We start from the raw sequence: 70,496 nt of genomic DNA, 5'->3' as shown, positions 1-70,496 counted from the left end.
GAACACTCTATGACATAAATCACAGCAAGATCCTTTTTGACCCACCTCCTAGAGAAATGGAAATAAAAACAAAAATAAACAAATGGACCTAAGGAAACTTAAAACTTTTGCACAGCAAAGGAAACCATAAATAAGACGAAAAGACAACCCTCAGAATGGGAGAATATATTTACAAATGAAGCAACTGACAAAGGATTAATCTCCAAAATTTACAAGCAGCTCATGCAGCTCAATATCAAAAAAACAAACAACCCAATCCAAAAATGGGCAGAAGACCTAAATAGACATTTCTCCAAAGAAGATATACAGATTGCCAACAGACACATGAAAGAATACTCAACATTATTAATCATTAGACAAATGCAAATCAAAACTACAATGAGATATCATCTCACACCGGTCAGAATGGCCATCATCAAAAAATCTACAAACAATAAATGCTGGAGAGGGTGTGGAGAAAAAGGAACCCTCTTGCACTGTTAGTGGGAACGTAAATTGATATAGCCACTATGGAGAACAGTATGGAGGTTCCTTAAAAAACTGAAAATAGAAGTACCATATGACCCAGCAATCCCACTACTGGGCATATACCCTGAGAAAACCATAATTCAAAAAGAGTCATGTACCAAAATGTTCATTGCAGCTCTATTTACAATAGCCAGGACATGGAAGCAAACTAAGTGTCCATCAACAGATGAATGGATAAAGAAGATGTGGCACATATATACAATGGAAACGAAAAAGAAAAAGAAACGAAATTGAGTTATTTGTAGTGAGGTGGATGGACCCAGAGTCTGTCATACAGAGTGAAGCAAGTCAGAAAGAGAAAAACAAATACAGTATGCTAACACATATATATGGAATCTAAAAAACAAAAAAGGTCATGAAGAACCTAGGGGTAAGACGGGAATAAAGACACAGACCTACTAGAGAATGGACTTGAGGATACGGGGAGGGGGAAGGGTAAACTGGGACAAAATGAGAGAGTGGCATGGACATATATACACTACCAAACATAAGATAGAGAGCTAGTGGGAAGCAGCCGCATAGCACAGGGAGATCAGCTCGGTGCTTTGTGACCACCTAGAGGGGTGGGATAGGGAGGTTTGGAGGGAGGGAGATGCAAGAGGGAAGCGATATGGGAACATATGTATATGTATAACTGATTCACTTTGTTATAAAGCAGAAACTAACACACCATTGTAAGGCAATTATACTCCAATAAAACTGTTAAAGAAAAATATATATATATATATAACATACACACACAAAATGCATATATATGGACACATACTACTATATATAAAGTAGGCAAACAACAAGGACCCACTGTATACCACAGAGAACTATACTCAATATCTTGTAATAACCTATTACGGAAAAGAATCTGACCGAATCACTTTGCTGTATACTTGAAACTAACACAACATTGTAAATTAACTATACTTCAATAAAAATTAAATTAATAAATAAATAATAAAATAAGTGACCCCTTTTCACAAAGATGGCGCCGAAGGCGAAGAAGGAAGCCCCTGCTCCTCCGAAAGCCCAAGCCGAAGCAAAGGCTTCGAAGGCCAAGAAAGCAGTGTTGAAAGGCGTCCACAGCCACAAAAAAAAAAGGAGGTCCGGACGTCACACACCTTCGGATGGCGCAAAGCACTGCAGCTCAGGAGGCAGCCCAAATATCCTCGGAAGAGCGCCCCCTAGGAGAAACAAGCTTGACCACTATACCATCATCAAGTTCCCCCTCACCACCGAGTCAGCCGTGAAGAAAATAGAAGACAACAACACACCGGTGTTCATTGTGGATGTCAAGGCCAACAAGTACCAAATTGAACAGGCTGTGAAGAAGCTCTATGACATTGACATGGCCAAAGTCAACACTCTCATCAGGCCTGATGGAGGGAAGAAGGCATATGTTCCACTGGCTCCTGAGTATGATGCCTTGGATGTTGCCAGCAAAATTGGGGTCACCTAAACTGAGTCCAGCTGGTTAATTCTAAACATAAAAGTTTTCACTCTAAAAAAATAAATAAAAGGTAAAAGTAAGTGAAAAATGGGGGAGTGGGGATAAAAGAGACTCTTAAATAAAGCATCTATATAATTTATTGTCCAAACTGGAACATGTCAGGAATGAAAGAGAACAGTATTCATAATATTAACTGCTACAGGCCTAAGCCAGTGCTGTGCTGGGCAGTCCTGGATGTATGGTCCCTCTACTTTTAACCAGCAGGTTTCAAATATCAGACTGATGTGATTTAAGATTTGTTACAAAAACAGGAAACGAAGAGAACAACTTGTAAGTGAGAACGTTTAGATCACTAGCAACCAGTTGTTTTTAAGTCTGAAAAGAACCAGTCCCAAATCATCGCCATAACCACTGATCCGTCTGGATCAGAAGTCACAAACTGATGGCCTGGGGTTGGATCCAGCCTGCAGATGTGTTTGCTTTGGCCCGCAACGTATTGGGTTACAGAGTGCTTTTCTTAAAACTTTGAGTTTGTTGCCAACATTTCCAAGCTGAAAGCTGTCATGTTAAAATCCAGATTCCTAGCTTCTCTTGAAACACTTGAGGAGTATTCAGAGCAGGCACACATTCTCACATGGCAACTGAATGGAGCAGAGCACTCTCTCACTAATCCACCCCAGTCCTCATCTCTCTCCAGTGATTTCTTTTTCTTTTTTTTTTTTCCATCCAGTGACTTCTAATGCTGGGCTGCTTTGCTTGGTTCCTTCTTTGACTCCTACAGATACTTGACTTTTCAACCTTCATACTAGATCAAGCTCTCATCATCAGAACAAAGAAAGTGAGTTTGGCTGCAGAAGCTATCATTTTATAATCAATTGAAAATAGAAATCAACCAACCCAGATAATAAATGGGGAAATTCTAAAGAATTGGTAGGGGATATAGTATTACTACACTTTAAATAGGCCTAACAACAACAACAGCAACAAAACCTAATTCTGTTCAGAAAATTCCCCTTTAACTTTTCTACATTACAGATCATTCCATATTTCCCAAGTAATATAGCCTGAACTATACCAGTAGAGCTTCCAGAAATTCTCTTACTAAAAAATATAATAGCTAAGCTACAGCCCATTGGCAAAATGCACAGTTGAAGGCCCAGCCCAGTGACTGCTGCCCACCCTTGCTTCTCTCAACAAGCCCGGAACATCACTGGGTGTGTGATTGTTAGCAAATCTTCATTAATTACAAGCCTCATAAACAGCTGTGCAATGTGGGAGGTTGGGGAGAGACAGCTCCTGTCTTCATAAGAGAGAGTTTGGAACTAAAAGAGGTTCCAAGCTAGAAAGCATTCCAAAATAGGATGAGTTGTTTTGAGAGTAGAGAGAATAGCATCAGAGAGCACGGATGTTCATCCCAGAGATTGGTACCCAAACAACTGAAAAAACTTTCACTCTTTAGCACAAAGGAAATGGAGAGCTATAATTGGTTTCATAACCAAATTATGGGAACTTACATGTTTTGAAAAAAATATATTACTGGCAGAAGTATCTATGGCCTGAAAGGGTGTCTCTTGTGAGGTATAGGACTATGTTTGCCTGTGTAGTGTTGGTCCTAATCCAAGGAGGAGAGCTCTCAGAGACCAGTTTAAGAACCTTTATTTCCTACTGGTTTTCTTATGAAATCCCCACTGCAGCCAGGCTGCTGTCTATTCTTGTCCCCATACAGAGTATTGAAAATGCTTTGGCCTCTCCCACTATCTCTGGATTTCCACTTAACATTTCATCTGTATTAGTGTGTTAGGGTAGGGATGAATGATATTCTTGCTACTAAAACAGAGAGTTAGGGGCTTCCCTGGTGGCGCGGTGGTTGAGAATCTGCCTGCCAATGCAGGGGACACGGGTTCGAGCCCTGGTCTGGGAAGATCCCACATGCCGCGGAGCAGCTGGGCCCATGAGCCACGATTACTGAGCCTGCACGTCTGGAGCCTGTGCTCCACAACAAGAGAGGCCATGACAGTGAGAGGCCCGCGCACCACGATGAAGAGTGGCCCCCGCTTGCCACAACTAGAGAAAGCCCTCGCACAGAAACGAAGACCCAACACAGCCAAAAATAAATAAATAAATAAATAAATAAAATTTATAAAAAATAAAAAATAAAAAAAAATAAAACAGAGGGCTTCCCTGGTGGCGCAGTGGTTGAGAGTCTGCCTGCTAATGCAGGGGACACGGGTTCGAGCCCTGGTCTGGGAAGATCCCACATGCCGCGGAGCAGCTGGGCCCGTGAGCCACAACTACTGAGCCTGCGCGTCTGGAGCCCATGCTCCGCAACAAGAGAGGCCGCGATAGTGAGAGGCCCCTTCACCGCGATGAGGAGTGGCCCCCGCTCGCCGCAACTGGAGAAAGCCCTCACACAGAAACGAAGACCCAACACAGCCAAAAATAAATAAATAAATTTATAAAAAAAAAAAAAAAAAACAGAGAGTTAGGGCCTGTTTAGAGAACCATCTTAACACTTTGTGGTCATTCATATAATTGAAAGCTATGGAATGACTAAAAGAAGTGAGATAGAGCTGTAAAGAATAGTATGAATCCCTAGCACATATTGCTCTGTGAAAAATTTGCAGAATACATAATATTACCATTTTATTCATCCTGTATAGTCATTGTCTCCAATTCCTTTCTTCTTATTGTCTCCTTCAAACCCACTCCAAAGAGATCTTTATCTCCACCATCACAACCCCAACTGCTTACGTCAAATAGCCTCTGTGTTACTGAATCAAATGATCACTTATCTGACTTGGCCTATAATCAATATTTGGCACATCTGATCATTCCTTCCTTCTTGAAACACCTCCCTCACCTGGCTTCCTGGACACCACCTTTCCTGTATTTCCTCCTTTCTCACTGTTTCTCAGTCTCCTTTGCTAATTCTTGCAAATCTCTAAGACTTCTAAATATTGGGGTGTCAGGACTTCCCTCGTGGTGCAGTGGTTAAGAATCCGCCCGCCAATGCAGGGGACACAGGTTCAAGCCCTGGTCCGAGAAGATCCCATATGCCGTGAAGCAACTAAGCCTGTGCACCACAACTACTGAGGCTGCGCTCTAGAGCCCGCGTGCCACAACTACTGAGCCCACGCGCCTAGAGCCTGCGCACCGCAACGAAGAGTAGCCCACGCTCGTCACAACTAGAGAAAGCCCACACACCGCAATGAAGACCCAACACAGCCAAAAATTTTTTTTAATTAAAAAATAAATAAATATTGGGGTGCCAAAGATGGGCTTTAAACCTCTTCTTTTCTACCGTCAAATTCATTTCTTGCTGGTCTCATTCAGTCTCAAGGCTTTAAATACTGTCACTATGCTGAGGACTCAAATCCGACTGCCTGCTCAACCACTCGACCCAAATGTCTAAAGGCATCTTTAATTTAACCTTCCCAAAATCGAGTTCCTGATTTTCCCACAAACACACACACATACTAAAAACCTTCCCTTTCCACAGTCTTCTGTATCTCAGTTACTGAAAACTGCATTGCAGTTATTCAAGTTCAGAAACTTGTCAACCCTGACCTCGTGCTTTCTCTCACCTGGACATCTAATCCAGAAGAAACCTCTGTTGGCTCCCCCTTCAGAATCAGTCCACAATCTTGACTACTCACCACCTTTTCTGCTACGTACTTCTTTGTCAAAGTCACTATGAGCTCTTGCCTGCCTCGTAGCCACAGCCTCCTAACATCCGGCTGCTGCCAGCCTCCTTCAGTCTGGTCTCAACACAGAAACCATAATGATCCACTTAAAATATGTCAGATCAACTTACTCCGCTCAAAACCTAACAGTGTCTTCCACTTCACAGAGAATAAAAGCCAAAGGCCTTAAACTTGTTAGCAAGAACCTGAATGATCAGTCACCCAACTCCTTCCCCAGCTCCCAGCATTTCTCAATCACTCTGACCGCTCCTACTCTCCCCTCATTCATTCTGCTTCAGACTCACAGAAATTTGTGTTCTTTGAACATGCAGGTCACTTGCTGTTCCTTCTGTTTAGAATGTCCTTTCTCTAGATGACCTCTTACAAGTCTTGGCTCAAATGTCACCTTCAATTAGAACTGTTCTCTGACCACTCTGTTTGTTTCCTATTTATCCTCAGGATTTATTTTTTTTGCACAGCACTTACGATCTTTTCAAATACCACATAACACATTTATTTATTTAGTTTTATCTCTGTCTGCATCCCCTAGAAGGTAAGCTCCATGAGGGCAAGGATCTTTATTCACTTTATTCAATGCCTAATCCCCAGCGTATTCAATTAATATTTGTTAAACAGAGAAATTAATTTATATAATATTATGTATTTTCTATGGAATGTGTGTATATGTGTATATCTTCAAATCTAGTTTAGCTCTAGGGAGAGTAGTGAGTAGGGAAAGGGTGAATGGGCTCATGATTGGTGTGGATGGAAAGTCTATCAATAGAGTATTGATACTTTACCCTTGTAAGGATTGTTTCAAGTTTTTAAACGTGATATAGTCATTAATTACTTTTCATGTAAGGGGATATTATTTGTTAATAATTACCTAATATACCACAGGTACATACTATGCAGCCCCTATCTGCTGCTTCCCCACTCCAGCTACAGCTGATTGGACCGGAGTCTAATTAGATTGGACCAATCTGATTCAAAGTGGAAAAAAATCAGATCAACTCTTCCAAAAATTTGGAATAGGGTCGTGGAGAGATTAAGTCAGTCAGACTACTGTGAGGGCTGGAACTATAGGCCATGTAGAATTTGAGACCATTATCAACCAACACCATATGTAAAGTGAATTTTTGGAGAGATGGAAAAAAGATACGTAAGGAAAGAAAGCTTATGAGAGGGGAGGAACAGGAGAATAGATGGAGCAGATGTGTAGAGACAGAGATGCATGTGGCCTCCTACTTTTCAGTGCCATCCACATGCAGAATGTGAGCTCTGTTTCCTTATGCTCTTTTCTATCAGTAAACACCCTTTAACATGAACTACTTTAAACAGAATTGGATTCCTTGCAATGTTAGACTCTTAACTTAAATATCCAATACATTTTCCATGGTATAAAATAAGGCAATATCCCAACATTTGAAAAAAATTATACAAAAAAATGTTCTCAAGGCTGAATCCACTGCTTTTAATAAAAAAGTATAAGAAGGCTAAAACCAAGGCTGATTCTTGCCTTTGCAGGATTGCTCATATCCACATTAATTTGCATACCCTCATTATTTAATTTTAAGTTTCATCACTATTAAAGCTATTCTTTAATATTTATTTAGCAAAAGCTCCTTAATTCTGCCATACATTCCCATCAATTAAAAGAGATATTCTGACCCTAAATATCCCAAACCCTTGGTGAGGAGAGCTGTACATAATTTACTACTACAAATAAAGTACATAAATTTACAAATTATTTCTCTTTTTTGTAAACTCAAACAGTTGTAGTTCCTTGCATTCCCATATGCATTCATCAGCAGAAGAGAAAGTGCTGGGGTTACAGGTAAATCTACAGGTGTCACACATTATCCTCAGCCTGTATTACTATGTACCAACCCATCACTTGAAATATCCAAAGGGAGGATGTGACACAAGTGTGAATTTCATATTGCCACCTTCCTAATATACAGGTCACTTACTCAGAAAGGCATTCTCTGGCCCCACCAAAAAGTTCCTATCACGTTATTCCTTCTCACTTAGTATTCATTTATTATCATCTGATACTTTTCTTGTTTGTTTTTGTTTTGTCTTTCTTCCCCATTAGAACATAGTTCTATGAGAGCTGGAACCCAAAATGCCTGTTTTATTCATCAACATTTCCCTAGTACTTTAGAGTATGTTGTACCTGGCACAAAATAGGCACTGAGCAAATACTTGCTTAGAGGATAAATGAATGCTTTAATGAACACATCAAGCTAGTTCCTGACCAGGGCCTTTATATGCTTTTTCCTCAGCCAGAATCCCCTACCCCTTATTCTTCTCATAGCTAATTCCTGCACATCATTTGGGTCTCAGCCCAAACGCTGACACCTCAGAAAGGCCACTGATTACACTAGCCTCTCCACCCCTCAAGGCTTTCTCTAACACATTATCCTATGTTGGTTTAACAGAGCACTCAAGACTATCTGAAGTTCCCTTTTATATGTGTTCTTTCCGTGTTTATTATCATCACCTGTCTTCCCACTAGAATGTAATTTCCACAAGGAACTTTGACTTGTTGATCACCTTGTCTCCAGAACCTAGAAGAGGGCCCGGCACTTAGGAGGCAGGCAATAAATATTTGTTGAGTGAATGAAAGGTTGAAAACTGCAGTTTTAAAATATATGTCCACACATGGTATCACTGTTCTTCAGTACTGGGATAAAAACAACAAACTGCTATATGTGCAAGTAATTTTTTTAACAATTAAAATTTCACGTATAATATAGATCAGAAGATTGCCAAATTATATTCCAGATGGATTTATAATCCTGGTTGGGTACAAGCGGTGTATGATCAGTAGCTGGTTCAACGTTGACTAACCTCACGAATAGTTTCCAAGAGAAAATCTTCCTCTCTTTCCTCATATGGATTGGAAACTGAAATTGCAAAGGAGACAATGCTACAAATGAAACCACAGCCAGTCAAACTTGGCAAATGTGTGCCACCGTCCAAAGTATTTGTGTAGGCAAACAGACAAAATTCCTAAAGGAAAAAAAATTTCCAATTCCAAAAAGCACCTCCCCATGCCTACATCCCCAAACAGAATTAAGTTCCACTACTCAACAGTCTCAGATCTAAAGGCGGGGGGTTTCCTCCTCAGAGCCAGAAAAATCACAATTACAACCACCCCAAGTCGTCAGTAACTGACTTGGCCCATAGGAGGCAGACCAAAACTGTCAAATGTGGAGACATTCACCCCGCCCCCCCCCCAAGACAATTCTATTTTACAATCCCACAGTCCCCCCCCACAACAATTTCCTATGTATCTATGGACACCTGTGAGATCTCCCTTACACTCATCACCTTTTGAAACTATTTTCTGATTAACTTCATTTAGTCAACCATTAGGACAGTCAGTCAGACAACAAATACTTATTGAACGTACATTATGTAGCTGACACAGTTTGTGTAGTAAAAACACATCAGTAAAGAAAACAGAGAAAAATGCTCGCCCGCATGGAGCTTACATTCTAAGCACCTCACGTTCACTTAAAAACAGAAAAATATAGATATAATGAATAGTAGGCATTTGATAGAGATGACTACATAAATTCATAGATAACATAAACAGATACAACAGTTGGTACATAAACACATGGTTATCCAATATCTTCCAGGGAACTCAGATTTGCATTACTAAAGAGAATATTTGGGATACTGATCAGGTATGTTGCTTTCCGATTGTTTTCCTGTAATATTATGTGTGCCTGTTATCTTCATTATAGGTTTTCCTCCGGCAGAAAATATATCCTTCACTTCCTTTGTACTGTGTTCAGGGGGCAAGTTGTACAGTGCCCCCAAATAGACTATGAGTTCATTAACTGTTTGTTAAATAATACATTGCACTTATATAGTGATTTTAAACTTCCTGAAAAGTACTTTCATGTGAGTTATTATTACTAGCATCATGCACTTATTCATACTCTAATGCTAGATCAAGAAGTGAATTTCAGTAAGGGAACTGGTGGTAACACAAGTAGTATGTTTGAGACAGCTAGCCTTGCTAGCTAAGAACCAGTCCAGTGTTCTTCTTATTATTGTTGCTGTTGTTTTTCTGAATCTCTACTAAAGTCCAGACACTAGAAAGCACAGGAATCAGGCAATTTAAAATCATAGCAATGGAAACCAGAGAAAGAAAAGATAACTTGGGTTCACAGAAAAGCCCAAATCCAAGGGCAAAGTCTAAGGCTTTAGTTAGTGATTTTTAAACTGCATTTAATTAAAATACACATTCCTGGGAATTCCCTGGCAGTCCAGTGGTTAAGACTCCGTGCTTTCACTGCAGAGGGCGTGGTTTCAATCCCTGGTCGGGGAACTAAGATCCCACAAGCAATGCAGCGCAGCCAAAAAAATAAAAAATAAAATAAAATGCACATTCCTGATGAACACCCTGACCCAGACATTCTGATTCATTAGATCTGGAGTAAAGTCCAGGAATATGAATTTTTACAAACATCCCCCAGATGATTCTGATGCAAACCCTCTGGGAAATGCTTACTTGATGGCAAAGGTTGGACCAAGGAAGGTCAGTCAGTTCACTGCATGGCTTCCAAAGCTTGGCATGTTCAGATATGGTTTGGTACCAGAAGTCTGTTGCAGCAGGCATAGCACAGTGATAAGAAAAGCCAAGCCACCATTTCTGAGTGCTATCAGGAGAACCACAGCTACTGGAGATGTATGGACCAGGATCTAGCCCCAGGAAGGAAAGGACTAGAATGCTTCTAATGTTCTAGTCTCAGCGTAAGGTCTAGGGCTGTTTTGTACCCTAGGGGAGATCTGAGTCCCAGGCAGGAAAATCTGGCATAGCCAGCTCATGTAGAGTCCCAATCTATGGGAAGATCAGGTTAGGAGGAAGGTAAGTTTGCCACTTTGAAGGGTTTACTGGTTCTCATCCCTAATATTGCAGACCTGGCTAGACAATGAGGAAGGGCAACATAATCTAAAAACAGAGACCTGCTCTGAAAACCCAAGACTGAAAATCATGATTCAACTCCAAGTTCCACAATGAACTGAAGCTGAGGAGGCTGATATGTTTTCTACCTCCAGCAGGAATGGCCCAGAAATGAAGTCTGAAGGGCAGATATGCTATAAAGGAAGAAACAATGAGGCAGGGGTTAACCCTGAACTTCAAGAGTCCACATCTCCCACCAGGAAAGTGGATGGCCCAGCATTATGCTCTAGCAATAATCTCATTTTAAAATCTATAGCAATCATTATTTTCCCCACATACTGAGAAAGGTTCTATCATAATCAATGCACAAAACAACTACAAGCAGAAAGTAACAACTAGATCTTTCCATAGATCTCAAAACAATTAGCTGGCAAACATTCAAGTAACTGCAAGTTTAAATTATTAAGCAACATTTTTGCTTGCAAGGTGTTAGGAATTGATATTTAACATATAGGGGTATCTGGAAAAATACTGGCATTTGTTTAAACCAGGTGGAGTATTTTTATACATGTGAAAACCCAAATTAAAAGAGGTTCATTGGCTTTTCCAAGTATACACATAGGTAGTCCAAGGTGAAGGAAATAAACCTCCACCTTTTTAATTTTAAATTCCAAACATTTTCATTCTAACTTTTGACTTCTCTGCTGATAGATAAATGGATAGATAGACACTTTAGTGGGATTTTCATGGCTTTTTTGTCTTTTTTTTTTTTTTTTACTATTTTATTAAGAAAAAATTTAATTATTTACAGAAGTAGTGAGAATATTATCATGAACCCCCAAGTACCCATCACCCAGCAATAAAAATCTTGATTCTTCCTACACTCACTCACCACCCCCTGCCCAAGATTATTTGAAGCGAATTCTAGACATCATACTATTTCATCCATAAATAGTTTGGCATAGATTTCTAAGGGATCAGTACTCTCTTTTTAAAAATTAACCACAGCATACAGCTTCATACAATTTAATGAGATAAGAAAACATTACACTTAAAACACAGTGCACAAATTCATATTTATTATTGTATCGATAATTGGGAGGTTGCCTTGGGTAGTTTGAAGATGAAATCCAATGCACATAGGTGATAGTTTTTCAAGTACAATGGTTTTTCCATACCAGCACAAATTCATATTATTTTTTAATAAAAGAAATTTATAGTCATCACATTTTCCCAAACTCAGAAACTTCTGAGTAAATTATTCTGATTCCACTTTGACTACTAGACTCTGGGAATTGTGAGATTTCCCACTTGAAGCTTCCATCTTCATTGATTATGATGATAATCAACTGAATTATTCTTTTTCTCTTGAGAACTACAGAGCTCCTTGATTCCAGTGGCTAATAAAGGCTCTGGTATTGGAAGCAAAACCGTTAAAAGGATCAAGAACAGCAACCTAAAATCTCAAACCAGGCAGTGTTTCAGAAAAACACACTAGTTGCTTTGAAAAAGCCACTCGGCTTTGTAGCAAACATTAACTATATATTAGTTAAATAATAAATATTTACATATTAAATAATATGTCTAGAATGTGCTTTAAAATAATCCTGGGGGAGAATAGTGGATGGAAATATGGACAAAATTAAATTGGCTATGAGTTGATAAATATTGTTGTTGGGTGATGGAGATTTATTACATTATTCTCTCTACTTTTGTATATGCTAGAAATTGTTCAGAATGAAGACTTTATTTTACAAACAGGATAGGAATCACATGAAAATGACAAAACCAAGTCCTCAAACACACTTTGCAACCCCTCCTGCCTGAATCTACTCATCCAAACAGCCAGCAAGTACTAATCAGACTGGTCTGGGCTGTGCCACTTTCCAACTGACCCAAAGAATGGCAACAAAGGAGAAAAAAGAGGAATCTGAAATAACATATAAACTGACCAGTTATTTCTACATCTTTGATTAGCTACAGGTTAGTCCTACTTAGAGCTTCTAAAACACTTGAATCTAACCTGTTTTGGAGAAAATTAATTATTCTTTGGTTTCATGGGGTGACTATGAAATAGTATAAGGAGGACATAAAATTTTCTTGGAACATACTGCCAGAGAATCAAGTCAGCCTCAGGGAAAGGAAAAACATGGCTCAACTGCTTAACATTTCAGAACAGATAGAAAATTTATGAAAAAAAGTAGTCAGTATGCTGAAATTTTTATAGTAAATATTTTTAAAACAATAAAAATGAACAAATGAACCATCATGAAAAGGAGAAAAAGGCCTTTTTGTTAGTGACAAGGGAATCTGTATTAGATCAAACAAATAATAGAAGAGAGAGAAATCCTGCACAATTCTGCAAGTGTGAATGTCCTGGTGACGAGTGTCCTCTTTTCAAATATTTGTCTGGAGTTGTCAGAACTTGGTCTCTGCTTGGTCTGACCCACTTCAACCATAAAAATGGACACCCTCGTAGCTGAAAAGCTCTGACCAGCCCTTAGACCCAGCATTCACAGAGCTTAAGCTCATCTATGGGAGCCCAGGCTAGCTGGCTACAGATGGGCACTCGGACAAAACTGCCCCCAAAAGACAAAAGCCTGGAGAGGATTCAGGCAGCAAGCTCACAAACCCACTGCCACCACCCCAAGAAAGGTCTTTTGAAAATGTCATATTGCCTTAGGTTTCAGAGCCAGGGAGAGGGGAAGAGAAAAGGGAGGAGGTAAGGGGAGGGAATGGAGGAAAGGAGAGTATGAAAGAGAAGGAAAAGTTTGTGATGTGAAATTTTGTTCTGATTTTGGAAATCAGCAAGTGATCAAAACATCAAACACTGCCCAATCAAATTTTGTTTATGCCTCTCTTATGACAAATACCATATCTTACCTTACATTTTGTTTAATTCTATGTGTCTCTCCTATTATATTCCTGGAGGGAAGAAAGCATTTGGAATTTTTTTTTTTTGAAATGCCATAGTCTCAATAACAATGACCATACTTTAAAGTTTGTTGCTTTAATTAATTAATCAATTAATTGGTCCAGTCAAATGCAGTCAGCTGATAGGTAAGTAACAAGCTACAGCTGCAAAACCTGTAGATTGAATAATATACTCAATATATTTAGCTCTTCACACTGATCCAGCCATAAGAGTGTGCAGGAGAATTGTGTTTTCCTCTTATTTTTGTTATTTTACATAGTGGGATTTGTAAATTCAGTGAATTAATACATATAGCAAACATATATTTGCATATGACCAGGACTGAAAGTTCACAATTCCCAAATGCATGCCCTTAAACAACTGAATTTAATAATGTTTCCATCTCCTAAGTACCCTCTGCCCCAGGTTTATGAAAATATTCTTTGTAATTCACACAAACAAAACATTAGGAATGTATGTTATTTCCTTTTCAAGATAAGAGAGAAAGATAGGTTTCCTGTATCCCCCCGCCCTGCCCCGTTTAATAGAATGCATATTTCTAAAACAGGACTCACAAAAAAAACCTTAATGATGAGGTTTTACAATCGGAACTGCTAGTCGATTGCATTTATATCCAAATCAGTTAAGTAGATTTCCCTGATTAAATTTTTTTCACAAATAAAATTCTACCTTTAAAAGTTTTTAAAATGTTAATCCATAAGTAAGAGTAAGACAGACCACTGCTTTAAGAACTATATAAAAATTTAGTGAGCATCTTATCTAGGGCACTGATTTCACAAGTGAAAAAGCTAAGAGCCAAGGATATCAACTGACTTTACCAGGTCAGCAAGTGAAATTATGACAGAGGCAGCACCAAAAATCACATAAACCCCATAGGATACTGTCCAACTTGTACAAATTACTATGTGAAGATATACATACACACATAATGACCTTGAAATTTGGCACTTCAATTCAATTATTGCCTTAAATCTGTAAATATTTATTGATTCAGGAACTATAACAATATTAGCTGACTTTTTTAATCTAATGAATATCTTAAGGTTTTTCTCAGCCGGAGTATAATAAACATAATCCAGAAAACATCTTAGACCCATAAATTTCATCCTACTGTACCAAAAAAGAGCAGAGCTCTCTGGAAATATTTATAGTATATAAAAGTAGTAGCACGTAAAATAGAAACTGAAGTTGTTGAATGCTGATTAACTGTTGTCCTCAACTTCAAATATCTTTTATTACAGTTAACACACACTTTTAGAATTTTAAACAGAAGTCTAGGTATTACAAGCCATAAAAACATAATAATAATTAAAGAGAAAAAAGGTTGGACCCTGGACCTTTGTTTTTATTTACCCTAAGGTTCCTTTTTATTTTTCTTTTTGTGTGCGGGTATCTCTTTTCAAATACTTTTAACACACAATTCCTGGAAATTTTTATTGGTGCGTGTTTGTGGAATTTTGTACATTTATTAATGTGACCTTTTAATCTTTTTAAAATTCTCCATAAAGATTTCAATACTACAAATATATTTACACTTTGTTTAAGAATGAGCTCCATTTTTCCTCATATTTTACAAAATAGTTGCTGTACACTTCTGAGAAATCAGTATATACTTGCTAAACGTTTATCATATAATTACTGGTTAAAAATAAATTACTGATTTCAGAATAAAATGGTCACCATCACAGTTCTGAATCAAAAGCTGCCTACAGGGCTCAAAAAGTTTCAAAAGAAAAATTAAAGTTCAGTCCATTCTTTTTCTGTCTGTGAAACTCTAAACAAATTACCTGCCATTTAAAGTACTTTTCAGGATATTTCTAACCTCCTATAGATATAACTAGAGAGGCTTTGTGTTCTGACTCCATGGGTACTATCAAATACATTCTGTATTCATATGTATGAAGATAATTTTATATCTGTGAGAGCCTCTATTTACTGACTATATGCAGTGATATATATGAGTTTTATTTTTATATTCAGGATCTTCCAAATGGCTAATTCAACTAGCCAATTTCAAGGAAATTATTTATGGCAAATAAGATAATATTTTAAGACATTTGAATTTGTGGATTATTATTTCCACTTACATAAAAATTGTCTTAATTTGGGTGGGTTTTTAGTTTAATTCTTATTTCACTTTCTTCTTTTTTTCAGAAAATCACTTCACCATCACCTGTGGAATTTATCATACTGCATGATTTTTTTTTTTTTTTTCCCTTTGCAGGGAAGAGCCCAAGAGAGAATTCGCCTCACAATGACCCTGCTGCGCCCTGTGTTTACTCGGCAGTGATCCTCAGAGAAAGGGTTTTTGAAAATGTATTAGAGCTAGAACCAAGAACTGGTGTGATTTTGAAGAAGTTTTTGCCGCTTAAAATTCTATTTTGAGCTAAATACTATATGTCTAATTCCTTTTAAAACAAAAGAAAAAAGGAGAGCTGCTTTCGATGCTACAAATGAAAGGTTTCGTTGCTGATACCGAATCGCACTGCTCATTTATCTTGGCCCTATCGGTGTACGTGGGGGTTTCCCCCCTCTTTTTACTCAACAACAACAATAATAATATCAGATCTCTGGCTAAGGATCTAACCAAATGGAAAGGGTGCTATGAACATCCTAGATCCAGGTTTAGGACGCAATGCCCAACTCCATCTCATCCCCTTGGGTGCTGGAGATGATTGAACTCCTCGAGCTTCAATCTACAGGGAAGTTGTCGATGCGAGTCTCGCAGGAACAAATATTGGCGCGTCCACCAAGAACCTCCCAAACCAGGTACAAAATGAGGAGCCCACACCTACGGAAGGGTGCACCGAGGGGGCGGACCTGGACGCTGGAGGGTGCGAAGTTACTAACTATGCTTTGAGAAACCGAATCACTGTTTCCCACTCCACTTTTTTTTTCTCTTCTTTTCCCGCTCCCCACACCAAAATATATATATACATATAAATCTCAAAATCAGTTCCCGCCTGAAAAGCTTGAGCTTTCTTCACAATATCTGGCGCCTGATAATTAATGACGCTCGCGCCGGGTGCCTCGTGGCCGGGGCTCGGGCCACCGGGAGCCCCTGACGTCAGCGACCGCGCTGCCTGCGTCAGGTCCAGAGCAGCCCCCGGGTGGCCGGGCCCCGGGCAGCAGCGGGGGCTGCGGGGAGGGAGCCCGGGGCAGGGCCGGAGGAAACCCCAGAAGGGGCGAAAGGGGCTGCCCCCGTGCCCACCAAAAAGTCCTGCCGCAGGCAAAACCGCAGCGCCCGCTGCTTCCGGACACACGCGGGCACCCAGACTCGAGACCGCGTGTGGAGGCCCCAAGCCAGGGGGAGACTCCCGGGGCTGGACGTTCGTGGGCGGTCTAGACAGAGGGCCAAAGAAACTCGGGCAAGTCCTCAAGCGGCGGGCGCTTCCTCCCTTCCACTCTTTATGAAAGTCAACGGTAGATTGTTTCCACTGACTCCAAAAGTGGACCTTAAAATGAAATAGACCCGCCTTTTCTACCTCAAACTTGACACAACTTGAACGTCGGTGATCCGGGGAGTTTCTCCCCCAAACACCGCTCGCTGGTGCTCCAAACCTGGGGAAGAAGGATGCTGGGACCCGCCACTGGGGGGAAATGAACTCGATCTCGCAGTCGACCAGCCACAACTTTTCCTCTCTCCTTCCTCTCCCAACATTTCCCTCTTCCCCCAACTCGCCTCTTCACCCTAAGACCAGCTTTTGCAACCCTCCCAAGCCAGGGGCGTTCTCAAGATTCTGGAGAGGTGTGATTTCTCCAAAGGGGGTCAGGGCCTCTGTCCCGCAAAGTGTTCCACCCGCCCAGTTGCCCTTGTCCTAAAGATCGGGGACCCGAGTTTGGCGAGCCGTCAGTCTGTGAGTGGGACTAGGTCTACAGAACTCGGTCTGGAACGAATACTGTAGCTCTCGTGGGCCCTGTCTGGATTTCTTCATCGTAGGTCTGGGAGAATCACTTCTCTCCCCTAGAATCCTTGCTTTTAAACTATCTTTTTTTTTTTTCTTTCATTATAGATAGTGCCTTTCTCGCTTAATTTTTCGTCTTTTTGTCCACATCCAGAGGACAGAGGGGAGTGGAGGCAGAGACTCCCCGAGCAAAGATTTGAGGCCGAAAACTGCTTCGCGTACGTTTTCGCCTGGAATAAATTCTGGTCCCAGCAACCGCCTCTGTGCAGCGCCAGCAAAACCCAGCAGCGGAAGCCAACACTCAGGTGCAGAAAACTGCCTCTGTCGCTGCGATCCTCCCCCAGGACAGTAGCTGAAGGAAATCGCCGTTGCAGGGCTGCGGGACACAGAGCAAGAACACGATTTCCCTTCGTCTTCCCTCTTCCACCCTAAGAGTGGCTGGGAACTCCGGCAGGAGCGATTCTCCCCCTCTACAATTCAGAGCACTTCGCGGGCTCTGCTATTAGGAGAAAAAGAAGGAAAACATTTTCTGGGGGGTGCTTTTTTTAAAATTTTAAGTTGGAGCTCTATTGCCAACTTAAATAAAATGATACCTTTCCCAAGCCAGTAAATACCGCGGGAGTCGCCGCATCCTCCAATTGGCCTCCCATTCCACTGCCACTGCACAGCCGAGTCCCCAACTCCAGCCTGCTGGGGAGCTGCAGGTTCCGCCGCCGCGCCCCAGGCCGGGGTCCCTGTGGCCAGCCTGCCTTCCCTTTCTGGGCTCTGAAGTCTGGACACGAGTCGAACCAAATTAAATCGAGACGCGTCAACTTTTAAACGGCTTTAAAATCTGTGACTCTCCCCTCCGTAGGTGCCCCAGAACCTGGCGGATATAAATTGTCACATTCTAGCATCTCCAGAGAGTAAAAGAGAAAAAAATTATATACATGAATATATTATGTATACATGTATAATATATATTGTGTGTATGTGTGTATATATATATATATATCCATAACTGTGACACTGTCTTCACAACTTTGCCTCGCGTTAGGATTTAATACAACAGAATTCACTAGAACGAGATGATAAGCCTTATTTATAAGCATTACTTAAAAGTGGCGACTTGGAGGATTTCAGGAATTATTCAAAGAAGATTTAGGGGTTTTATTTTGTTTGTTTTTTAAGGAGCTAGGAATGTGCCTTTTACCCAGTGTCCTTCGCTGCCCTTTTCAGGCAGCAATCGGCTCTCCTGACACTTGGTTAAGCCTCAGGACTTAAAAAGATCATTTCCTCGTACACTAATTTGAGCGAAATCTGGATTCAGAGTGTGGGTTTACACGCCCAGCTCGAATGTCTAATGTATCAAATCCTCGTTAACGAACGGCCTGCTCCGTGGCCGTGTCAGCCAAAGGTCAGCCCCGTGCAACAGGGCAGCGCGGTTCAAAAGCACTCTTCCAGCGCCCTGCCTCTCCCTCCCCCCAAAAAAATCCATCTTGCACATTTCAGTAATAGAGCACGCGGACTCCCAACGAGAAATGCCAAGCTTGTTTTTCTTTCTTCCTTTCTTCCCTCACATTAGTGATTTGTAAACGACGTGTCCTAAGGCAACTACTGAAAAATTAAGTTTATTTTTTTCCAGTGGGAAAGGAGGGGAGTTAGTGGACAAGGTAATTGTCGAAATGCCCTCAAGAGGCACGTATATTTGAGAAGTTGGGACTCTTAGAAATCTTCACTTAAAATAGTAATAATAATACTAACTTCACAGCATTCAAATGGAAACCATAAGTAAACTTTGTTGGGGACCTTAGGGATTAGAAACTGCTTAGGGGAAGGGGCACTTCTCCTCCCCCGCTCCCCTCCCCCAACACACACACACTCACACACACACTAGAGACCAGCAGAAAGCTTATTCTTAAAAGATATTTTTAGTGGCTGTTCACAGGGACAAAGAGGATCCAGGAGAGCGAGGCTGGACCCTCTTCGGTCCCTCCTCACTGGGGAGCCCCGCGACATCTCTGACTACCTTGGGGTGCTCGGCGTTCCTACACACCAGCCGCAGAGGCCGGGCTGGCGCGGCTTCTCCACGTCAGCCCAACTTCTCGGCGCGCGCCTCGGGCCGAGTCCGCCGGGAAGGTGGCGGGACGGGGTTGGGGAAAGAACGCGACTTACCGGGTCTGGGGTCTAGATTTCGGGCAAGGTTGGCAGCAGAGTGAGGCCGGGCAGACAGTCAGTCCTACCGGAGACGGGCAGTTTGGGCAGGGACTGAGGCGCGGCTGGGGCGGGGGGAAGGGGGAGGGAAGGAAAACGCCTGTCCGGTTTGGGGTCCCTCGTTCCTTGGTCCTGGCCCGCGCCCCCCCCCGCCCCCCTGCCCCGCGCTATCGCCCCCGCAGACCAAACTCGGCCTGGCCCGGGGAGGCCCCAGAGCCCGCCTCGCCGCCTGAAGTCAGAGCCTCCGGGCCTCAGGGACTCTGGCGCCGACCCCGGGGGCGCTGGGGGCGCCAGGGGCGGGGAAGGGGCGTCCCCGCTCTCTGGCCCGGAGAGGGCAACCGCGTCGCCGCCACGGACGCGGCGGCCAAGCCCGGGAGCCCCAAGTTCGCCGCGCCGGGCTGCCGGCTTGCAGACCCCGGCCTGCTCCCGCCCCCGCCCCTCCTTTCCCTCTAGCCCTCCGCCAAATGCAAAGGGTTCTTTGGGCCTTGGCCTTTTGGGCAAGAACGCAGGAACCCACGCTGGGTTAGAGCGGCTCAGAGCGAGCCCGACCCAGGTCTTCATAATTAGCGTGGAGTTCGTAGAGTCTAGATCGCCCCCTTCTCCCAACATATTAAAACATAAAAGGACCCAACTCGGGAATGGGTTTCCTGTGGGGTGGCCCTTGTGGCGGGGATTCGGTGCATGGAAGGACTCTTCGCCCCTAACTAGACGCCAGGTGCTCTGTCCTCCGGGGACCTCGGACAAGAGAACTCTGGTGAGCCAGCCCCCTTTCCACCGAGTCCCTGGGACCAGTCCCAGGCTGATTGGCTTCTGCCAGGCCTCCCTGGGCCAGGTCCCCAGCAGCTCTTCTCGGGCCACCCCTATGTTATTGAGCTCCGAGACTCGGATGCTGGGTGGGAGGACAGGACTTTTCCTAGCAGGAACGTTTCCAAAACCCCTCTGCCACACCTCCAGGTTCAAAGCTGAAGACGTGGCGAATGGTGGCTGTCAGGTGAAATGATGCTATGGCCCCCGGATCTCAGAACCGGCAGGAACGAAGCTGGACCTGGATTAGCTGCAGTGCGAACCGGGCAGTGACAAAAGCCCTCTCCTGTTAGCAGTGAGGGAAGTGAGAGGCGTGGGCCCCATGGAATGGGTCTGTCCCTCCAGCTGAAAGTAAAATCCAAAGGAGGATTGGAACCTGTCTGGCAGCCATTTTCTGATGTCATGGGATCTACGATTTTTGACCAAGACACCCAAAAGCATAGCTCTATAGACAGTGGTGTGAGGATAGAGTGCCCCAGGGACTCTCCACTACCCCTCCCCTTTGTTTACAGGTGTTGGTCACTCCACCAGACATATTAGGCACTTGCTCTGGAAATGTCAGTACATTGACCACAAAATATTATGCAATGTGCAGAACCCCAGGAATGTCACCAGGAGGGGAAAGCAATAGCTCAGCGCCTGAACTCTGGGTTTCCCTCACCACACCCTACACTTTCCAGGTCTCGTGGCCAGGGCAGTTCCTCCACCAGTTGTCACGTTTGCACCATGTAAGCACGTTTGAGCTCAACAGGACTATATCAGCTCTTAAGCATGCGCGAGCTGACGAGTATTATTTGGGAAGGGTCGAGAGAAAACCCTAGAGCAATCGTTCAAGCAAGCGGCTGATAGCCCCCCACATGAGTGGGTAGGGGCTGGGGGACAGCCAGAGACAGGAATAGGAACCCGGAGAGAGAAAGGAAAAGGGGGAGAAAGAGACAGACAAAGACAGGGGACACTCAAGCCTGGATCAGAGCAAAGAAAGAGGGTGGGCGATAGGAAAACCCTTAGTGCCCTGCCCTCCCACCGCAGGCGTGGGTTCTGTGACTGGAGGGGGGCCAGGTGACTGGAGGGGACGTCTTCTCCAAGGAGCTAGAAGAACTGCCAGCTCCCTGGAAGGGGACAGGAGGAGGACAGCTCCTAAGTGGGCAGGGCTCGTAGTCCACTGGGGCGGCCCTTAAAGAGGGGGAGATTGCCGGCCCACTCGATGGCTGGAGCCTACACTGTCTGCCTGGCTTTGTGAACTCACTTAAACCAGTGCGGTTTCAAAACAAACACGTGCAGCTTCCTCGCCGCGCTGTTTTGGCAGCCGGGCCGGCAGCTTTCGCGGGCCAGAGCCGCAGAGCTGTTCCCCGCTGCCCGTGTGGGCGGGGGGGGGGGCGGGGGGGCGCCTCATGCATATTCATTAGCACGTGGAACCGCGGGCCCAGGGCCGCGCTTGCGCACTGCTCTCCCAGCCACAGTCCCAGCCCGCGGCAGCGACTTCGAAAGCGCCCCGCAGGGCTGCAGGGTGGCGCAAGGGGCCCCTCGAACGCTGACCGCCAGGCCTTCTGTGGAGGGGCTGTGGGGCAGTCTTGCTGTTCCACCCCACCGCCACAAACTCACCTCCAAAGCCTGTGTTTATATATTTTCAAGAAATTCTCCAGGACAAAAATCTCCCTTGACGCAGACTCACCCACCCCTATCCTTTTTCGTGGTTTTACCTTCCTCCACAGTTTTCAGCTTTCTTTGCCAGAGGCTAGGATTTTCCCGGATAGACAGAAAAAAAATTAAAAAGGAGTTAGGATGTAAGCTTCTCTCACCTTCTTTATGTCCTTATGTTTTCTGTAGCTTAACGGGGATTATTACACAAAAGACAGAAGCAAAATAATCATAATTTTTTTTTTAGTTTGCTAAGGTCGCTGGCCTTCGAACGTCTGTTGTTGTTTTTCTTTTTATAGATATAATTCCCATCTGTTTATATCCACGCTTAATAGTTGATTCTTGTGTATGCTGTAGGTGAAAATATCACTGTGTAAGTTTCACAACCCGTGAATTCTTCTGCATATACTTACAAAGATGACCCACAATATCAGAGGCAGTCAAAATTGTGTGGACAAGAGACAGACAATTGAAGTCTCTAGTACCATTGACAAGCAATGTCATTTCCATACTAGATAGCTAAATTCAGTTTCTTATTCTTGAAAAACCCACCTCCAGTATAGCATCAATTGGAAACTTCATACTGTTTTTGCTCCTTGCTCTAAAGTGGAAATAAACGTTAGTAACTAATGCAAGAATTCAACTTGCATGGTAAAAATAGGCCCTGGTTTGGGCTGATCGTGTTTCCTCTTGCTTGGTGAGACACTCCGGAATGAACCTGACTTGCATAGATTAATGGGGAACACTGCTCATATTTTGTGTATATTATGCCGTTATACTTGCAATAAACTTTGAGGAAAAGGCTCAAATGTGGCATGCTATGGAAAGTTATTACCATTTTTTTCTTATTTCTTGCCCCAAACTAGTGATTATCATTTGAAAAAAAAAAAGAGATTGCTGTATAGTTACTCTTATAAAATCTTACATTCTATATCTAACCAGTTTAAATGGGTACATATTACTGATAGTGAATAGGGTGGTAAAAAGCTGGAAAAAAAAAAACTCAGCACCCTGAGTAATATGAACCTATAGTAACATGAACCATGTTTGCGTGGCATAGATGAGATAGATCTTTCCACTGCCACTCTGTTTTCAAGAATTCTAAAACCAGAGAGTGATATGAACTGTGGCAAATTTTATGAAAACAACACTTTGTTTTCCTAATATGAACACATAGTTCTAAGAACTACACTTGATGCTAGGAGCAAGCGAGAACTCTGTACCTAGAGAGGACAAGATTAATTTGTAATTAGTATTTTGAGTTGGAAAAAAAAAAAGAAATGTGAGCTGGGAATCTGCTGACTTCATATCTAGTTCACAAATAATCAAAGGCACAAGCTCAGTGCCTTCATTTTGAGTTTGCCAGACCACATGTAGTTACTCCCAGCCCATCATAAATTGGTTCTGCTCTGTAAGGACCAGAGCCTTCCCCAAGCTGCTTCCTGGAAAGCAGTATGCTCAGGTACCAACTCCACCAATACTGATTCACAAGGAGACCAGGACACTGATTACAACTTGACCTCTAAAAGGGAACATCAGGAAGGTTTTCAGGGCTGGGCAAGGTATTTGGGGAATGTAGTTCTGTTGCCAGCCCTTTAAAAGTTCTGAGAAAACTTCACCATCAACAAATAAAAACATCTAAATGCCAGGCCCATGAGCAAAGAAGGTTAGTGCTATTTACACTGTCAGCCAAAGGAAAAAAAAAAAAGAAAGAAAAAGAAAAAAAATGATAAGCATATGGGGCAATTGAAAGGTTACATCTTTCTTTTGGAGGTGGTTTGCTTCTTAAAGGTTAACTTGAATGCTTGACTTTAAAAAATCAAAATCATCAGCTGCAAACGCTTAAAGCAGTTGGGGGTAGCTTTTGAAGAAGAAAACAAAGGATCTGAAATGTTTGAAAATTACTTAGCCCCCATATAAATGGTGCTTGTATATTTACATGCTTACTCTATAAATGTACACACACACACACATACCACAACTCATTTCTCTTCATTTCTCAAATATGGTTGCTTGTAGTCAGGCATCTTTTGTTGACGCAATATAACTTTTTAATAACTTGTTAGCTGTTCTAATCATTTGATAGTGATAGAAAACAATGCAGTCAAAATATGAACCAGGACAGCTTTCTGCCTAAATCAAAATCCACAGCTACACACACAAACCAGCCATTTGCAGCATCTTCAGCTCCTGCTAAATAGGGTCTAACAATATATTTCGCTGTTCACATGCATGTATTTCAAAACCTAATAGCCCATGAAGAAAAGTAGAAAGAATACATCCCAAGAAGCAAACATTAAAGGTACCAGCAAAATAATAGACTACATTTAAGTTTGAAGCATTATTTTAGGCAACCTACATCATTAATGACTTTTTCTTTGTGATAAGTGTTGGAGAAGAGAATGCGTAAGGGGGACTGGCGTAAATATTGGCTTCTACTATAAAAGTTCCTTTCTGGTGAGGTTATTCACAAACACACACACACAGTACTCCTCAAATGGTTTTTTTAAAAAAAATTATTTGGCATTCAATGTCTAAAAAATTTTTAATATGAAGTAGTTTTGAAGTAAACATTTATCCCTAAAATTTATCTTTAAAATATCCTACTTAAATCATATATCATAGTATGATATTTAATTATTATACTATGTTATTAAAGTTTAGAAGGGCATCAGGTACATAACAAATAATGAGACATTTATATTTCCAAATTTGAAGTAAACTGCTTTCAGGAATGGTCAAAGGAAAAATACACTCATTGACTATCTTCCTAAATACACTAACAAAGTTACAAAAGTACTGTTGTTATTATTATTATACTTATATCAGGCTCCCAGACATTCTAATCTCTAAAGGAAAGGGAAGGATTATTAATTGAGGTGTTTACCTTTCTTTCCTAGAGAGATGAGCTATTTTCTATGTTTATTAATTATTGGCCCTAATGTCTGGAGTCACTTCAACTACTATGCTGTTAGTTAATTTTAAACCTCCAGAGCCAACTGGGGCCAGCTTATAGTCTCACAAATTTTCGGAACCAGCAGCAATTTCTGCTTAGGTGTTCAACCTCCTTAAATCTCACCAAACCTTGCAAGGTGGCGCTCTTTTCATGAAAGGTTGATCTTTACTCTCAAAGATCATAAAAACAATTTTTTAAAAGTTAAACACCACCATCTCTAGTTTTTGATGTGCTACAGAAAGTGTAGCAAATCCCCTCCTTACCTAGTAAAACTTTGTTGCCTAAAAGTGACAAATACAAATAGCAAGCAATGAAAGGACGAGTCAAAAAAAAATTTAACATTTTGATTTTGTAATTGGTCAATGGTACACTTCGAAACAGATATGAGTATCTTAAGGGGTTCTCATACTCTTGAGGCTTTTTCCTTCTTGCTTTCCTTCTCAGAGTCACACATAACACTGTATATTAAAGATGCAAGTCTGGGTTCCTACTTGCCTACAGTGAGGTCAGTTTCCGTCTCGTGCTCTGACACATCAGCACCCTTGCAGCTACAGCCAAGGCCCTGATTTGTGATCTCCGGCTACGCTGTCTGCTTAATGGGGCGATCATGCAAGCTACAACCAGAGACAAAGAAGCTCGCGTTCCTACCAGCGCAGCTAACTTCAAGGGAGCAGCATAGCTTGCAAATCTATCAAACTAAACTGCAAGAAAGACAATCTGATTTAGAGAAAAGGCGTTCTGCTACAGTCATTAAGCACAAGTAATTTAGATTTTTTATATTGTTTCCTCATTTACAAATTTACTGTATCAATGCCAGCCAATGGAACGAATTTCTTAAGTAAATGAGAAATAAATAAAAGAGATAGAAAGATAATCAAATTACATAAAATAATTCTCTTCCCTAGATGTATTTTTGAGAGAACTAATAACTGGCAAAATTATAGGAATAATAACATATCACAGGAAGTAATTAATTTAAATTAGCATCACGTTTGAAGAAATATAAATAAAATGCTTTATGGAGGTTTACTTTTATACAAAGAAGGAAGGCCTGGAAAAGCATGCATCGACATCCTGAAAATTAGTTATGGCCATAAATGGTTTAATTGAAGACAGCAATTTAAAATATGATATTGTAAATCTGCAACTTGGTTTCAACTCGGGGAATTTAATTTGGGGGACAGCAGAACCCTCGGCTGCAAGTTCATTTGCAAAGCTGCAGAGCGAGCCCTTGAGCTTCTGACAATTCGCCTACATTAATATTGATGTCGCCTGCGCAATCTATTTCTGTTATTTTTATGGTTGTTATTCTATGTCTGCAAAGGTCATTTAAATTATACTGCGACCGAAAATTTGTTTCATAAATTTTGATATAAATACTAATTACACCCTCTCGGAGAGCCAGCAGGGTAGCGTTCATTTATCACGTTTATACGACCTGCGATGACAGAAAGGGAAGACTGGTGAGCTTTTCCCAAGACCCACTAAGGCTGGCAGAAGAGGCAGCAGGTTGCTGGGGGTGAAGAAGAAATTCCTACCACAATCACTGAGATTTAAGAATCTTTAATAACGTACGAAAGGTTACCAAACAGTTCTGGAAACTAAAGTGTACATACGAGTTCTTCTAGCCATAAATATTGAATAGCTGTAACATGAATAAACCGGCCCTTTACATGCGGATAAATATGGAAACTAGGAATTATATACATTATGTGGTTGTATCTTTTGCCAAAAGCAACGGACAGTTATAGTTTATATCTTTTTTTAATATCACTTTACATAAACAAATGGAACAGTTTGACACGCAGATCCAAGCTCGTACTATACGAATTCTTGACAGGACGTGAAAACAACATTTTACTGCACTAAAGTACTTAGACTTTGGGACGAAATGTTTGCACTTTATACAAAAAAAGCACATTAATACCAATAATATTCTGTTAGATCGACGTGGAGACTGTAATCGTACAAAGTAATTCACATTTTGGTACACATTTACTAGAACATTCTTGCCATTCAGTACAAACAGTTGGCTTTCGGCCGCCCACCCCTCCCCCTCCCCCTCCCCCCAGCCCCTCCCCCCTCCCCCAATGCAAAGACCACAACGCCACGATCCCACCCCACCCCCCCGTTCCAACCAAGATATAACTATATACAGAATCCAACAGTACAGTTTTAAGCTAATAATTCTGTATTTACAAGAATGCAAAGAAGAAAGAAAAAAAAAAAAAGCCGACTCCCAGAGAGCCTGTTCAGATTCCCAGGAGAAACTGGCCCTCGGGTTTGGCGGCATTTGGTCAGGCGACCGCCTTCTCCTCCACCCCCCTCCCACCCCTTGGCTACCAAGCCTTTGCCAAACTAAGAAAAGAAAATTAAAAAAAAAAAAGTAAAGGTTTGGTGCTTCTCTCTTACTCGGTCCTGGGTCTATCGGCAGGTTTAGAAAAAATAGGATTAGGGGGTGGGGAGGGGACTGCTTTGATGCTCAGGGTTCTTTCAGTAATATTTTGTATGTGTGTGTGTGCTCAGTCTCTTAAATAGGGTTTTGTTCGGTGTTTTGTTTCTGATTTTAAACGTACCATTCGTTAAAATTGGAAGAGAGCGCGCTGTGGCCGGCTGTGTGGTGGACCGCGGAGGAGGAGGGCGACAGGGAGCTGGTGGTCGGGTTGTCTGTGGAGGGAGACACGATGGTGGGCGGCGTGGAGGACTCATAGCCCGAGCTGGCGGCCGGCGAAGGTTGCGAGCCCTGCGAGGAGGATTCGTGGACCTGCGGGAATAAAGTCGCGTTTTTACGGAGATAAAGACCCGCCGCGGCGGCCGCCTGGGGGGGGGGGTGAAGGCCGAGCGCTGCCTCCCCCGGGAGCCCTGGATCCCCTTGAACTCCAGGGAGGCCAGACCCGCGGGACCTGGGCTTGGTTGCCCCGCCTCGGCCCTGCAGAGGCTGGGCTCCGGGGAGGGACAGTGCCCCGGGGACTCAACAAAAGAAAATATCTAGGGAGGGGGAGGCTGGATATGAGGCCAGAGCCTGAGATGGTCCTCACGGCAGCCGCTGAACGTTGCTTGCTCAGGGTTAGGTGAGCCAGCGCTCAGGACCGCGTGCAAGACCCCAGCTCTCTGCCCAACGCTGCCAGCCAAGCCGCCATGGCCGTAGCTTCGTCAGAATCATCACGCTGGGGCTGTCCTGGCTCCCCATCAGTGGCGGCCTCTGCTACAGTGCTCACTTCTTTTGATTTTTATTATTAAACAGTAAATTTAGAACGGCCTTGGGTGCCCCCATCTCCTTTTCCAGCTCCTGCCCTCTCTGCCCAGCCCCAGTCAGCAGAGAGGAATCGTGGCCTTTCCGCCTCTGCCGGCTCCTGCCACCGCCCGGCTGCCACTCGCCGCCCGACCCCGGCCGAAGAGCTGAGCGGGCTCTTGGCTCCAAGGCGGGCGGCGAGAGCGCGGCGATTACCTTCATGTGTTTGCGCAACGAGCTGGGGTGCGTGTAGGATTTGTCGCACATCTTGCAAAGATAGGGCTTGTCACTCGTGTGCACGTGCATGTGCTTCTTGCGATCGCTGCTATTGGCGAAGCGTCGGTCGCAGCCCTCGAACTCGCACTTGAAGGGCTTCTCCCCTGGTGCGAAAGGCAAGAAAGAGAGAGGTCTGGTTAGAACAAACCCCGCGGCTCTTTTTAAAAAATTAAACAAAAGGAAAAAATAAAAACAAAAATTAAAAAGGCAGCGGCCCAGGGTTAACACTTTGCAAGCTCAAAACCCGGATCTTTAACAAAGTCATATATCTGCATTGGAATTTTAAACATCTGAACTAGTTTAATCCTTAATCCAATTAGATCCAGATTTTATTATTATTTTATTATTATTATTATTATTAGTGGTCGTGGTAGTTTTTTAGATCCCAGAGTAGCAGCAGGTCTGGCTGCTGGTTTTGAGGCCCGGGGCTATACAGAGGACTTCAGGCAGCTTCTACCTAGCTCTAGGTTTCTAATTTTCACATTCCGGGCTGATTCTCCTGCTGTTTTGCTCTTCTCTCCTCCCCTTACCCCCTCCCCGACGCTCCGCACCCCGCTCGTCGCCGCCCCCACCCCACCCCTATACACACTCACATTTTATAGGGTAATCCGGGCCGAGAGCTCGGCGCCGCAAATTCTTCCCTGGCTCCGGCGTAAAACGCCAAGTTCCAAACGCAGTACTCAGAAATCACCCGGGCAAACCAGGACAGGGAAGCAGACCGGATTCCCGGCCTTGTTGGCCCAAGAGGCCCAGAATGGCCTGCTCGACCCACACTAGAGCCCTGAGCTCGCCGCGAACTTTTCTTTTAACTGCTCCCGACCGGTCTATTTATTTTTAAAGGCCAACTCAGGGTATTCGGTGTTTCGAAAAGTCCTCATAGAATCTAATTGACAAAACGGACTTCTCCGCCTTCTGCTGACTTTCCCGACTCCTGAAGCCTGCTCACAAACAAGTCACTACTAAAATCGGGGCTCTTTAAATATGCATAAGCCTCCTCAGGCCCGATTGACTTCCTTTCACCATCGCCACCCCCTCCTTTCTGTCTCTTTTTGTTTCTTTCTGTGCCCCTTCATCCGATCTCCTCCAATTTCCTCAGCTCCTTCCTTTGGCAAAGTCCTCACTAAGGTGCGTGGAGAAGGGATGTTGGCCGAAAGCAAACGTTTAGATTTGCCTGCAGCTGGAGCGGCTGGCGCCTCCGCTGCCGCTGCCGCCGCCGCCGGGAGCCGGCCACCTCTCACGGCTTCGCGCGCACCAAGGACTCCGCAAAACCGGGTTTGTCTCTCAGCTCTCCCCGCCTTTTTTTAGTTCTCATTTAAAAATCTATATCCCTAGATCCCTCTAATCCGATCCTCTCTGTACTTTACCAGAATTTCAAGCTTCAAACTAAAAACCAGCGCACACTTTCTCTGTCTGCCTGCTGGAATCTGACTTCCAGACCCAACCGAGGCCGGGTTTGTGCGCCCACGCCGCTGACTTTTGGATTTCGGGTCCCAGGCCTGGGATAGGGAACGAGGGGTGTCAAGGACAGCCGTTTCCGTACCTGTGTGCGTCCTTTTGTGGATCTTTAAGTTCTCAGAACGGGCGAAGACCTTGCCGCAGCCAGGGAAGGGGCAGGGGAAGGGCTTCTCGCCCGTGTGCACGCGGATGTGGTTGACCAGTTTGTATTTGGCTTTGAAGGGCTTGCCCTCGCGCGGACACTCCTCCCAGAAGCAGATGTGGTTACTCTGCTCGGGTCCGCCGACGTGCTCCACCGTGACGTGCGTGACCAGCTCGTGCATGGTGCTGAAAGTTTTGTTGCACGACTTTTTGGGGTTGGCCAGCTGCTCGGGCTCGATCCACTTGCAGATGAGCTCCTGTTTGATGGGCTGGCGCATATAGCGGAAGAAGGCGCCGGCGCCGTGATGCGCGGCCATGTTCACGTTCATGGGCCCGTAGCCGTGCAGCTGCGGCGCGGCATAGTGCTCTGAACGCGGACTGGTCACCTGGCCATACTGCTCGGGCCGCGGGTACATGTCCCCCGAGAAGCCAAGCCTCATCTGCCCGTTGACCACATTGGGCGATGCATGGCCCGCCGCCTGCTCGTGAAGGCCGGGGAAGAGGAGGTGGCCCGCGGCGTCCGTGTGGCCGTGTGGGCCCCCGAAGCCCCCGGCTGAAGCAGCGAACAGACTGTGTTGCGCGCTGGCTGCAGCCGCCGCGTCGCCAAAGCCCCGGTTACGGAACAGAAAGTCCCGCGTGGAGTTGAAGGCTGCGCTCGAATAGGAGCCGACGTGGCCCGGATGGTGGTGATGTCCCAGGGCCGCCGCAGCCGCGTAGCCGGGAGCCTGAGACGTGAAGGCCGTCTGGCCCGCGGAGGCCAGCTCGTGCGAGCTGGGGTTGAGCTTGAAGGCACCCATGCCGTCGGCGAACGGGTTGATGCCCAGGCCCACGTCGCGCTCGGCCACGTCGCCCGCCGAGTGGTGGCGGGACGCGCCAAAGGTGGTCACGCCGATCGCGGGGTACTGGGGGCCGGCGTCCAGGAGCATCGTGGCTGCTCGGGGCGAGCCCCGGCCTCCCCCGCCCCCCCCACCCTCGCCCGCCGAGGAGGGAAAATTAGGAGGAGGAGGAGGAGGTAGTGGAGGAGGAGGAACGGGAGGCGGAGGAAGAGGAGGAAGAAGAAGAGGAGGGAGGAGGAGTCGACCCACCTCGCGAAGTCCTAGCCCGCAGGCAGCGGCGCGGCGCGCCGGGGCGCCCGCCCGGCCAAGCGCGGGGAAGCCTGACTGCTGCGGGCCGCGAGCAAGGCGGGCTCCGGCGCCCGCCGAGCAGACCCCGCCGGCCCGGCTAGCACTTTCTCGCCGCTCAGTCTCTGCCGAGAGGACCCCGCGTCAAGGCTGCCCAGGGAAAGGCATGGAGCATCTCAGCCCCCCAAAAAAACTTCCTCCCGGATTTGCAGCATAGAGGAATGTGAGCGCCGGAGCAGCGACTGCTAGCCCTCTCTCCGCCTCGCGCCGTACGCCCCTCCTCACTTCTCCACTAGCCCCTCGCCCTTTTCTCCCTCTCTCTCTCTCTCTCCTTTCTCTCAGGCTCGCCTCCTCGCTCCTTCACTCTCCTTTTTCCCCCTCTGCTTTTTGCAAAAAAAAAAAAAAAAAAAAAAAAAAGGGGGGGGTGGAGGGGGAGAAAAAAAAGAAAGAAAGAAAAAGCCAAAGAAAAGGCGCAAATCATGCACAATATTGTCTTTTGCGGTTTATCTTCCTGGGGAGAAACTTTCACCTCCTCAGCCGGGCGGTGAGCGCGAGACTGATAGCAGCAATCATTCCTGCAGATAAATGAATTGAAAGGACGACACCGTCCCCCCCTTGATGAATGGGAGCAGGGGGAGGCGTCACGTGCTGCCGACGCGGGCGCCCATTGGTGTGCCCGCGCTCCCCCCGCCCGCAGCCGCCGCGCCAACGGAGGGCGCGCCGAGGCGCCGCGCGCCTTTCATTGGCCCGCCCGCCTCATCAATCCCAGGTATTGTAAAGCGCTTGACATCCCCTTTTGACAAACAGGGCTGCCAGGAGTAGCAACTTTTTTTTTAGCCAAATTTTTTCCCTCTTCTTATGGAAAAAAATTTTTGCCACGATTTCTTTTCCTTTTCGCATTCATAGACATTCTCTCTCCTCTTTATCCGTATCCCTCTCCCTTTCCCTCTCCATCTCTCTTTCTCTATCTTGTCCTTCTTCAGACCTGCTCTTAGCTTAGCGATTAGCGACTTCGGGCGTCTCCGAGAACAGGAGGCGGGGATGGGGCTGGTAAACACTAAGCTAAGGCACTTCCAGAATGTCCCGATTCAGCAACTTTCTTTTCTTTCTTTCCCCCGTCCCCGCCTTGAAGGGCAGCAAAGGAGGCTTTTGTTATTTGCTCCTTTTGAAGTTCGCTTCCCTCTTGCTTCGTCCCCCTCCTGTTTATAATTTAAGATCTAGGGAGCACACAGGCACACCACTTTCTCTTTACCAGAAATGTGATTTCTCAGGACAACCGGTTGCCTCGATTTTCTCACTGTTATCAAATCAATCAGACCTCCTGCTCCCTCCTCCCCCCCAAAAAATAAGCACAGGTGGATGAGAGCTCCAACTTTCCAGGTTCAGGGTTTTTTGTTTTTGTGGGTTTTTTTTTTTTTTTTTTAGCAAATTGAAAACATTGTTGCCGAATTTTTATTTTTTCCTTTCCTGTGATATTCTTTTCTTTTCTCCCTTTTCCCTAGTCTCCCTTGTCTGCCCCCACTAACCCCTCTCTCTGCACTCCTGTTCCCAACCCTGGCCCCTTTCATTCAGGTAAAACTGTAAATTTCCCAACACGCCATTGTTCTTCAGGACTGCCCAAAGCTCCCTAGAAATCCCCGAATACTTTTTTTGGTATTTAAATCTCCGATAGATAGGACCAATGTAAATTTTGTGACATTCAAACCTTTTCTAGTTCACAAATCAGTCACCCTTGTCACAGTTATTGAAATTCCGCAACTCGCCACACCAGGACGGTGGAAAAAGCGGGCGCGGTCTTTGTTGCCGACCAGGCTTTTGATCGCCAGAGAAAATTTACTTACCTTCAGATGAGTGAGCAGAAAAAGAAATAACACTCCCTTTGATTTAGTTAGGAAAATGCAGACATTTGGATTCAGTGCAAACATACAACACTCGCTTGTTTTCGCGATGCGGCCCTCGATTAACCTGTCTTTGCCCAGCGCAAAGTCTATTCAACAACTGCGCGTAGTTGCTTTTTGTCCCGTCCACAAAGAGCCATTGACTATATATTAAAATGATTGTTGAAAGGTAGAGGAGTATGGCACTTAAAAGCAGGGGAAAAAAATCCCTGTGACTCAATCAATTAAGGCGAGCAACATTTATGCATTTCAAAAAATGCATGCGGATGCGGGGGGTTGGGGGATGAAGGTTGCATTTCTCCGCAGCTCTGTTTAAAACCCAGCAGCCCAGGCCGAGGGTTTAGCTGAAGCGTCTGCATATTCATTAGGTCTAATTATTTTCTAGTAAGGAAAACACAAAAAGCCAAGAGTCGGAATCCTTCAATTTGCCCTTTGTTTCTAACTTCATTTGGCTTCTTTGCAGCTGAATCACAGCCCTAAACTCTTTTCTCAGACAAAGAGACCTCAACTCATCCTTTCACAGGCGGCCCCGTTAGGAAACTCACCAGTGCCTGGGCGAGAGGAAAATGAAAATGAACATTTTTTGCCCAGTCGCCTGTTCGGGCTGCACAGGCTGGAAGAAGGCAGGGTCAGCGTTGGCCTGTCCTCCTTTCTGGTTTCCTGGTCTTTTCATCGACTAGATTCTCGCTTGGGGCTGGCGAGCTGAGCTGCCCTTTCCCTGGGCTCTCCCTGCTCAAAACTGGACTTCTGTTAGCTGGGATGGTTTCCTGGTGTCTGAAGGAAACTGGCTGAGCATTTGCGCTTGTTGTGCTGGGAAATAGAAATTTGAGAAAGAAAAAAAAAATCAAATGTTCGGTCCCCAGCAACAAGTCTGAGTGCAACAGCCCCCGAATTCCCTGCCAGCTTTGAGTGGAACCAGGACGGGGAATGAAGGCAAAGGGCTGGGGCTTGAAGGGTGGTTTAAAAAAAAAATGTTATATACTTTGTTTTTAAAAAAGATATATCGGAGCCACTCAGTCTTTTCTGCTGCCTACAAGGGAAATTTGGATCCTGCCTCCACTGCCGTTGTAAAACTCTTATCTGCAAGGAGAAGCTTTCTCTAGAGGCTGTACTGCTTTCACCAGGGAGAACAAATCTTGAACCCACCTCTCCTGCCTTTCAAAAAAAAAAAAAAAAAAAAAAACAAGGGAGGGGACCTGAGGGGAGAAGGGTAGCCGCCGTTGGGAGGGGGAGAGGGGAAATAATTCTTCAAAAAAGAAAAGTCAGTCCTCTCCTCTCCTGTTCGTGGAATATCCAAGGGGGACGTTGACAAGAGGGTATTTTTAGGAAACGCGTCCAAATATACAGAGTAAGAGTGAATGTGAGAAAAAAAAAGTTGTGGGTTGTAGAAGTTATCAAGTGGGATTTGCGGCGCTCTCTGCAGGAAACGCAAGCGGCTCCAGTTCAAAGCCACATGCACCAACGTGACATATAAGCCATTAAAATATCATCCTGACGGCTCATTTCTGCTTCATCATACATTCCCTAACTGCTTCCCGAAAGCTGGAAAAGGAGAAATGAAAGATGACCGCCTCGCTGGAACCACAAAAGAGAGGCTTGGAGGGTTTTGTGGTCCCCCTCAGCCACCTCAAAGTGATGTGCAGAAATGAGGCGATCCCGGCAACAGGTGGAGCGGGGTAAGTGCGTGAGTCCGGGGGGCAGACAGACCGGACCTGTACCCCCAGCAGCGGGGTAGGAAGCACCCTTATCGCGGCCATTGGCACCCAAACCCCACTGGGGTAAGAGGCCCAGCTAGATTTTTCCCCCATCCCCTCCCTCCGTAGCCCCCCAACCGTGGGTACAGGCACCACCCCGCTGACACTGAGGGGAGGAGGGGGCCCTTCCGCCGAGAGGCTACGCTGGAGATGAGTCCATCCCTTCTTCTGGGGGGCGGTGCAAGGGGGACGAATGGGGCTCCCACTGGCACGCGGACCAAGGGCAGCTTGTTGCCTGCCCGCCTTCCCTCCCCTCTTTGTAAATCTCCTGGGTGTCCCACCGTTGGCCCAAGAAGGGGAGTCATGGCCCAGAGCTTCCCTCGCCCCGAGTAAGCTGGGCCCGCGCAGGAGGGGGCCCCTGCAGACCGCTTCTCCGTCCTGCCCCCGCGAGGATGGCAGGGAAAGACTCGGCTTCCCCTCTCCAGGGTCAAAGGAGCCAAGTTACCCCGGCTGGCAGCAAGATGATGGAGCTTCCCCACCGCAACCTGACGGGGGATGCCGGCTGGGTCAGCTGCGGGGCCCGCATCCTCGCCTTCGTGCAGTCTGGTCCTGCCTCAGGACACTGACCGCTGAGATCCGCTCTCTGCGCGCCGCGGGCTGTGGGTTTGGGACTTGACTTTCTTTCTCCAGGATGCGAACGAGGGCTATGACTAGGTCTCAAAGGAGAAGGCCGTAGCTACCTGGGATTCTGGCCACTACCCTAGACACATAGAGGCCCTGGAAATTAGGGACAAGTGGGGCGGGAACAGAGTCAGGCTGTGAAAGAAAGCTAGAACTGCCCCAAAGGGAAAGTTTGGGGTTGATGAATGGTCCATGGGGACATCTGGGAGCCAGCGAGGTCTTCGGAATGGAGAAGGGGCGTTGGAGGGGCTGCAACTTGGCCTGCACCGTCTGCAGGAAACTCCCTTTGGATCGCAAGGTCATATTTCTACCCCTTTTCCGACAGCATTGGCCTCAGAGCGACCTGCGAAGAGGCACCATGTTCCCTTCCTCTGTCTGGCCGCGGGCAGTTTTGTGGGGGGGGGGTTCAAAGGGACGGTTAAATGTCCAGGCTGGTCCTTCAAGCGACCCACTAACGCAGATTCTATTCTGGGCACACGGAGGTCGCCCAGTCTTCAGCCCCCAGCTGGAGGAACCTCAGCTTTTCCCTCTAGGGAACAGAAGAATGAGAAACGGCCGTTGCACAGCCCAGCCTCAAAGCCCAAATTCCTGGTGTTTGAGGGCCCGATGAAGGGGAGTCAGGGAGGTTCCGGGTGCAGCTGGTGACAGCAGGCCACGGGCAGAGGCCGGAGCCGTTTTGCCTTTAGCCAGGGAGCTCCCAGACAGCCTGACGGGCCCCTGCTCTGCACCCGCCCCGCCGGCTGAGCTGTGGCCGAGAGGCGGGCATGACTTTGCCGGCGCTCCTGCGGGTTAATCAGTGTGGAGCAGCGGGGAAGTCTCGGGGACTGAAGTCGCTGGCTTGGGAAGCAGGCTGAAGATGACCTCTGACCTTGGGCAGGCCTGCGCCTGTTAGGGCGACCCCACAATGTGCAGGCTTGGTGTTCCCCCAAAAGAAAAATGATGCCTTTTGCCTGTACCCACTGGCCCACTTTCATAGCTCTCCCCCAGCACGATCAATTACTGAAGCTCACTGGCACACTTTTCTTGTCTCAAGGGAAAGAAGGCAGATTCCAATAAGTCTCCAGGTTGTGCTCCTGACTGGTGATTCAGTGCCCAGGGCTGGTGTGAGGAGACAAGTCAGGAGCAATCATTCGGGGAAAACCAAGCTGAGCATTTTCAGGGCTTTTATATCCCTGGGTTGGCAAGGATCTCAGGTCCAGGGGCCCAGGGGCTGCTCCTAGATTCTCTCACCCCTCCTTCAGCGAGATGACTGGCTTGCTAAGTGGGGTCAGAGTTTGAACCAAAGGAGAAGATATTTACCCGGGTTCCATGCACAGGCCCGGTGATGGAGCTGCTACAGGAGCAGTTTAAGGTTGGTCCCAGTTGCCTGCCTGAAGTCCAGCCTCTGAGACATTTATTTGCATGCCTGTGGGTTTATAATGCACAAAAGATTGTCAGGACCTGGGGATAGAAGTGACCCAGGCCTCTTAAAGGGAGGGCTCGAGCAGCATTGTAGGTGTGGACAGAGTTCTTTAGGGAAACTCACACCCATTTCCCTCTGAAGCAAAAAAGTAAATTCTATTAGTTCCAACCAACCAGGACTTTTCCTGTGCCAGACATCCTGCCATGAGGAAATTTTAGAGCAAGGACACCCAGCACGCTGCCCTTCTGTAGGAATGCAAAGTTGGGCTTTCTTTCTTTCCTGATTTGTGCGGGAAGGAGCTTATTACCTTTGGGGCTTTTTGGTTAGAAAGAATCGAAAATAAATAAAACCCTCTGGGAAAAGGTGAGTCTAAACCCCTACTCCCACCCCTCAGGCTTGGACCCAGAAAAGAAGGGAGAGTGAAAGGTGAAAATACCTAAGCTAGTTCAAGCCCGGGTTGGGGGTTGAGGGAGAGAGAAAGAGATCTTTGAGCATAGAGAACTGGAAAGTCTTTGAGATAGCAGAGGCCCACTTGGATTTGGCCTGTGGTTCAACAAGTTAAACAACTGCTTGTTCTGTGGGCTGGAGTGTCAAGACAGGCAGACGTCCTCATTGACAGAGAGCTTGCTGTGTTTGTCCAGGCTGAGACCTTTTCAATGACTGTTTGTCTTTCTAGGCCAAATTGAGGTTTGGGGCTGGGTGAATCGCCTCTGTTTGGCTGTTCCACTGCTTTCAGCTTTGCCTGACAGATGCAGAAGTCCCCAAGATGAGTTTAAGGTTTTAAGATGACCAAAGGCTGGGTAGCTCTATCCAAAAAGTGAATTTGATAAGGAATGCAAATATTTTGGGGGTGGGGGTGGGTTATTTCTAAGCTGCTTAACTAAAAAATGTGGACAGCCAGGACCAATTGATAGAAATAATCTCCCCCCCACCCCAATCTGATGAATTTTATATTCACTTTCAAAAACCAACTGCGATGGCTTCCAGATGGGTGAGGGGGCGGAAGCCATGTGAGGGTTAGGGATTCCACATCACTTTGGGCACAACAGGAGCTACATGCCTGCAAAGAAATTCCTCTCCTATCAGTTCCAACACTTACAACTCAATTTTTAACCTGCTAACCTCCCAGAGGACACCCAGCCCTCCTTCTCACTAAACTCAATTAATTAATGAACTTAAAATGATGGGGGCTTCTCAGATAAAAATGTTTAAATTCTGGAGTGAGAGACGTTTGAACACTGACTGACTGAAAGTGTGCTTAACTCTACCTGTAAGGGAGATCCACAAATAAGTTACGGATAAAAATCTAGTTGGGAAATGATGATTTTTAATATTTTTTATCACCCAGGACATATTATTTTGCAGTAAATATGGGTAGTTCCCAGCAGAATTCTCTTCTTTCACTTCCAAATTTGAAAATAGTCAAAGAAAACACTGAAAAGGTCTTCAGACCAACACTTTCTTTCACTCATACATTCAGGCCACACAATCTTGCCATACGAGCATGTAGGAAATCGTTTAGCTACTGACTGTCTCTCTTTTCTTCCCAAACAGGCTCAAAGTCAGAAAATGAGATACAAGACTTCTTTAGTGATGAGGAAACGAATGCGGCTTTACCGAAACGCCCTGAAAGAGTCAAGTAAGTTAATATCCTCTTTTGAATATTGGTTTGCTGAAGTTATTTTTTAAGTAGGAAGTTATTTTCGTATGTGTTTTTGGTCTTTTGGTTACGTTGGTTGTGAGTTTGGGGGTGTTTCTTGAATTCCAATGAAACCTAGAACAACACCTTGGTGTTTGATGCATTTGCACACAAATCAGCGACACAACGTCCCACCAGCAGCCAGCTAAGCCCCCTCAATGTCTACTCATCTGGACGTTCTAGAATTAATATTTGACGACTCTCTCATTGAAACAACCACCCCTGACCTTCTGCAGTTCCACTGTCACATTATTCTATGACATATTCATCTTGAATTCATTTCCGGACGATTTGATTGGAATGAGGTTTGACATGTATTGGCTTCCATGAAAGGAGCAGACTTTGATCTTGGTGATGGGGTTTACATGATATGCATCAACTTTACCAGGGACACCAGCCTTCCGCAATGTGGCAACCACGATGTTCCCACAATGTGGTGTCTGAACAGGGAGTGACTGACAGCCGCTCTGTCAGGAATACCTTCATTGTGAAGAATTTAATTTAATATTCCATTTAGAATAAGCATATGATTTAGGGTTGGGTGTTTCCCCTTTCAGGCATCTAGTTTCCCTCATTTCAACTACACCACCAGCTGACGGTTGCCTCCAAGGTATTCCCTTGTTGGTAGGAAATGCAACCTTCTTAATAAAAGTTAAATGGACAACTTAGGAAATGACTCTCTCCTATTATTTTGGGATGATTTGATGGCAAATTCCCTAGAGAGATGTGGTTATTATGTAAATTCCGTTGTTTTAATTCCTCAGTGCTGTTCTGGAAGATCCTTTAGCAATGTTTCCTAATCATTTGTCAAATGATGGTTTGCTGGGAAATTAAATTTTATCCAAGCATATTTTCTTTCATACGTACTTCCATTAATGATGATTAAAGCCCAAACTTCCATAGAAGAGGGGAGGAATATCTTCCTTTATCTTCAAAATCCTGACAGATCCCTTCTCCTTTGTACAATGTGGGCATGGACCTGTGGAAGGCTCCTGGGGCTTAAGTTGTTATTTTTTTCTCCCGCAAGACTAGAGACAACCTCTCACTATAGGAATCTTGAACTCTGTCTGCGAGTAGCCTACGAAGGGATTTGCCCCCTTGTTTTGGATGGTACCCTCGCCAGAAACAGGGAAGAAAGGATTGAACAAGTGACTGCAGACCTAGATGCACAATATTCATGCAACAAGGTTTGTGCTTGGCCAGGCTTTGTACAGTGGCCCTCAGCTTCTGGGGTCCTGGCTCAGGCATAAGCTGCAACAGATAATCATCATTTAGCATTGTTGAAAAGATGAAAATGGAAAAAATATCCCAGCTATTGATCTGAAATCTCCCCCATTGTTTTCTTTCCAAAGAAGGGAAGTCAGACATTCCCCCACTTAAGCCAGTGATGTGAGGAGCTATAACAGATGGTAGGACCACCAAAATATATTTCTATACAGCAGGACTAGGAAATTACTTTAGTTTATGATGTTGCTTTGTCACAGCTGAGGTAAACAAAGGTGCTTAGGGCATGATTCTGAGGTCTGGAGGGTTGTTTGGAGTCTGGTGGTGGAACTTGCTCCAAATAGGCCCCCATGAAAACCCCCAGTGGTTCTTGAAACTCTTCTGAAGATCTCTGAGCTGCAAATGTATCTCTCTTTTTCTGCAAATCAAGCAGAAATGTGGACTCAACAATGCCATAACCCCCAGCATGGTTAGGAATAGAATGGTTCAGCCAAACATTTGGTATTGGGGGTAAGTGTGGTGAGATAACTTTTGAAAGAAAAATTTTGAGCACCACTGAGGGACACCACTACTTAGCCTGCCCAATGAATAGTCAATGAAACCTGGACTCCTTGCTACCTGGGCACTGGAAGACTCAAAGGAATGGCCCTGAAAACTAAAATATGCCTCACTAACGTCAGTGCCCCATCTGTCATCTGTGATAAGCTGGATACTGCTTTGGGGCTTATTTCAGAGATACGCCTTGAAGACCCTTATGTAATCACCCAAAGTTCCCTGTTTATAAATATTAGTGAGTAAAATGGCTTTTTTTTCTCCCTATCTCTGTCCCTGAGGAAATGTCCCTCTGGGAGAATGCTTGGTTCCATTGCTGTGTTCAGCCAACCAAGGTGTGAACCACGTGGCTCTAAGGCACTTGCAAAGATTAGGCAACCTTAGTGACCTTAGGTCAACTGACCCCTGACTATTCAAGAAGCATCTCCCCAGGATGGGTCCAGATGTTTTCAGTGCTTCAAAAGAAGTCTGCATCTGGGAAGGAGCTCTATGGGGCCAGGTTACTGTCGGTGAATTTGGCTGAATCAGATGTATCTGCCCTTCCACTGTTGGCACAAAAAGCCATACACATGTTCAAAGCTTTTCAAGGGTAAACTTATCAAGAGAGACTGTGTAGTGCAGTAACAGTCTATTGTATATAACCTCTGCTTCTTATCCTTGGAGTCTGTGGAATCAGTGCTTAGAATTCGGGGCGGGGGGGGTCCCACAAATTTGGATGGGAAAAAATGCATCTTTATTTTCGCCACCTTCTAATGGAATGTTATAGCTTTCTTCTATTATGAGTGTGGGCAAGAGGCACGGGATTATTAAAGTTCACTAGCTTCACCAGGTTTCGAAAGGGTCCACAACCTAAAACAACTTGAATACTCCTGTTCTGTACTGTTATTCAAAGCTTTTGATGCGGGTGTGGTCACGGTGTATATATTAAGTGGTTCGTTTTTGTGCAAATCAGAGTTTTTTTTTTTTTTTTAAATTTTTTATTTATTTATTTATTTATTTTTAATTTATGGCTATGTTGGGTCTTCGTTTCTGTGCGAGGGCTTTCTCTAGTTGTGGCAAGTGGGAGCCACTCTTCATCGCTGTGCGCGGGCCTCTCACTATCGCGGCCTCTCTTGTTGCGGAGCACAGGCTCCAGACACGCAGGCTCAGTAATTGTGGCTCACGGGCCCAGCTGCTCCGCGGCATGTGGGATCTTCCCAGACCAGGGCTCGAACTCGTGTCCCCTGCATTAGCAGGCAGATTCTCAACCACTGCGCCACCAGGGAAGCCCAAATCAGAGTTTTAATGGAAGCCAAAGTAGATGGTTAGTTTGACAAACATCCTGAACAGTAGGTTGTAGATTGCCAACTTTCGGAAGGGAAAGAAAATATTTTCACTGTTGGACTACTGCATCAGTGCCCCCGCACTTAGGCCTCAGTGCTGCAGGAGGAGCTGACTAAGGTCTGTGTTGATGAATGGTTAGGAGAAAGTGCTGGGCAAGGGGTCCCAAAGAGGAATATACTGGTTTGGTTTTTTGTTTTGGTTTTTGTTGTTTTCAGAACCCTTCATGGGTTTGCCTAGACAACTGTATCATTCAAGAGACACCTGTGTGGTGAGAAGCCTTGAAACCAGCGCTTTGAGGAAGGGAAAACAGGACAGGAAAACAGAGAGGAGGCACCTGTGGGCAAAGGGGATAAATCCCAGAAAGCGAGAGTGTGGGAGAGGGTGAAAGCCAGGAAAGGAGACAAATCCTCCAAGTCTAGTCTCAACACTGCTGTGTGGAAGCCCTTGGTTTCCAGAGCAGAAGGGCTTCAGCTGTCAAATGCTCTCCTTCAACTTTTTTTTTTTTTTTTTATGCTAACTCAGCATCTATTGGTAGCTTGCTTAAGCTCTTCCGGCCGGAGGAGCAAAAAGACCTGGACTTGTCAAAGCCGAGGAAAATTGTTGTGGAAGTTAATCCCTCGCTAAATTGCGGCCCTGAGCCAGGAACAATGCATTAAATGAAGAAAGGCTCAAAGAATCTGCCAACCATTATAAATAAGTTAATTATTTTTAAAAATTTAAAAGAAACCCTTATTTACTGACCAGGAAATGTTTAAGAATAGTTCTTGGTGCTGGAGATGGCTGGGGTAGCTCAATCAACTTCATCAGAGTTCCTTGTAATCTGTCCAAACTTCTCACCTCTGCTAGGGGAGCGGGGTCTTTTACTCAATCCTTCAAACTTCTCTTAAAAACCCAAGTCTTTCACTGCTTTGAGGGCGCTTTCTATGGCTGCCGGGGAGCCCCGAGAGAACTTAGGTTGGCATTTTCGGCTACTGAGTGCAACGCAGGCTTGAGGGCCAGCAGCACTTTAAATCGCCGGGCGATGCAGCCGGCCCTAGCCGGTCGGCACAAACAAAGGACACTCCCCCCTGTTTATGCCACACTCGGCTGGTCCAGAACTGAAGGTTTCTTCCACCGGCCGATCCCCACCCCAAGAAAGCGGAACCCGCAGCCCGGGAGGGCATCCCGCGAGAGGAGGCCGTGGCCCGAGGTCGCTCTCACAGCCTGGGCCGGGAAAGGTGGCCTCGGCTCTAGGCAAGCGAGTAGAGACAGAGACTCCGGCCGCGGGCAACAAGTGGCCAGAGGGAGCTCAAAGTGGAAACGATTCTAAAGTTCCCTTTCCCAAAGGCTCCGCCCGGCGGCAGGGTACAGAGCTCAGGACCGCAATTTGACAGTGGGAGAGAGACCTGGGGTGAGGACCCGCTTCTCCTCGCTGCGCTCCCCTCGCCTTTATTTCTCTGGCCCGTCGCCCGCGGGTCGGTGTGATTTGCGGCGGGAAGGATTCTTAGGCCCTCTTGGGCGGGCGGTGTGGGTTCGAAGCCAGCCTCTCCCAGGTCATCACCGTCTCCGGCCCCGTCCTGGGGCTCGGCTCAGGGCCAGATTCTTGGGTCCGCCAGTCTCTGGGCGCTCCAGGCACCCGGGAGGAGGGGCCGGCAAGGCTAAGTGGGAAGAATGGAGTGGGGAGAAGACAGAGGGGGAGGGGAGAAGAAAGGATCCAAGTAGGAAGGCGAAGTGTGGTCAGGGGGTTCGTGGAACTGAGAGCGAGAGCTAGGGAAAGAGCGACAGCGAGAAAGCTGAGCGACGCGAGAAAATTTGGAAAAGCGAGAAAACAAAATTAGGCGCAAGGGCTGTTAGCCTAGGATCTCCCCCGCTCCTGGCCTCCTAGTCTGCAGCCGCCTTTCCTCCCTGGATCCCGGCCCTCGCCTCCTCCCGACTCCCGGGACAAGCTGCCGAAGCAGGCCGCAGTCCCCGCGCTCCGGGTGCTGCCCATCGGCCCCGGCAGGGCTGGGGGGTCCGGTCTGCCCGGAAGGACATTACGTGCAGCGCAACGCCCCCTCCCCAAAGCCGTGGGGAATGGAGGCATAACCCAGCCCCGCTCACTTCCAAGAGCGGCGAGGCAGAGCAGATCTGCCCAGCTTTCGGGGAGAGAAGGGGGAGGGGGCTCACGAGTAGAGAAAAGAATCCGTGCCCGGGTCAGAGCGCATGTGCAGTAGAAGCGCGAGCTGGGGGGTGGGGAAGGGAGCGGGAGCAGTTGTGACTCTGCGTGTGTGTGTGCGTGTGAGTGTGTGTGTGTCCCCGTGCTGAGGGACCTGTCATCGCTGACGTCGGACCGGGACGCGGGCCAATGGGCGACCTAGGCGATTGTTCCTCTCGGCGGGCCCGGGCCACGGCCCCGAATCTCTATTCACTTCCTCACGCGCCCCGCTGCTGCCTCTGTAGTGTACAGGATTTCAAGTAGGCATTAAAGACTGATAGAGAGGGAGAAAAAAAAGTCACAACCCAAAACTTGATGGGGGGGAACTTTGCAGAAGTTGTCTATGGCTGTTCTTACCCCTCCCCGCTGTCAGGTGACGGTGGCGTGAGCGCCCCGACCTAAGGAGCTCCGGGGAGTCCCGGCCGGGATGCAGCAGGCCTCCCTCTCCCAGCCGAGCTGGGCGCTGAAATTCGTACATATGGCCGGAGCTCTTGGGCACCACCACCACCTACAACATCACCACTTCCCCCACCTCCACTCCCCCGCAGGGCTCCGCGGCCCCGAGGGCCCGGGGGAGTTGGCCGCCAAAGCGCGCTCGGAGCGCCAGTCGGACCCCTTTGGAGCAGAGCCCAGGGACACCCAGCAACCCACAGCCTCAGCATTGCGCACCCCACTGCCCCTTCCACCCACCCCGCCGCCACCATCACTCTCCTGCTCATGAAGCGACAGGGGGCTCTACCGAACAGCCACCCAGCCGGACCGCGGTGGAGGCGCTTGGCCTCGCGTTGTCGACCCGGATCGCTGCCGCCGCAGTCTGGCTTTCGGTGCCGGCGTTGACCGCCGAGGCCGTGGTGTGGCTGGGCTGGGCCTGCCCCCTGGGGCCGGGTAGGACGCTCAGCCCTCGCCACCCGTTCTCACTCGCGCTATTTGTCTCAACAACAGGTAGCAGCTCCGGACACCATGGCCCCCAGCTCGCTGCCGCCTCCAGCCCCTCGGTGTTACCGGGCTTTCACGAGCAGCCTCCCCAGGTCTCCCCTAGCTGCACTTTGAATGGACTCCTGCGTCTGGGGCTCCCCGGAGACATGTACGCACGGCCCGAACCCTTCCCGCCGGGACCTGTGGCCCGCAGCGACGCCCTGGCAGCTGCCGCAGCCCTGCACAACTACGGGGGCATGAACCTGACCATGAACCTCGCCGCACCCCACGGTCCCGGCGCCTTCTTCCGCTACATGCGCCAGCCCATCAAACAGGAGCTCATCTGCAAGTGGCTGGCGGCCGACGGCCCCGCACCCCCGCGCCTCTGCTCCAAAACTTTCAGCAACATGCACGAGCTGGTCACGCACGTCACCGTGGAGCACGTCGGAGGCCCTGAGCAGAGTAACCACATCTGCTTCTGGGAGGAGTGTCCGCGCCAGGGCAAGCCCTTTAAAGCCAAATACAAACTTGTAAATCACATCCGCGTGCACACGGGCGAGAAGCCCTTCCCTTGTCCTTTCCCGGGGTGTGGGAAAGTCTTTGCTAGATCAGAAAATCTCAAAATACACAAAAGAACTCACACAGGTCAGTATTCGCCACTGTCTGTCTCGTTCGGACCCTCTGGGGAGGCAGGGGGCCTCTTCCGGGCCCTCGGAGCTGGATTTCCTCAAGTTCCACCTGGGCGGAGAGGGGGGATATTTTGGTGTTTCCATGAGCCAAGTTCATAAAATATTAATTATGCCCTTCAATTAGAATCACAGAAGTTTCCTGAGGCTGTGTGTGGGAAGGATAGTATGAGATTTCTGCTCTGGGGGTTGTGAAGGGGATGCTCGGGTTTCTGTGTGTGCAAATGTGTGGTCCCTGCTTAACGGAGTTTGATTTTAAGGTATTTTAAAGGGCACTGTTCCCCAAAGTTGTAAAGACATAGGAACAATTTAATTTTTCCCTGTCCCTTTGGAATTGTGTGAGGTGCACTCTTCCAATAGTCAGCCTGACAACCTGACTGCCACTTGAAGTGAGAGTGCACCAGGCCCTTAGTGACTTCTTTAGTATTTGAGGGTCTCATGGGCTAATTTTGCCCCTGTTTTGGAGCCTTGGTGACCCACACTCGGGACGTTTCACAAACCCTCCCTTTTGCTTTAGCAGAGACCCAAGGAGACTCATTCACCTTAAATGTCATTTACTGAGCTGTTAAGTGAAATGGGGACATGTGTCAACCACATCTGTTAGTTCTAGTTAACAGAAAGAAAATGAGCCCTCTCAAAAGCCTGTGAAGTTGAACTCCTCTGGCCAGAAGCATCTCTAATTAATGCAATTGCAAGGAGAAAGTTTTCACACTTCCCAGAACAGCCTGTGAAGTTACATTAATTAGTTTAGCAGCCGGATGTTTGTACTCTTCTTAGCTAGGGTTTTCTTGCCCTCGCTTCCTCAAAGTTTAAGAAGTCAACATCTCCCCTCTTCCATTTTGGGTGCGGGAGAAGGGGACCGATGGGAGAGACAGAGAGGATGAAATAAGTTCCAGCTTGGTGCCCCACTTCTACTCCCTGGCACTCTGCCTTACGCACCTCTATTCTTGGTGAAAACATCAGCAATTATTAGAGTCAAAGAACTCACCCAGGTTGGCACTACCCGGAAAAGAAGCTTGCTAAATCCCACCTTCTCCCCCCAAACCCTGCAGTCTTGGGGAAGGTCCCTGGCCAGGACATTGGCACACTCGGAGGCCAGATTAAAGTCCACTTTTAAGTCTCCTACTTTATTTCGGAAATGTATAGTTTTTCTGAGCTGTTTCCGGGATCCCCCCCCCCAACCTCTCGCAAGCATTTGTCCCCCCACTCCTCCCTCCCTCCGATTTTTATCCAGGGGAAGAAGGAGAGAAGTGAGACCCAGATCGCCGCCCTCAGGCTCCCTATTCATTGAGCTGGCGGCCCGCACCACGAAGGTAGACTCGAAGTCCTGAGCCAGAGTAGGAACTCAGTTTTAATGACAGGGGGGTTTTAAACAAACTTTTACTGCTCTTTGCCGGCCTACTGTTTGAAGTCCGTGAAGCAGAAAATGGTTAAATTCTCAGTGCAATCGACCTACAGCAGAGAATCAAGTTCAGTGCGCCCGAGCTGGCTCAGGTTTGCGTCTATTCAGAACAGAATTCTAAGTGCATCCTTTCCCTTTCCACTGGCAGTCCTGATTCAGTATCACCGGAGTTAAAAAAAAAAAAAAAATCTACAGAGCCTCTCCTGCTCTGGCGTTTCCCTCAAACCCTCCTCCTAAGTAATGAAAAGAGGAGAAAACAACAACAACAACAACAAAATGTTTCTCAAATGGCAATAGACCTCACTACAAATTATTCATGAAGACGGTTCTCGATTCAACAGGAAAATAATTGCCTTTTCAAATATTAATGGCGTTTCATTTCCTCGAGTCGCGGAAGTGGCGAATAGGCTGCTTTCTCAGGAGTTGAGATTTTCCGGGATCTGAATCCCGGGCCTGGCTTCGGAGGCAGAGGCTCCGATCCCACTCCGAAAGCTTTCGCTTTGCGGCGGTCACAGAAATCCCGGAACAATGGTGCCGCCGCGAGGGAGACGCGGGCCCGCCGCCCATTCCGGGACCCCTGTGTTGGGGGCTCGCCCCACTCTCCCAGGCAGTCGGTAGAGGGAGGGAGGGCTGGGATCCGAGGCAGAGGAGAAGAGACCGCGCCGGGGCGGAATGCTCGCGCAGCCCGGCCCAGCCACAAGTGCGAGAAAATGGCGCGAGTCGAACCGCCCCGCCACTGCCAACTTTGTCGGGCGGGCCTGGCGCCGGACCGGGGCAGAGACCTCTCGCGGCTGCTGAGGCTCTAGGAGGAGACCCCGGGCCTTGCAGGACTCAGCCTCAGGCCCAGGCTACTCAGGGCGGGCTGCGGGGTCCCGGCCCAACCCTGCTTCTCCACATCCATCCACCCACCCACCTAGGGCTCAGCGCCCAGATCTGGTGGGAGGGAGAGGGCGGGAGGCTGCGTGTTGGGTGGGGCGGGGGGTGTGCAGAGTTAGGCGAGGAGTCCGGGGCTCCTCCTGCTGCTGGGGAGAGGCCGGGAGGGCGCGGGGGCGCGGCCTCACCTGGCTTCCCAGGGGCCTTGGAACTTCCAGGCTGCCCATATCACCTTCAGTGCCCTGCTTTTTTCGCCTCAGTACCTCGTCTGGGACGAAATCATTGTTTCTGTTTTACATGAATGTCCAACAAGGCGGTCGGTCACAAGATGGGATAAGTGTGTGTGTGTGTTGGGGGGGGGATACTTGGGGGGTGGCAATCAACCTCAAATTCTATTTCTCCTCTGTTGTCTTAGCAGATCTTGCTTTCTTTTGCAGGTCCTGAATTACATGGTTCTTGTAAGTGATTTTAGAAAGAAAAGACAGAAGGAAGGGAGGAAGAAAAGTTTTAGTTTTGCAGATGCTAACAGGGATGAGGGGAGAAAACGAGGGGCACATAGGGACATAGGGTTTATTCTGCATCTTTCTAAATAAAACTGTACCGGTGTGCCGAGAAACGGCAGATGCCAGCACTGTCCAGTGTTCCACTGTACTAACAGTACTCCTGCAGCGGGAGGACGCAGCGGCCGCGCAGTGCAGGAGCCCTGGGCTTCTAACCCGCTGCCGTGCGGAGGCGAGGGTTGTGCGTAAACCTCTGACTCTGCCTAAGCCTCAAAAGGACTCGGGAGTAGGGGCTTTGTTTATTCAAACCTGCCCCAAAGCACTCATCTTTCTTGGAAGCGGCGGGAGAAGCAACCACAAAGGCACATTCCACCAGCCGGGCATCTCTCCCTCCTTAGCCAGACGCTTGGTAGTCTCTCCCTCAACCCAGGGCGCCCGGCAGCATCCATTTGTTGCAGCACCCGGACATTTCTTTCTCTCCTTCCTTTAGCATCTGCAGTTCCAGAGGAACCTGGGCTTCCGGGTTCTTGGGGTCCTTTCCTCCCCCACACGCTAGCAAATCCAGCCGGCGGTGAGCTCCCGGATTGGGACTCTGTCCTCGGCCAATATTTCCACCCTAGCGCGCGCTCGCGCCTTCCCGCGGCTCTACAGGGCATCACACCACTGATCAGAGCCCCTCCCGGGCCTACCCCGGCTGCCCGCTTGCCCTCCGGTCCGCGGAGCCAGGCCTCGCCTGATCGCAGCAGCTGCGCTCATCCTGAAGCCACCGCGACCACGGGTGCGATCGCGGGAATGGCCCCGGATCCCTCTTGGCCCGGGCAGAACCTGCCTTGCCGGTTTCTCGGCTCAGGCTGGGGAGGCCGGACCGTGGGCCATGGGTGGACTAGGGAGGCCGCTCGACCTCTCACAGTCAGCTCGGACTGGGAGAGCAGGCTCTCCCCGGCGGAGTCTCCGGGAAGCCGCTGGAGCAGCGTAATAAAATATTATTGCCGGCGCGAGTATCTGGAGGGATCCCGGATGGTTTAGGCAAGATTTGAAGAATGCTACGAAATGTTTGCCCTCAGGGGGTAGAGGGGAAGGGGGAGGGGCTCCATTCCCCGTAAAAATCGCGTCTGAAGTGAATTGCTCGGAGTACCTTTCCCTGCAGCACGAATCCACGTTATGCACATGCCGTGTGCATCGGCTGCGCATCCTTAAATTATTCCATCGCTTTGGCGTTTGCACAAAACCTACTTTAAGAAACAATTTGGGCCAGGATGTGTTTGGGGTGGACCGCTGGGCGGGGAGTGGGGAGCAAAGACATTTGGCTGGAACAGCAATTTTGAGCAGATGCGAGCTCCTCAGTCAACTCTATTCTCCGGGCAAAGGTGCTTCTGGCTCCAGGTGGAGAAAATCTGTAGGAAAACAACCGGAGTGGATCAGGATTTTCCGGGAAGGAAACTCGACTAAGATGGAGTCTTTGTTGCTCCTGCTCCGTCCCCTCCCCCAGGTCCTGGCGGGAGAAGGGGAGGGGGGGAGGCGTGCAGGAGGGAGCTCAGGGGGCGCGCTCTGAGCGGCGAAAGGGGTCCCGGGCTTGCGGCGCCGAGGAAAGAGGTTTCCGAATTTTTTGGTGGCTCTCTTCCCAAAAATGGCAGAGAAATTGGGGTAGGGTAGTGAGGCCGAGCCGGGGCCACAGCCCACGCGCACTAATGTCTCTGCGTTGCCTCCACCAGGGGAGAAGCCCTTCAGGTGCGAGTTCGAGGGCTGCGAGCGGCGCTTCGCCAACAGCAGCGACCGCAAGAAGCACTCGCACGTGCACACGAGTGACAAGCCCTACACGTGCAAAGTGCGCGGCTGCGACAAGTGCTACACGCACCCCAGCTCGCTGCGTAAGCACATGAAGGTGCACGGGCGCTCGCCGCCGCCGCCCAGCTCTGGCTACGACTCGGCCACACCGTCTGCCCTCGTGTCGCCCTCGTCGGACTTCGGCCGCGAGCCCCCGGTGGCCTCCTCGGCGGCGGTGGCGGCGCGTAGCGCCGACCTGAGCGAATGGTACGTGTGTCAGGGCGCGGGCCCCGCCCCCGCAGCGTCCCCAAGCCCCGCGCCGCCACCTGGCCCCGCCGCCGCCGCCGCCGCCGCCTTCGGTACTAGGGTTGCTGCTGTGGTTGCTGCTTCCGCGTACCCTGACTGCCAGGTCTAGGCCGGGTTATTGAGGCTTGAAGAGAGAGTGAGGAAGGAAGCAGGGAAGGCAGGAAGGGAGGAAGGTCACCACTAATAGTTGTTAGAGCTCAATGAATATGCTGATATAATGTCCATTGTCTTAAAATATCAATATGGTACCCATATGGATTCTACAGTCACATCCAGCACCCACCCACCACCCCCACCCCGAGACGCCCTCATAACTGGGTAGCTTGAAACCAGGTTTGGGGTAAAGAAAATAAAAGAGACAGGCAGAAGGTAAACAAGAAAACATATTAGGAGAGTTTCTGTGCAATCTTGGCAACTGCAGTCGGCAAAAGTAACACCACAAAGTCCCTGTGTGGTTCACAGAATGGGAAATGTTTTCCTCGAGGCCTGGGCCGCCCCGACGGCCACCCCTACTCCGTTCCCAGCTCCCAGTCGGAGCCTCCTCGGAAGTTCCTGTGGCGGGAAGGTGGCAGAGGGAATTCCTGAGCCGTTGTCTTCCGTCCTCTTTCCTTCCTCTTTTGCCTCCCTACACTTCCCCTCCCCCAGCTATTTAAATCCCAGATGCAAAATTTTCCAACTGCTTCTATAAAGGAGATGATAGGGAAGAGAGGGGAGGTTCAGCATCTTCCCTAGGGATTTTATGCCCCTCCCCCAGAGACTGGCCCAAGCACACAGAGACATCTGTCTGCCTGTCTGTCTGCTCTGTATGCATTATATACTCGGGGTAAGAGGGGAGTCCAAACAACAGGAATTACAGACAAAAGAGCGGTAAAGGGGCTTTAGGATTCAATGCTCTGAGGCCTCCTCAGACCAATCACCCTCTCCTCACACCCCACAGTTGTTGAGGAGCTGCCTGTGGAATCTTTTGGGTGCTTGGCATTGAGGGTGCAGAATGGGCCAATGATGTCACTGAGGCCAGGCCTCCACAGCAAAGGGATCCAGCTTAGGCTACAGTGTCTGGACGAATCACATCAATTCTGTGATGGTCTTTGTCAAAAATCACACAATGTTGGTCTTAGTTTTAAAAAGGCCGGGGGGAGGGGAACAAGAGATGAACTGCAATAATAAATGTTTTAAAGGCAAACACCCAATGGGTCTAGATTGAATGTGTATTTGATATGCTGGGTACCAAATCCCCTGAAAAGGAACCAGATGTTGGGGGCAGGGAAGAGAAAAAGTCTGTGCAATTGTTGCCAAGGGGGGAAAAATTCAGGGCCTGGTTCCCAGTCTGTCACCCTCTGCAGGGAGAATGGTGCTGCTCCAAATTCTTGCTAAGATTTGGGGTGGGGTGGGGGACGTGAATAAAACGGAGGGGGAGAAAGTTTTGGTAGACCCATCCCACTCCCCTGAGAATTTGGAGATAAGTAGGGGTGTGGTACTCCTACCTAGGGGGAGCCCCCAAAGAGCTCAATTTAAAAAGCTGAGCCCAGCAAACAAGCCCTGATTCTGCCACTCTGCTGGATTTTCTTCTGTTCTTTCCCCTTCAGACACCATTCGAAGATTCTCACTCCTGTCCCGTGGCCGCACACTTCCATCAGATAAATAACGTCCTAACTGGAGAGGGACTGTTTTCATTACTCCTAATAAAAACCAGAATCTTCCAAATACATCCTTAGTGAATCCGTCCTTGTGGAAGGGTGTCTGCAATCCCCTTCCCGCCCTGCCGCCACTACAATAGGGCCCAGAGGCCTCCTAGCCAAGGGCCCGCGGTCGGCAGCAAACAACTCTTTCCCATCAGGAAACACCCGCCCCACCGCCAAGGTGCAGAGGGCATCTGGGGAACTTGCTTCTTCTGAAGATGTTAAAAAATTTCCCCCTCTCCAAAGAGGACTCCTTTCTTTCTCTTCTATTTCTAGGCCCCATTTTGCCTCCCACCCCCATCCAAAATAATGAAATAAAATAAAAATGCGTAATCGGTCACTAATCGCCTTTAATTTTTCATTTGCTTGTTACAGATGTCCTCCGCGTTGCTCGCAAGGTAATCTCGCCCTGCGCAGCTGAGCGCCCGCATCTTGCGCCTGCGACATCAAAGGGCCCGCGCACAAAGCAATGTTTCTTCGCCACGGTGCATCTTCATGGTAAGTTAGGATTTCTATGGCAATGGGCAAGTCGCACTGAAATCCTGAAAGGCCGAGCCTGGAGCCCGTCCAGGCTTTTCATTAAGGACATAATATTTACGTCTAACAGGCCTTTTTTCTTGTGTATACAAGTATATATTTTTGTTTGACGCGGACTAAATCATTTTCATTTAATTTCCGGTAAACAAAACCCACGCGAATGGGCACTTGTTCCCGATCATAATAAAAATGGATAATAATGTGAGGGAAGAAAAGGGCCGCTTGAATCGCCGCTCAGCTCCCTTTGTTTCTGCTTTCTGCGGTGATCAGAGGGCGCATTTGGGTTTGATGGCGAGTTTCTAAAGGCGAGGAAATGGTTTGTAAGAGGGGAAAGAAAAGGAGAAAGGTCTAATCAAGCTCGGGTTGTTCAAAGAGTCGGGTTTTGGGGTTGAAAGTGTGAGTTTGACGGTGCATCAGCATGCCGCGTTAGGCTCGCCATGGAAATGCGCGCGGGGAGCGGCCGCTTCAAAGGCGGCACACTTCACTGCAGACACTCTATTAAGATACATTTGCGCTGACCTTTGCTTTCACGCCATTTAATACTGTCACTGTGCTCTCCAGTATATACTTCCTCCTTAGGACCTGCCTCGCCAGCGTTTAGGGGTTCACCTGGCACTCCGATGGGGGCGGGGGAGGGGCGCTTTGGCAGCAGGGAAGCTTTCGGGAAAGGGAGGAGCCAGACTCGTGCATCTTGACTGCGCCCTAAAGAGGCTCCAGGGTCAGAAGTAAATAACTTTAGGACGAGCTCAGAAGCTTAACAAATGAGCATCCCCAGCTCGGTTTTGTGCCAAGTGCCTCTCAGCATCTTGAGCATGTTGGAGGCCTGAATTTCAATGGGACTTGGGGGAAGGAAAGGAGCCACCCTGGATGAGTCTGGGGAGTTCAGACTGTGCCTTTGGGACATTTTCACTCTGGCCCCCAGCCCAGCCCATTCTGCCCCTCTATCCCGGAAGTTTCTCACAGACCCCCAAACTTGTTTCTCCGCAGGGTGGGGTGTATGGTACCCCTCAGGCCTGCGCTGGCCCTGGGCACAGACTCAAGAGCCCAAGGCCAAGGGGATAGGGAAGATGGCAGGAAAGTTAGAAGTCCATGTTCCCTTAATTGTCTTGTTGTTTATTTTATCCAAGTACCCCAGTGAATAGGGGAAAAATAAACACGGTGGAAAAAAAATCAAACAGTGGAGTCTTCTTTAGTGCCAGTCCTTGTGGTTGAATAAAAAGGATGGTCCGCTTTCTATTGAGCTGAGAAATCTTTGAAGTGGGAGTTATTATCTGAGACATTCCTGCTTGTCGTCCTAACAACGCTGATGAAACGTAAAAGGTTCTTTGTCAGCGATTTGTTCTCCTCTCTGTCAAACTCCCTCTGCCCCGTTAGTTTCAAACTGTTTCTAAAGAGATAAAATCTAACTTTTTTTAAAAAAAATACATGCACACTACACTAACTGATAACTTAAGGCCAAGTCCTGCTAAGGGAAAAACAAAAGCAATGCAGAGACATCAGGTCCAGAGCCTGCGGAGGTGTGCAGATGTTGAGGGGCCCTTTGCCCAGGCTCTGGGACAGGAGGGAAAGAATGCAGAGATAGCGCAGGCAGAGGGTATACACCCTAAGCCTACACTGTATGTCTGCTTCTCTCTTCTCTGGTCTGCACTCAATTAGTCCAAGTCAGGTCACCTAGAGACCCCTCAAGCTCCCAATATTCTTGCTCCGAATCCTTGGAACCAAGGCTGCAGCCAAGCAATTGTTACTATTTCCTGCTCCTTCGAAGACAATCTCTGCTAAAAAGAGACCCATTGTGTGTTTCTTCCCACTAGCAGCAATCAGCAAGCTCTTTCTGCCATTAATAGAAAGGAGAGTGGCTTGAGGGAGACAGACATTTTTATAATTTCCTGTTTTCTTCAGAATCTTGGCAGTTGGAGTTCAGAAGGTCCACGACCCCAAAGTGCATGCAAACGCCCCCCTCCCATCCACATGTGCAGTTCTTCATTTCATATTGTGCCCAAGAAAGAAACTTTCACCCGTCCAGCTTTCCCCAAACCTTCTGATGTAGTTTTAAAGGTGGTTTAAATAAACAAGGATGTTCCAGCCTCCCCACCCCGTGTGTGCTGACTAAATGATTTGTAAAGAAGTTTCCCCAAGCTGTAACCCATGCTGTTATTATAGTTGCTACAAAATGTTGTCTCTTATATTGATTTTTATTTGTTTACTGGAGGTCCCCATATGTTTGTTTATATTGCTAATTTATGGGACAATGTAATGATTGCAATGAATGTGAATTATACAGACAGGCAAATGTTTTGTAATCGTAATTCACACACGCAAGAACGCCTGACTGAAATCTTAGACTATTTGGTACCCTCTCTAGCCACACTGTTTGTGATTTATCACCTGTCCCCTTAGCATCCTTAAATTATGAACTAACTTGAAAGAAAAAAAAAGTTGTCATGTATTTGACTGAAAGTGATTGTTGAATGAAAACATAGTTGAAAGCTGTGGTTTAATTTCGCTGTAAATATGTACAAGTGAATTAAAATCTGTGATTCCTTTTCCCTCCAAAGGCTTTTGTGTACATGGAGCTCCGTCTTGCTATTTTCTTTGGAAATAAACGATGTGATGTTCCCCTTCCCCTTTTGAATCCGAGTGTCCTGTTACTGCTTCATCATCTTGGGAGAGATTTGGGGCCCTTCCGCAGCATCCCGTCTTCTTCCCTGCCTTCCCTCGGGGCTTCGCAGAGACAACTCTAAAGCCTAGTTGTGCGGGGCAACAAAAACACAGGGACCCACCTAAGCAGCCTTCGTAGAGAAGACTTCCCTCGCTCCCAATTTCACCCCAATGACACTGGCACTCATTAACCGGTTTCCACTGCGGAAGAGAAAAACGTAAAACCATGCTCGCAGTGTCTTCCGAGAAAGGCTGCCTTCCGCGGCACCGCGCACCCTCTCACAAACCACCTCTGACTTCCCAGAGAAATGTCTGCTAGCTGGCGGGAATAAAACAAAGAAAAAGAGAGGGCGGGCTGGCTCCAAGCCTTCCCTAAGCCCTGATGGGGTACCTCGGGCACAGTTGCCCGCAGGAGTCTTCCCAGCTGGACGCTCCTCTCTCTGGGAGTAGCGGATGCTCAGACCTCTCGACTCCCTACTCCCTGCAGAGAGCTGCGAAGGGCCAAGCCTTAAGACTGTGCGGCTACAGCCCACAGGACTCTTCTCTGAGCCCCGATTGGGAGACTGGGCTCTTCAGTGAGTTTTAGCATCTGATGCATAAGCTCTCTTATCCGGCCCGGCCACTGGAGAAATTATTTCATATGTATCAGAAGCACCTGAACCACCAGAGCCTTGCTCCACCCTCCCTTGTGGTCACTGAGTCTCCGGGCGCTCGCGTGCCGGGCTCCCTTGCTCCTACTGCGCAGGCGCCGCATGCGCCTGGCCGGAAGAGGGAGAAGGTGGGTCTCCAGGGCCTGGCTGGGGCTTGGGATGCTCTGAGTGGGAAGACGATGGCTCTTGGGGGTCTGGATGCTAGGTTCCCTTCGAGAACACCTGGGAGAACCAGCTTGTAGGGCAAGGGCGGCAGGCCTGCAGAGAAGGTTGCGGGAGGGACCTCAGCGCGCAAAGGTGCCAGGGCGACGCGCGGGTGTGAAAAGAGCGGCCCCGAGGGGACGCCCACTGGAACCGCCGCGACGCGTCCGAGTCGGTGGGCGCCGCGAGGGAGGAGGTCCTTGGCCATTAGTCCTGGGATGAGCGCCCCCTCCCGTCCCTTTCGCCAAAGGGTCCCCCTCCTCGGGGTCCGGGACCAGTTAGAGGAGCCTCTCCTGCTGTTTGGGTCCCCCCGCCCGGCCTCTGTGGGAGAGCGCACTCCGTAAAGCCCTTTCACTGGCGGAATCCTTGTGGTGGGAGCAGGTGGGGATGAGAAGGGCCCCGGGCACCCCGGGCCAGGGCTCTTCCAGGCTCGTCGCCGGATCCCGCTGCCTCCCGCCCGCGCGGCCGCCCCAGGAAACGTCTGCCAGAGGAAACGTCCGCGCCTCCAGCTGCACCTTCGCACCCCGCCTGGGACCGCGCTGTGCCGCAGGGGCACCGGGGAGTCGCGGCCCAACCGTCCCCGAGAGCCGAGAGGAGAGAGTGAGGAGGGCCGCTGCCCTGTGAACCTCCCAAGTTCGAGTTCGAGCCGAGGAATCACGGGATGAGGAGAGGAAAGGGGAAGTGCGCTGGGACACCTGCGCGCCGCTGCCCCTAAGAGTTCTCGGGCTTCCTTCGAAAAGTTATTTTTGGCAGAAAGTTGAATGGTGTGGCCTTTGGCAGAGGGGTGAAGTCACTCTTGCCCGAGTGCCCATGGCTAGCTCACCCTAGAGAAAACCTCAAGTGTCCTTTGAAGAAGTTACCCACCTCCTATCCCGCAGTGGCAGCCCCCAGGGCAGTTTGGGGGCGCCTTAGCCTGCTAATGATTTCCGGTGAGCCTCTCCACTAGCTTCTTCGAAAGCGAGCATTAGGTAGAAAGTGCGGGTGTGATGGGAATATTGGCTGGGCTTGTCCACCTGTGGCCCTGTGCCCCTGGATGAGGGATGAAACCTCCCTGTGCTTCAGTTTCCTCATCTGCCAAAAGAGAATTTCAAAGAATCGTCTCCACAAGTGTGTCTTGAGCAAGAAATAGGATAATCCTTGAAACCATCCAGAATTACCCGTTAAGTGCTTGCTGTTAATGTTGTTGTTATTATTACTCACAAGACTCCATCTTTCAGACACGTCCCCTAGCTCCTCCCTGAATCAGATTTCCAGACCCTCCTAGAAAGCGTGGCACCCAGGGGCCTCAAGCTCCAGATCAGGGTGTGCCTCGGCAGGCAGCACCTAGGCTAGCTGAGGGTCCTGAAACAGCATGAGTTTATGTTCTCTGAGAGTTCCAGATGCTGGTGCAGTGGGGCACTGAGGCAGAGACGCCATTTGTTTTTGAAAGGCTCAAGAAAAATGAGAGGGAATCGAGTTTATTTCGGTGCAGAATGAAGCAGGAGAAACCCGATCATCATAATGTCACCCCCATGACTTGTTAAGACACTGACACTGCAGACGGCCCAGATGTTGATTTATTTTTACCATAAGTCTCTGAGGTTACTGAGTCCGGTGTTGGTTTTGGGCTTTTCAAGACCCAGGTGTAAAGGGAGGGAATATGCAAGTGGGAAGCAAAGGTGGGCAACCCAGGGCAGAGCGGTTTGGGGCAAAAGTCACACAAAAACACATTCTTTCCAGTAAGGCGTCAGAACCTTTTTTTTTTTTTCATAATCATAGTTTTTCCATACTGAATCTCCATTGTGGGAAAATTAATAAGATCTTAGTCACCAAGTGACTGAGAATCCCACAGTAACATGTTCTACTTGTCACCAACTTCCTGTCTGGGCATCAGGACACCATTGCCTTTTTAGCCAGATATCTTCAATGAGGAAAATGCCTGAGAGTTTTCTAGGAACATTATCAAGTTCAGACCCCAAAACCATTTAAGAAAAAGAGAAACTCAGTAGGCAACTAAGAGAGGTCCTGGCATTTGCCTCTGAATCTTCCAGTGGCTTTGCAAACATCCAAAACAGCTGTGTAGAAAAAAAAAGAGAGAAAAAAATTACTTCAGGTTGCAAGTTGATAAAATGTAAATAGGACCGGGGAGATGAACTTGAAACTTGTCCTGCATTTTTGGCTTCTTTAGATCCAATATAGACTATGTGTGAGCCAACATGCAGGGCAAGAGTATTCATCAATTCAAAACAAGTCAACCAGGGCTGTGCATGGTTCGGAACCTCAATAATAAATGGGCAGCCTTGAGAAATGTCTGCAGAGAAAAGAAACCAAAATTGGGTAAATTTCTATGCTTTTGGCTGTGCCATGCATTTGTGGAATGATGGGGAAAAGAAGAGGAAAAACCCACCCACAATATGATCAGATGATTCATAGAGAAAATCAGGATGACCCAGTTTTCTCTTGTCTGTGACTGACGGCTGGCCCATGCAAGATCAGATTAGCCAGATGAGGATAATGTTCTTTGCCAGACCTGGGGAGAAACTGCAGACAGCTCATGGTCCTTGACTTGTGCCACTGCACGGTCTTGCTCGGGGTTCAACGGAGGCATCTAGCCTTTGAACTCATCAATGTATTCGTTAAGTGTTAAAAAGCATCTTAGTGAAGTGTTTTGCCTAAAATGTGCATATTTCTGAGTCATGAAAAATAGGCATCTGACCCCAAAAGATTTGCTTATTTATTTTCTCTGAAGGAAGTGAGAAGAATTGCCTGATGCACATATGCAATTCTCAATCACGCTGCAGCCACTTTTACCTGAGAAAATGTGTTTCAAACCTGCCATACAAATTTCCCCTACATTTTCTGGCACTGCATTTAGTAAGCAAGGAATCCATAGTCAAATGCTTTGTATAGTTCAAAAAACCTGCCAACTTTCTTACAAAAAAAAAAAAAAAAAGAAAGAAAACTGTTGTAGAAAAACAGAGCTTCCTTTAAGTGTGAAATATCATTTCATTGTAAAAAGTTAAAAAAGGAACGGTAATCCAACTTCCGGATACTGTTCTGAATTATTTCACCAGACCCTTTTAAAAGGGGATTAGCAGGGCTTTGGGAGCAAACTCCTTCTGTTTTATTCAATCTCTGATTTTATGTTATAATTACTGGTTGTAAAGGCTCTGGAATTAGTATGCAGGCACCATCAGGACACGATGCAGGTGCTATTCTAATGGTTCAGCTTTTTAATTAAGAAAAGAGGTAAGAGAATCTAATCATAAAAACACTTTTGTGAGAGCTGAGAACATTGCAGCCACTGCATGAATAAAGCCTTTTTACCTTCCCCTGACAGGTCAGCTACCAAGGCTCTGACTTACGACCTTTTCAGGGCCAGACAATAGTTAACAGCTTTCTCACCTTGTCCCCACCGAACCTTTTCTTCTAGTACAGATCTTATGGAAATTGCCTTAAGTAGCTTGAATTTTACAAACTATATTGCAGTTAGAATAGATACATATCCATATAGAAATGGCTGTTCTTAGGTCCCAACCACAGATCTCTTGTTCTCTGCATCCCTTTTCATGGGTGGGGGAGGAGGAAGTCTGGGAGGCACAGATACAGTAATGTATGGGGGGGGGATGGAATCTACCCTAAAATCTCCACACAAGGGAAAGCAGAACGAAGGCCAAGGTGGACCCCCCCCCCCCCACCAATCTCTGGGAAAATGAAACAGGGAAAGTGCAGAGAAAGCGAAGTAGAGGCTGCAAGTAGTTCTGGATGTCTCTGAAGTGGGCTCTTCCTTGAGGAATAGATTTGGCCTGAACACTCTGGCCTTCTTGGAGCCAGCCCAGATTAGTCGGTGTGTCTTAGTCCTTCCTAAGTTCCTTCAGCTCTCCAGTCATTCCCAAAGGATCATCACCTTTGAGTAGAATTGTTCTTGCCCATGACACTTCAAGACAAGTCCCTCAGCTTTCCCACCGAAGTAATGCCGGAGGCCCTTCAGCCTTCAGACAGTTGACCACTGGGCCTGAGGCTCTGGAGCCGCCATGATTCTCCCATACCAGGCTTTGCCAAAACAGGGGGACCAGATCTAGACTCCCAGGGAAGCTCCCACTGTGTCTTCCTCAGGCCCCTGTAAAACTTCTACCCATCATCATTTCTCCAGAACCCGGACAGGGTGTGTGATTGGAGACCTGGTCCAAGGCCAGCAACCCAGGCTTTGTCCTTCCTGAGGAGTCCAGGGCACGCCTGGGCCCAGCAGAGAACAATTCGAGTATTAGGATATCAGCCGCCCTCGCAATGATCACGCGTTCAACGATTTTGTTTTCACGGCTGAGGGGGCTTTTTTCCAATGTAAATCAAGCGCTTTAGTTATTAAGGCCGAACACTAATCTCCAACAACCTTGACATAATGTGGCCGGCCTCTCCGGCCCACTTCGCACCTGCAGTCTGAATAGGGCGCCTTGTCAATGGGGGACACGCTTGTTGCCCTGGCTTGCAAAGGAGGGGAGTGAATAAGTCAAGCTTTGTGAATGCCCATGCGCGCTCTCCCTCTCGCCTTTGATCACGGAAAATGTCTTCTAATTTGTCCCTTTTTCATTGTAACAACGTTTTCAAGGCCCTTTCTATTTTTCCAAACCACATTTTTATAAAGAACATAAATCGCCCCCCGAAAACAAAAGGGGCGCGCCCCGGCCAACTGGCGCCATCACGCTTCAGTGTTCCGCGGCTCTAGAAAGTTTGTGGCGTCTTGAAGCTGCCCTCACTGCAAACGCTGGGCTGGAAGGCCCCAGTCATCTGGAGCTCCAGATCGGGGCTTCTGGGAGAAGGGTGGTAACAGGCTGTGGGAGGGGAATGTAGAGGGGACTCCCTTTTGGAGGAGGGGAGACGCACCGGGCCTGGGTAGGCGATCCGAAGGGCCAAGGGGCTGAGATTCACATGGTCAGGACCCAGGGGCAGATGTGTCCCTCGGGGATGTTATGCCGCTTCCTGGCCTCTCCTGAACTCAGCAGGCAGTTCCCGGAAGTAGAAAAGGGTGATCCACCTTCGAACCAAAGCCTTTCGCAACCCCTTTTCTCCTCTCCTATCCCTACTCCCGCAATCGGCAGTGGTCCTACGTCCTCCACAGAACCCGGGAAATTGCGGGGTGTCAGGAGAGACTTCCTGCCCGCAGACAATCCCGCAGATCTTCTGTGGGAAGCCAGAGCATTTTAGGAAATCTCCCTCCCCATAAAAATCCTACAAGAAAACAGAGAAATAGGGCCATTTAATCCCGGGCCATGAAGCAACCTCTTTGTCGAACGTGGCTTTTATTCGGGATTGCAATTCACTAAAAGTCTGTCTCCGGGAATACAGAGGCATTAATGATGTTGATGTCTCATTTGGTGGGATATTAATTATCAAGTTGCAAATCAATGAGCAACCTGTGCTCCTCCTCCCCCACCCCACTCCCAACATTGATTAAGTTTGGATTTCCAAATGTTTTGGGGAACCTCTTGCCAGGAACACATTCACCCTAGAGTTTTAACTTTCTCCCTCTCTCCTAGAAGATCGAATAATTTTTCTAAGATAGAAGCAAGCCAAGACTTCTTTTTTCTTTTTCCTCCTGTTAGTTATTACTTTAGCGCAGGCTCTGCCCAGTAAGAGAACTAACATCACCCACTAATACAGTTTAAAACACTTTGATGTCTTGCCAAGAAACACACTTCCTTCAAGAGAGAAGTCAACATTTGTTTTTCACATTAAATGGCGTTTAGTTGCCAGTGGAAAAATGGAAAAAAAATAATTCTGAGGACCACTTTTTAATTCGATAGATAACAACCGCAGGGGTCTAAAAGAAAATAACGAGGATAGCTATAGATACAAATAACTAAATTACCAAAACGTTAGTATATCTCCCGGCTTCATTAATATGTAATAGACGCCCCAGTTAATCTCCAAAAGCTAGTGTTCCCCCTGTAAAATAGCACTCTGGGACGAATTGTACATGAGATCAATCACTGCTAATGCAGGAAGGTTTACTGCAAGAAAGAAAAAAAGCTATTTACACCTTCAAATAGAAGCTTTTCAGATTTAAGAGTAAGAGCCATACATCACCAAGAATAAATGATTATGAATTGGTAAACGCGCCCTCCAGCGATTAGCTATTCGATGCTATTTATCATTTCTTGGGTAGTGATGGTGGTGGAGGTTTCTTTCCCACTTCTTCTCCTTTGCCTTTTTTTAAAAAAAATATCTGACTGTTTGGAAAGAAAAGCTTGACAAGCAGAGTAGAAGGAGAGAAAAAAAAAATAACACCGCGGGAAAGTTTGTTTTTGCATATACTCCAAGTCATCAAAACATGGCTGTTGCAGATATAAACGGGGTCATGGATGGAGCGCTTAATAGGAAACAATGCAGTCCTTTCATTGTTTCATTTGTTATTATAAGATTGCCCATTGAAGTTGACACATCAGCAGGTATTATTTCTTTTCCCTCTGGTCCCCTCTCTTTATTGATCCCCTCCCTCATTATATTTCCCTCCTTTCTCTAGTCCACGAATTCAGGGAGTTCACCATCAGTGCAATTCATTCATTCATTCATTCTTCATTTCTTTAGGAACTTTTCTTTGTGTGTGTTTGCGGGCGCTGCTCGTCTGCGCTGGCTCGGGGGTGCGTGGCAGCGTGCCTGCGCAAGATTACCACCCGGTGCCCCCTCCCCCCTCGCCAGCCACAGTCGTCCAGGGAAACCGTGCTCCCGCCAAGGCATGGGGTCAGGGACTCCTGGGGACCCCGCTTGCTGTTTGCAACACAAAAGCATATGCAGCCCCTAAACATTCCAAGAGAGACAAAGGCTGGAACCGAGGACTGACTTAACCCTGGTGAAAACAAACCCACAGCCTACCTCCTTGGCCCAGTCCGGCTCTGGAGGCAAGGAGAAGGTGCCGAGACCCGGCTCGAGCCAGGGACTAACAGGCTTAGGCCCCAGCCTTGGCTGGGCTAGGGACGGCTGGTGGGGGCAATTCCTGGCGTCAAAGTGAGAATCAGCTCTAAAGCAGGGTACAAGGGCGACCCAAGGCGCTGAAAGGGTACGGTAGGGGTGAGGGATGGGTCCTGAAGCTAAAGCCCGCTGAGCTGCTGGTCTGTCCGTCAGCGACGTCAACCTGAGGGATGTTTGGCGGGAGAAGCATCCCGGGCGCCAGCTTCGCCTGAAGGTGGAATGACGGTCAGCTGCTTGCTCAGTATAGCGGGGGGCGGGGCAAAGCAGAAGTTCGTGGGCAGGGAGTTCGGGAGTCCAGGTCACTATACCCGGACTCACTTGCCCACTGCTCTGGAGAAAGGTGGCCACATTCAGGCGATGGTCCACGTCTGGTAACTGGACAGCACTCTATGGGGGTGCTTCAAGGGGCCCAGTGCCTGTGCATCCACTTGGGGGGTGGGGTGTTGGGTGCTCGAACCGGGAGGCATGGGGGAAATTTTGAAGGCCGGTTATTGTGGGCTGCTAGGTTTCCCAGCTGAAAAAGAGGACTCGGCACAATTATTATATGCTTCCAATGCCCCACAAATTCTGATTTAGTTGTGATAAGGTGTTTTTGTTGTTGTTGTTTTTGTTTGTTTGTTTCTTGAGAGATTTAATATGGCTGGGAGGGAAATTATGGCTGTAAGTCCGTCGCAGCAGCTAACACTCCCTAGGGATCTTTCAAGCAAACATACAACAGGCCTTGCAGATTGTCTCAAGTTTGTGGAATAAACCCAGGGCATGCCCCCCACAGGCAGGAAAAGGCCCCATTTCAGGCTTGCTTTTATGATTGACGTTTAAAGCTAAAGCAATTGAAAAGCATTTTACCTATAAATACAAAAGGAAGGAAGATTCCCCCCCCAAAAAAAGTTGATAAGAATAGTTGGAGGCTGAATCTTAAGGACCTAATCCTGCACTCCCAGATTTAAAGCATAATATGAAGTTATTATGAAATAAATTAATGTCTGGGAAGTGGGAGCCGGAATGAAACATTTCTCATTTTTATTTCCTGCTCTATTATGTAAACTTTCCTCCTCCTGTCCCCCATGGAATCCTCTCCCATTTTGATAACTCATGACAGGCTGGTGTAGAAAATCTGCTTGAAGGATCAGTTCAGACAGTACTGACCTTCAGGGAGTGGATTTCTCTTTACTTTTCAAAGCTGGCACAATCCTGTGCTTCAGAAAAGAGAAATGGGGCAAAGGAATGAGCTGAGAAGTTTGAAAGAGGAAACATACATTCCTCTTGTATCTCCCTCCCCCAAATCCTTTAATACTTTGCACTTAACATTGAATCCAGGAAGGAAAAAAAAAATTGTTGATAATAAACCCTGTGAAATAAGCAAATTGTCATCGTAAAGATTTAATTTTGCAACTCCAGCAAAGAATATTATTCATTTACTTTCTATTGTTCTTCAAGATTTTATTCTTAATTTTAAATTTTAATGCCATTATTTTCTTCTGTACAACCCATTTTTGAAATAAAGGATATGTTTTCAATAGTGAACATCTCTAAAGGTCTATAATATTATTATTTATCTGAATTTTGTAGCTCTGAGGGCTGTATACACTATGTAATTGCTTTAACATGTTTTCATAAATTACATTCAGAAATGTGTCATAGTAAATTACCTTTGTAATAAAATGTAAAAAATGCAAATGGCTGTTGTCTTTATTACGTTTTAAACCATTGGTTTATCTGCACTATTTCACTTGTCACTTGCACAATATGTTGGCTAAAGGGGTGGCACAGTTTGATACAGAGAGCTGGGTCCTGTGTGTAATCTTGCAGGCACGTACAGTTTGGGTCATTTCCTCATCTCCCGCAGAAAAGACATTATCCAGCTCATATTTACATACTTTTCAATATTTGTCAAACAATCATAAATTATAAATTAATGAAATGTTCGACAGTCTTCAGAGATCAGACTAATGAAGACATTTACCTTTTTGGTGATTTTGAGTCTCATCTTTGCAAGTTTAATGACATTTCAATGCTCATGCTTTATTAGGCTTTATCAGATTTGTCCTTCACTCCCGCTGTCATTCAGATGTTTCTGCAGAAACATCACCTGCTTCAGGTAGAAGAACAAATAGACTCAACCAGGAAACCTTCGAAATAGGGACTCTGTAACCTTAGTTTTAAGAATTAATGTTGAGTTGGGTCTAAAGACCACTGGAAATTTTTACTCTTCTTAAAATTTTTAATGAGACTGCTGTAACATTTATTCACTAGAAGGCAATAACATGGATACTCAGAAAGATGTAGAGCTGAGATATACTGCAGTTTCAAAGTGATTTACAGCAGCACTATTAGGAATGAGGGAGATCCACTCTGATCCTGATTTCACAGGAATTTTTGGAATGTTTTGAAATTTCCTTTGGATTGAGGATGGGCACACAGTTCGTAAACCATCTCTTGAGTCCAAAGGCAGGGAGCTCATTTAGAACTCGGCCTAAATCTTGGCGTCATCTCACTCAGCTTTGGTCCTAGGCAAGCAAAGGACTCCTCTTTTCAAATGTCATCACCCATCAGGAGCTGAATTAACCTTGTGTCCTCAGAGGGAACCCTAGGTATGTGTCTGCTCAGTCCAGGACAGGAAAGGGATGGTGTAAGCGCCATGTATCCATGAAGTTGACACATTTCCCTGGAAAATGTTGGCTCCCCATGCTCTCATTATGATGGATGGCCACAGGGCTTTTAAATAAAATTATAAGTGATGAATTTAGTTCAATCCAGAGAGGTCAAACGATCAGCCTTGACTTAAGATTCAAATAGTAAATCACATGGAACAAACACACATCATCGTCACCATCCCCAGCCACGATGGAAGTGAGCTGGGGCTTTGACGCCATCTTACTCCAGACAAAGGGCAAAGAGCAGGGGAAGTCTGACTGTCAATATCTCTGTCATCAAGTTGGGTAATTTTATTAGCCCTGTTGCAAATTTTATCAACCCATGTTAGTACACACTTCCCTGCTGGGCCACCAGACGCCTTGCTTTCCTTAGTCTTGCCCATGAGGGACATGCATCCTTCAGGACATAGAGGTGTTTGGGGAGCTGGGAAGAGGGTCCTGGAAGGAGGGGGCTCATAGTCTTTCTGGATTCCCTGGATTATCTTTTAGTAGAAAGAGAAAGAGATTGTGTGTGTGTGTGTGTGTGAGAGAGAGAGAGAGAAGTGGAGTCAGAAGGAGAAGATTTTAAAGGGTGGTAGCCCTGGCTGCAAGCCTTTATATGGATCCATTACGTACCAGTCAGCCAACTCGGCTTGGAGCAGAAGCGAGAGGCTTTTGCTGGGTGGAGAGCAGGTGGGGGACTCCAATTCCCTCTCAGAGCAGGGACTTAGGAGTTTAGCCTTTGCCCCTTTATAAAATATACATCAGGAATGAAACAGCGGCCCATTAAAGGCCACAATCAGAACCTATAAAAATGTTGGGAGCAGCTTCAAAATATTTCCAAACACTACTTTTTTAATACACAACGGAGAGTTATTAAGCGGCTTCTTGGTGAAGCTAGGCATGGCTTCCGCAATCATCAAAAATTGATATGTACCGCTAGTAAAGTAATTATGCGCCATCCTGAGGATAAGGGAGCGGGCAATTGTTAATCCACTTGCACACCCGTTGACTTGCAGCATCAAGCTGCAAATAGCTTAATTAAGTCATACACGTGAACTATGACCATATTGTTCCATTGCATTATGCACACTATATCTCAATTTATTGGGACAATTAATGTGAGATCTCCACCTCGGGCGGGAAAGTCATCCACCCTGCACGCCCAAGTTCCTTTCTATGGATACTTGCCCAACCCAGAAAGGCAAGAACAAGTGAGAATTAAGAGAGACAGAGAGAGAGAGAGGGAGAGAAAGAGAGAGATGCCGGGTAGGGTAGGGAGTGGGGGGTGGAATTTGTCCTAAGCAAACGTTGGCCCAACGGAGTTGTCTGAATGCGATGCCCTAAAAGCGGAGGCTAAGAGAGTGCCTTGGACAGACCACGATTCATCACCTCGGAGCGGGACACATGTTTAAGTGGACAGAGTCTCCAGTAGTTTAATTAGAATTGCAAAGCTCAAAGCAGAGACTATTCATTGATCGTAAGAAATCTTCAGCCCAGAAGGTCAGGGGTCTGTTAGGACAGTTATGAAAATCAGCTCCAACCCCCGTCCCCTACAAACGTCTATTGGCCACAGGCAGCTTGTTTTTCTGAGTTAAAACTACAGAAATCTTCAGGACGAAGCCAATAAATTTCCCCCTATTTCCGAGCAACCTAGGCACAAACTTCAGTCCTGGAATTCCTCTCTCTCCCACCGCCATTCTTGAGGGTGTAAATATTCGACGTGAGGCGCGGCTGCAAACTCTGTCTCCTGCCTGGGAAAGAACCTTGGCAGCAGCGGGGGAGTGAAGAGGAGAGAGGCGACTGCGCCCTAAGCCAGGGATCCTTGACTCAGCTTCCCCCGCAGGAGCGAGAGTCCGAGGCCCTGGGATGGATTTGGACTTAGGGTACCCCCTTCTCTTGAGGATGTGTGGGACCTGCACCACTTTTAACTTGAATGCTAGGCAGTGCTCTAATTTGGATGTGAGGTGTGAGATGCCCAAAGTAGGCAAAGCACTGACAGAACTCTAGTTCTCATTGCCTCTTCAGACCAGGTGGAGGCCAGGCATCACCTTTGTGCACTTCAAACATCACAGATGAGTGGGGAACTCCAAGCGGAGGTAAAAGGGCTTGTTATCTATGTGCCCCATAACGCTGGTTGATGTGAGACAGCCTCATGGCTTGTGGATTTTTAGCTCGGTTGTCCCACAAGATGGGAACATTGATTATGACAGTGTATTTCAGAGTTGTACCTTGGATTCCGATCTGTTGCTGTGCCTCTTTCCTGCAGGGTCCTAGAGCAGTTGGGGGCTTCAGCTTCCATTCTGGGGCCGACCGCACCTCTCCACCCCCTCCGCCCCTTAGGTCTGCTGGCGAGAAGGCAGAGGTTTCCTCCCAGCATCCTCTGCGAAAAATACTTGAGCAGGAAGCTCCGAGGTGTGAACTTGGGGTGAGCAGAGTGCGCTGGCCTGACCCTCTCAGTCACCCCCGAGTCTTTCTGCCGTTCCCCTTCCCCAGCTGATTCCCTTTGCTTCCAAAAGAAAAGTGAGCGCCTTGTTTTTTCCAAAAGGCCTTTTCCAACCCCGTTCTGGAAAAGCGGGAGGCTTTTTCCAGAGTGTGGGCACTGTTGAGAGAGCAGGGTTGGGAATGCTCCAGGCCTTCCCGGAGATACCTGGGGTTCTGCAGCTCTGCGCAAGGAAAGGAGGGAGATCGACTCGGGTGGGGAGAGCTGGCCCGATCCCAGGACTGTCGAGATTTCTGTAGGGTTCCAGGGGCCTGAGTCTGGATCTCTAGAGCCTAGAGAGTGAGAACGTGGGTCCGGAGACCCGCTTGTTTGGAGCCTGTGCTTCGAGGTATTGTCACCGCAACGCCTACGTCAGCCTATAATAAAACAACAGCGGAAGTAACACTGACAACACACTAGTAAATGTTTATTGTGCTCTTTCTCTAAGCGCTTTGCATTCACAGTCCCATATAAAACGAAGGAACCAAAACCCTCATTTGAAACAGATTCTACAGTTATGTCCATTTTAGAGATGAGGAAACAGAGGGCTGGGACGTTATTTAGGATCCCTCAGCTAGGAAGTGGCACAGCAGATACTAGGAGCAGCGAGCCCCCAAAGGGCCCACTGTTCTCCTTGCCTGAGCTGCTTCTCCCCTTCAGCTTTGGGGAGGCTGGGGCAGTTCAGATAGTGCCTCCCCTTTCTCCGCCCCCGCAGGATCGCTGAAGTCAAGTCTCCAGTACTAATCCTTGCTCTTCCTGATCTCTCTGTCCTCTTTCTCACCCATGCCCCAAACCCCCTGCAATTTGGGGTGTTGTCTTTCGGATTTAGACTAGGATGGGCCAGGCCCAACTCGCTAAATCCTTCTGAAAACCTGCCCCTTCACGGCCAGTTCCTCAGCCTAGAGAGTTGCAGTGATTCTAGGACAGAGTCCATCCGGAGGCCTTCCCGGAGGTGGTGGCCTAACTCGCAAACCAAACTAAATCCTGTCAGGGCTGACTCTGAGGGATGGGGTCCTGGGTGCCTTCCGACCCCACCTCCCATCTCGAGAGGAAGAGTCCCAGGTGTTAAGTCCTATCATCCGTTTTTACTGCTCCCCCCCCCCATATCTCTGCTTAACCAACATCTGACTTCAAGAACAAGGTTCAAATAGGATGTATATTAATTTCACAAGTCCCATTCCAAGTCGGGAAGGAGCCACTGTGGTCACTCCAGTCTGTTCCTCTTTGATGCCCGAGGATATTTTAGGGAATCTTTAAGAAATCTACTGGGACTCTAAGTAGCTCCCTGTGGGTTGGGATCGCAAGGGAGGGATCCATGAGGGCACAAAGCTGAGGAATGAGCCAAACTCTTCTGATACTCCATGATTGCAGGGTGCGGGGTGAGGGGTGGTCAGGCGGGGTGGGATGAATATTTGTCCTTATATTCTAAGGCCTTAGCTGTCAAAGGCCGCGGCATTTGAATCAAGAACCTGATGATGGGCCACAAGCGGGCCTACCGCCTTCCGAGTTAGCTTCTCCCTAGACTGCGAGCGCTGGAAAGTTTAACTCTATTATCAAAGGGGAAATTGCAAAGTGACTTCTGCAAATCCCAAGACAGGGTCTCACCAGCAGCTCTGGAGTGGGGAACCAAAAGAGAGGTGGAAAAAAGAGCGGGGAAAATCAATTGAAAAAAAAAATAAAGATACACGCGGGATTAAATAAACTAAGAAGTCCAGTCGGCGGAATTCCAGATCTGGGTTTTGAAACCGAGAGGGTCTCTCTACCTTTGGCCATCTGGCTGTTTTAAGCTCTGCCCCATGCTGTATGATTTTAGCTGAAAATCTCTTCCGTTGCAGTTTCGCTTTTATTGAATTCATCAAAAGCAAACTTTCCCTGAGTTTTTTTTTTTTTTTAAGAAGGCTAAAATAATACGCCGACCACTGTGACATTCTCCGCGCCCAGGCCATTTTTCATAACGCCGCGGATCCGCTTTTGTGCCTCTGAGGCGACTAAACAGATGAATAACGAGCAAAGTCTCCCGAAAGTAAGCTAGCAGCTTTTCTCAGCTCGAAAAAAGTTAACTGGAATGAGAGGTGCATGTAAGAACTCACACCCAAAGATGGGGGCCACACTTTTATTACTCTGAATGACAACGACGTCTTTTTAAAAGCAACTAACTCTCACACCCGCGCGCGCGCGCACACACACACACACTCACACACTAGCACATTTGCGCACACAAACCACACAAACTTTAAGCCTTGTGAAGCTGCCCAGGTGGTGTTTAGGAAATTTTGGTAAAGAAAGAATGAAGAAGTATTTGAGGCAGATTCTAGCTGGCAAGATGTGAGAAGGGTAAAAGCCGGTTTTATTTAGTTTTGTTTGTTTATTTTTATTTTTATTTT

General features: G+C 47.4%; 2 protein-coding genes and 1 pseudogene across 6 annotated transcripts; 2 read left to right on the top strand and 1 right to left on the bottom strand.

The window, feature by feature from the left end:
• The first annotated feature begins 1,504 nt into the window (after window positions 1-1,504).
• LOC118894552 lies at window positions 1,505-1,978 on the top strand (annotated as a pseudogene).
• Window positions 1,979-27,203: 25,225 nt separating this feature from the next.
• Window positions 27,204-31,133, bottom strand: ZIC1 (Zic family member 1). The gene is made up of 3 exons (XM_036850523.1): window positions 30,059-31,133; window positions 28,459-28,622; window positions 27,204-27,774 (listed from the first exon to the last, which is right to left on the bottom strand). The coding sequence occupies exons 1-3, from the start codon at window positions 31,038-31,040 to the stop codon at window positions 27,577-27,579; spliced, it is 1,344 nt and encodes a 447-aa protein (XP_036706418.1). The 5' UTR covers window positions 31,041-31,133; the 3' UTR covers window positions 27,204-27,576.
• Window positions 31,134-31,916: 783 nt separating this feature from the next.
• Window positions 31,917-55,165, top strand: ZIC4 (Zic family member 4). 5 transcript variants are annotated; one of them, XM_036850525.1, is made up of 5 exons: window positions 31,917-34,809; window positions 38,465-38,549; window positions 44,824-45,441; window positions 49,970-50,288; window positions 52,382-55,165. In XM_036850525.1, coding segments are annotated over exons 2-5 (1,008 nt in total). In that variant the 5' UTR covers window positions 31,917-34,809; window positions 38,465-38,479; the 3' UTR covers window positions 52,383-55,165. The 5 variants fall into 5 exon arrangements, with proteins under 5 accessions (XP_036706420.1, XP_036706423.1, XP_036706422.1 ...); XM_036850528.1 differs by lacking the exon at window positions 31,917-34,809 and adding an exon at window positions 35,064-35,486; XM_036850527.1 differs by lacking the exon at window positions 31,917-34,809 and adding an exon at window positions 35,064-35,490.
• The last annotated feature ends 15,331 nt before the right edge of the window (window positions 55,166-70,496 follow it).

Source organism: Balaenoptera musculus, chromosome 4 (genome assembly GCF_009873245.2).
Source record: "Balaenoptera musculus isolate JJ_BM4_2016_0621 chromosome 4, mBalMus1.pri.v3, whole genome shotgun sequence".
NCBI lineage: Eukaryota > Metazoa > Chordata > Mammalia > Artiodactyla > Balaenopteridae > Balaenoptera > Balaenoptera musculus.
This window is presented reverse-complemented; position numbering and strand designations above follow the sequence as displayed.

Excerpts from the sequence above, each read along its gene's own strand:
- ZIC1 (XM_036850523.1), bottom strand. The coding sequence starts at position 31,040 with ATGCTCCTGGACGCCGGCCCCCAGTACCCCGCGATCGGCGTGACCACC. Across the intron at positions 28,623-30,058 it reads CCACAAAAGGACGCACACAG|GGGAGAAGCCCTTCAAGTGC; the intron begins GTACGGAAACGG and ends CTTTCGCACCAG. Across the intron at positions 27,775-28,458 it reads CGTTGCGCAAACACATGAAG|GTCCACGAATCCTCCTCGCA; the intron begins GTAATCGCCGCG and ends TTATTCCCGCAG.
- ZIC4 (XM_036850524.1), top strand. The coding sequence starts at position 36,833 with ATGGAGCTGCTACAGGAGCAGTTTAAG. Across the intron at positions 36,860-38,464 it reads TGCTACAGGAGCAGTTTAAG|GCTCAAAGTCAGAAAATGAG; the intron begins GTTGGTCCCAGT and ends CTTCCCAAACAG. Across the intron at positions 45,442-49,969 it reads ACACAAAAGAACTCACACAG|GGGAGAAGCCCTTCAGGTGC; the intron begins GTCAGTATTCGC and ends TGCCTCCACCAG.